The 72,089-nt window shown below is 43.2% G+C and overlaps 1 protein-coding gene across 1 annotated transcript; it reads right to left on the reverse strand.

Moving 5' to 3' along the window:
- Positions 1-380: 380 nt before the first annotated feature.
- Positions 381-28,331, reverse strand: LOC135489174 (uncharacterized). The gene is made up of 39 exons (XM_064774433.1): positions 28,197-28,331; positions 26,052-26,076; positions 25,223-25,779; positions 24,854-24,859; positions 24,236-24,542; positions 23,833-23,996; positions 23,043-23,730; positions 22,599-22,613; positions 19,502-20,971; positions 18,925-19,113; positions 18,310-18,530; positions 17,610-17,772; positions 17,319-17,425; positions 16,056-16,982; positions 15,493-15,788; positions 14,717-14,937; positions 13,163-13,420; positions 12,680-12,867; positions 12,205-12,331; positions 11,879-11,919; positions 11,555-11,599; positions 11,074-11,193; positions 10,665-10,787; positions 10,318-10,417; positions 10,004-10,074; positions 9,300-9,551; positions 8,823-9,050; positions 8,395-8,587; positions 8,064-8,087; positions 7,553-7,833; positions 7,004-7,234; positions 6,584-6,685; positions 5,893-6,183; positions 5,334-5,615; positions 4,512-5,060; positions 4,032-4,167; positions 3,413-3,672; positions 2,888-3,071; positions 381-2,687 (listed from the first exon to the last, which is right to left on the reverse strand). The coding sequence occupies exons 1-39, from the start codon at positions 28,266-28,268 to the stop codon at positions 1,108-1,110; spliced, it is 11,094 nt and encodes a 3,697-aa protein (XP_064630503.1). The 5' UTR covers positions 28,269-28,331; the 3' UTR covers positions 381-1,107.
- Positions 28,332-72,089: the final 43,758 nt, after the last annotated feature.

Here is a 72,089-nt window from a genome sequence, read left to right on the forward strand (position 1 = left end):
AACCCTTAAATATCACTGTCGACGTCATAAATTTCAGTGACATTTCTTCTCCAACGCCCATTTGAAAAACCATTGTTTAAAGAGACCACTACACAGTGACGAGTGTAAACAAGTCTTTTATTTGAACAAACAATGTACAATACGTGTCACAGTGCAAAACAACAGACCAAACAGGCTGTCGTCAATTTCACGTCGCTGGTGCGAGGAATGGGATGGACACATATACAGTCCTCAATAGACCTCTTGAAACACACGGGTCTGAGAAGTCCAAGCCGTACGTATAGGAATGTTCGAGTTGCTTGGGTTAGATGTTAATGGACGGATCAATTCGAGTTGATATCACTTGACATCAAGAGTAGTGGGACTTCAGAGGCTTCTTTCCAACCTACACGCCGACCAACAAAATCAAACGGAAGAAAATGTCCACATAACAGTGTCCTCGATGACGTGATTCTATCAAGAGAGAGTGTTCTATTCCAATGCATTCCTGTTAAGGGTTCGGCCTATCGCGTTCTAAGAATGGACTCTCAAGCTGTGTTTCTCACTGAGCTCTATACAGCAATGCACATAGACCGTCACCACAAAAGGCTGCGAACTCTAGATTAAGCGACAGAACCAAAGATGGCATAATAAAAAGAGGTTTCAAGAGGAGTGTGTATCATAAGTCGTGTAAGACTGAAACGAGTGACGGACTCTCAGACTAAACACTTTTCTGTTCTCCTTCTGGCTTCAAGCCTGTTAACTAGTAAGCCTAACTTCGTGCCAGTTTTGTGCATTCTACCATTGTCATTGTATTCCCTTTACATATATCAGTTGCTAGTGTATCATGGCACATGCACATTTAACATGAAGTAACCTAACAAAGTGTACGATGAAAGTAACACGTTTAGTCCTGACAGTTTCTGAAGCAAAGAGGGGAGTTTTTTTCAGATATAGAAGAACCTTCACTGGATCGCTTTGCCTCAGTAACTGGTGTCTAAAGCTAATTCTACAACTGCTCATTCCAAACGACATGTGGACTGCTGTCTAGTTGTCCACTCACGTATGCATGAATATGTCTCCTGTATTTCAGGCTAATGCTGGCCAAATACATCAGTGCAGGACATGCTACTTCTCGACATTCTCCACATCTGGCATAGGCACATGCATATTCCTGAACGGTACCGTAGGTGGCAGCGGCCGTCCGCGAGAATGGAAACCTCTTTCTCTTATCTCTGTTTCTTGTTCCTCCTTAATGCGCTGTTGCTTCAGCATCATCTTCATAGCCGCCTTCCCTTCGTTTCCCATCTTGCTGGGATCCAATAAGGCGTCAATCTTGTCATGGTCGAAGTAGACCTTACTGATCGTGTTTAGGAGCTTGTCAATCTTGTCCGGGAAATTGTCAAGCTGCATCTGAAAGGCTGGCGGCATGCCGTTCATGTTCATGGCGTCTCCCTTTTCGGTCATTGGATCATCTGCTCCGAGGTCGCTCACCATTGGCTGGCCGTTGCCTATCCCCGTCCACAACTTGAAGCGCCGCATGATGAAGTCGACCATCTCGTAGTCATTGGACTGCTTACTTACATCGTTCTTGACGATGGTAAACGACTCGTTCAGGATAGACAGGAACATGTTGATCAAGATCATGACGATGGTTACCACGTAGAGAAAGAAGAAGAACGGACCCAGGACCGAACTTGATTGTAACATGGCCTGGAAGTCGAACTTTCCCAGCATGATGTTCAAGCTTGTCTCAGCAGATGCCACGAAGGATTTGTAACCGAGGAGGTTCCGTAAGAAAATCAGGTAGAAGAACTGAACGAAGGCGAAAAACATGATGGCAAACATGACTCCGAAAGCGAACAGATCCTTTCGACAATGACGGAGAACGGAGCCAAGGATCGCCATCCGCTTGTTGAAGCGAAGCAAACGCAGGAACTTGAGGTTGGCAAAGAACACGAGCCAGCCGACCAGGTAGAGGAGCAACTCATTCCATGAGGCGACATACTGGAACTTCACGTATGCCAAGCCGTGTGACTTCTTGAAGGTTTTCAGCAGGCTCTTCGTGACCACCAGGCGGTAGAAGTAGATGGTAATGGAGGCCACGGAGAGGCCGATGATGGCCAACTCACCAATGTTCCAAAGGTGTGTAAAGTAGGCCTTCCTTTCCTTGAAGACCACCTTGATTTCTCGGTAGATGAAATAGACAAGGAAGATACAGAAGCCAATTTGACAGGTCAGTTCATACCATTTGCCGTCACCATGGTAGTCGCCCAACAGATTTACTGGTTCGAACCGGTACGTATTCACCATGGCTGTGCTACCTGGGAACTCGGTTAAAATGGTCGATACGGCGAAGAGATTAGTGTTTGGGTTGTACACGGTGAACTCGATGAAGATAGCTCTGGTGTATGCATCAAGCCATTGCTCATTAATCAACTGGTCTATGCCTTCCATCATCTCCTTGTCACTACCCTGCAACCGGTGAACATACCCGCCACCAGCATACACCGCTATAGTTCCAAGGTAAGGGAAGCCGTCGAGCGCTGAAGCCTCCGTATACTTGTACTCTTCCCTGGTGTTGTCCAGCGTTTCATTATAAGGTTTCCAGCCCACTCCAAAGGTTTGCTCCTCCTGGGTGAACATGCCATATTCTTCAACACACTCATTGATCACCTCTGCCATCGCCCTTTCTAGGGGACAGGAATCTGAAAGAAATAATTTGAAAGTTAGGGCTGTCAACTAAACTCTGGCAATATGTACCAAATGGCAATCATGTAATGTTTACCCATCCACCGCCCATTCAGGTGAAGTCGTGTTTTTAACTCAGCTATTTTGAGCAATAGACTGGAGTTCCCATGCAAACCACAAGAAGTAGACCTAGTGGTAAAGATAGATCAATGCTTACTAGGTTTAGCTCTGAGCTGCCGCATCACTGCATAACCCATGTGTCTTTGGGCCCTGTCCACTATGAAACCTCTCTGTCCATACGGTTGCCTATAGTTTGTTTGTTGATCGTACCAAGGGTCTACGAGTAGTGCTGGTAGGAGCACCTCTTTTGCCCAGTTCCAATAGCCACCGTAGCTGATAATCTGAAAGAGCATGGTACACCCATAAGAAGTCAGCAGCGCAGATACCAGGGTATGAAACTATGATGATTCAATGAACACTTTCCTGCAACAGGTCTTTGGTAGGGAAACCTTGCTGATACCTCCTGTTGCTCACAACTCTTGCGAGATTTCAGTATTATCTTTGAAAATCATTTGGTAAACCGTCCTAGAGTTCGTGTGCACATTCATATGATAAATTCGTATTTGGAAAATGAATTTTGTGTCAAAAGAAACTGCCGGATAGCGGACATGACAAGACAGCTTTAAAAAGAGTTTTATGGTGCGGCAGATGACCCCACAAACTACAACCAAAGAGAGCTCACCTGTGTGTAAGCAGAGTCAGGGTCACCTTTGTTATTCTCGATGAACACATTGACCATCTCCTCTTTGAGTTTGTAGGAGTCTGGGTCCCTGAAGCTGTAACTGATCGACAATAAGATCCAGACAAACAAAGCATAGCTTAGGATCTCTCGAAGGATGGCATACATCTTTAGCTCCTTGAGGCGGTTTACTCGGAACTTCTCGAGCTGTTCTGGGTCTGGCGGTTTGTAGGCAATCGTTCGTGGTTTAGCCAAGCCAAATGCTGTCCAATGAAGAAACAGAAAGCAACATCAATAACTGTTGAAATCACCCAATGCAATGTTAGCCTTCGAATCGTCAGTCTTAAACTAAGAGTAAGTGCAATGTTAACTGAATGGACGGGTGTAAACAGGGTGTTTTTTCAACTGCTTCGAAAGTGGCTTGTTTCCATGTCTGATATCTGCACTTACTCGTCTTAGTAGTTGCAAGGGCCTTTCATGACAAGATATTTTGGCACGATGGACACGTTTTGACTGGAGTTAGACATGGGTATTCGTCTTTTAGTCAGGGATTTCGCCATCGAGGGGAGTCATCGACATAGAAAATGATGCCATGGATTGAGTTTTCAGTCTTCCTACTCACTGCCTTGGTCATTAGGTCTAGCCAGCCACTCCTCGTCATACTGTAGTTCCGGTTCCTCTTCATCTTCTTCAAGGTCGTCGACATCATCGTCTGCTTTCTTCAGGATCAGAGAGAAGAACAGCGCCACAAGGAATACCTGTGAGATGAGAGGAGATGGTCGCTCTTTATTTACTTTTATGTCACAATGGGCAAGTCAAAGCAACACTTCAAGTTGGCCTATAGTTCGAGGGGTGAGCGGGATACAAAGTTAACTAGCCGCCACGAAACATAGTGAACACACTGTTCTTGCCAGGCACCTTACATCGAAAATATTAGTTTGAAGGTACAGCAAACAGAACGATCGTTTTACAAGGATGTTGAGATGATGTGAAGATTATCAAGGCTATCACAGCTCAGTGGGAATATATACTGCATGTACTCGTATCAGACCAATGTAGCAGGGGAAAGCTGTGTATATTCAAGAGCACACTGGTATCGTACCTTGACAGGTTCTGTGATGAAGATAGACATGATGAAGGCAGCCATCATCGATGTGATCCACTTCTTGGATTTCTCCTCTCCGAACTGGATCCCGTAGAAGAGTGAAAATGTGATGCCGACCAGGCACATGATGACTAGGAACAGCCAAGCCAAGTGACGGCAGTACCACGGCAGAGAGAATGCCTTCTTCTTTTTCTTCAGTAGTGGGTCGTCCATGGGTATTCCAATCCTTCTTTCTATGCTGTCAGGTGGAGAATCCGTGCGGCCATTTTGTAGCCCATTGACGCCATTGTGCATTCCGTTCAAGTCGTGCATGTCACGCATGTAGGGCGGCGGGTCATCTCTGATTGGCTCACACTTGTTTACCTCGGCCCTGATATCGCTGACTGAAGTGGAGGCATTGCTCTCGCTATCTCCATCGGGTTTCCTGTCCTTCGCTTCCTGGATACGCGATGGACGTTTCTTTCGAGCGCGGGCCTTCCTGAACAACCATACGGTTAGGAAGGTAGCCGGGAAGATTATCAAGTTGGCCATCACACCGATGCTAATCTGTAGAAGGAAAAGGGTTCGTTTAGAAGAATTATAAAGTATAACATCAACCAGATGTATTCTGCCAAATATCTCATATACTTGTACTACCAGTTCTGAAGTACACGTAGTTGCAGTTTTGTCAATGCCTCAAGGATTGATTTTTAGTTGAATGATCTAAAGTACTGTACTAGTAAGCAAAAATGGAAATAGTAAAAGCATGATAAATGATCATATCAATATGGTAAAGGGTCATCTTGAGCATATGAGTTCACCAATCTGAAGAGGACTAACCTGTTGCGGGCTCAAGCTGAATGGTCCCAACTCCAGTGCATTGGTGTTGGGTTTCTCGGTATCGCCGATACCGTAGAACATAGCATTGGTCAGCATGGTCAACACCAACAGTTGGAGGCAGCAGGAGATTCTCTGTAGGCGGGTGAATCTACTCCTCGGGGGCCGGGCAACCAGTGAGAACCAGAGATGCTCATCGCAGAGATTCTTCCTTGAGGTTTGTGTGAAGAGATGAGAAAACTCGACCATCTGTTCCTTCCCTGCCACTGGGATAAGTCGGTCAATCTGGAAAGGAATTCAGATTATATATTTCGCGAGATATTATCCTCGACTTATTCCCGATGTTCATCAAGTCACCAGTCGTTACTTGCAATCGAAGAACATGTATGCTGCTAACAACACCTGCTGGTATTATAGGCCGTCATAGAGGCACTATATGAGGTATTAAGGCTCTCAGAGTGTAAATACTTCAGCTCGATCTGAAAAGGACGAAGTGACGACAAGTTGACATCCATGTCGAATCTCAAATATGACATCCAGATAAGTCGCCAAAGATATTTACCTGTCCATCGTCTTCCTCCACTGCCAGCCATCGGTTCAGGATGAATTGATATTTCTTCTTTGTTTGAACATCATTGACGAGGAAGTATTTCAGATACCAAGATGCGAATTTGCCTTCGCCCGAGTTGTCATGCCAGATGCGGGCATAGTTCAGCTCGCCGAGTGGCCTGGGCGTAGTCAGTAAGAAACAGTCGATGTTACCCCTGTCGAGGCAGTGCTTGTTCCCTCTTGAGCGGTCATGTAAGATCCTCACATCAGTTTCATCGTTTTCACCAGACAGGACGAAATACACCTGAATGGAAGAAAAGCACACACTCAAAGGCCGATATAAGCGTATGTCTTGAGACAGGTGAAATGGAGGACTAACGTCAGTTATCATCAAACCAATTGCATCGCATCTCAGATTACATCCAGGATCCATACGAAGGCCACTCTTCTCCTTCTCCATCTACGTCCCCCTCTTTGTACGCATCGACATGCAACTCAATGTCATTGTATTAGCACGGATTATTAACACTCTTTTCAAAGTGGAGGTTATGAAGGCAACGCTGAAGCTGTCTTTGTGAAGATAGGTTCTTCTACATCAAGATCCTTTTTATGAAACTTCTGCCTCACATTAAAGCATACCGTTATTAACCAAATCGTGCTCTTGAATCCTCGTGAATGACAGGTTAGAATAGGCGGTAGCTTACCCTGGAATGTGTGCCAGCACCTTTCGCCATCCCGCTTGCCACCATTAACTCATACATGTACTTGTCATCTGGATCATTGTCAACCAATGGGTAGACGCAAGCCTGCAAAAGACGATATCAATTGTATAAACTGTAACGTTCAGAAGCTGGTTTGTCTCTTGAAGTCATTCAGTTGATTTCAATAGACAAACTGACCAGACACAATACGATACAAAGATTTAGCGGAGTCTGTTCTCTACTACCCTGTTTCGCTCCGAGAACAATCATGTTAATCTGGCTACGTAATCTTGAGCTTGGTGTCTCTTAATGATTTTCAATACGAACAATGCCACGTTAGAGATCGCATCTGGTCAGAGATGTAATAGAACAAGATACTCGCACTTCAAGTACTACCTGGTGATCAGGGAGAGCAGCTCTTACCCTTTCCACGTCCTTCTTGTCCTCCTTCCTACATATCACTGCTCCAATCAAATAGAGTAAAATGATTGTAATAAGAGTGGCGTAGACGGTTGGATTCTTTAACGGGTCCATGTTCTTGAAGATATAGTTGAAGTCAAGTCTATTGGGGACAACCACCCAGCCGCCCGCGAATGATGTCAAATGGTTACACGTGCAAGAGACTTTTGATCGGGTAGACTTCTTTTCATTAACCTTAAAGAAGATATCACGCATTGTTATCTGTATTCAACCACGACTATCCCCTGACCATTCGCGCGCCGTGGACGTGCGGAATCTTCCTCGCCCTTTCGATATTTGGTTAATTCGTAGGTTCAAAGGACGACGTACAAAGATTAATGTAATCAAATCCTGTGCGAATTTCGTGACTTGTATGCTGGCTTTTGTGCTGTTTTGTACAATCTGTATGGTCGCAGTGAAAACACATTTCCATAGATACTCGCACTGCAAGAAACAACCGGTTATAGAAACTATCGGTAGACCCGGTAGATACTCTGAGACGAGTTGACTTACCATACAACCTCTTCCACTCCAATCCTTTGCCTTCTCATCGTAGTACATGCAGTTCTGCGCATATGTATTGACAGTTACATTGGAGGTGAGGTTGCCCTTCTTTGCTCTCCAATCTTCCACCCTTTCTTGACTGACGTCAGGTTTAGTGTCGGAGTCATTGTACGTTTCGAACTCGGCGCTGTCCAGTTCTCTCAGGCCGATGTAGAGCGTGCAAGGATCTTTGGCATACATCTGAGTACGCTTCGTCTCAGCATCTAGCGTGAAGGTATACGGATCCGATTCTGAATAAAAAGAGGAGCCATAAAAGTCGTTTCCTTGTTCTTCGTGACTGCTCTGAATGAAAACTATACGGTTAATAACCACTTCGATATCAGACTTTCTTACATGTATCACTGGATGTATTCCATTAGGATGCACACTTATTTGAGCAGTGACATCGATGCTACCCCAATTTATAAGCCAAAGCGATTGCTCCATCGTTTGTAAAAAGCAATTAACAGTGATAACAAACCTGATTCGGGGCCTACTGTTCCATCTGAAAAATAAACGATGTAGCGGTAATTGGCAAAGAATCAATCCGTATGTACGTACCGCGGATTGCTCAGACTACTCGTGGTCACATCAAGTTGTGGCAGCCAAAAACCTGAACCCATCGTAATGATTGCCACTAACCAGTTTAATAAGGCAAGTGAAGGCAGATTAATCGAGACTTTAAACCATTCAGCAAAGATATCAGCCAGCCACAGAATGGCGGCAGCTGATATCGTGATAGAAGCTTTTTAATTGACTTAGACCTTAGGTAGTGAGATCTTGGAACCAAGACACGTGTTTGTAATGCTTACCTCTTCCCTCAAGATGACTGGGGACAATATACGTGGAATTGTAATACCCCGCAGTCAAGTTAACGCGACCGTCAAAGGCAACGAATACCATGTATGCCTTGTTTGGGTCGAATGGTTCGGGCACTGGACGGATGAAGAGTTCAGAGGACTTGTAGTTACAGTAAGGTGGGTCAGGTATTGCAGGATACTCGGCCTAGAAGAGAATGAAGACAGGGTGTGGATGTTTATCCAACTAGAGCGCCATGGACACTTCCGAGCTTTGATGAGATCATATACTAGCACTGCAACTCGATTTACGAGTGAGACCAAGCGAGAAGTTGACTTTACAGTTGAGCTTTTAGACACATATTGTGTCTTCAAGAACAGGCAAAGTACGCATCGGTTTTCCACCCTGATCACGTATAACCTGTCCCCAACCCTAAACTCACCCGTATTGATATACTCAAGTACGGATCGCCGTGCTCCATTCCTTCATAATCCACAGGCTTCCTCTCCGTCTCGTTCAGTCTCATCCGCATCGTATAGTTGACCTTGACATTGGTCCCGTTAATCTTTTTCTCATTACCATCAGAGTCTAACATGCGGATCTCGACGGACGAGGAGGTCCGGTGTGGATGCATCTTCTTCCCTATGTGGTTGTTCTTCGACATGACAACCTGAAATGAGGTATGACATCGTAAACTGTTAGAAACCAATTGGTCAGACCAGACCGAGGCCCTTGTCAAATGTATCTCTGCTTGGAGTTGAGCCGATAGAATCATAGCAGTGTACATGAGAGTTGGATGACCCTGCCAACTGTATCTCGGAAGCAGAATGACAACAGTTCATTTGATTTTGTCACAGGAGTAGTCAGTAGACAGTCGGTAAGATTACCCAACGGCAGCTTTACTTATAGACCAACTCACCGCAACCGATACTGTCCTGTGTGGATCCTCACAGTATGGCGGATCCACCTCGCAGATGGATGGTACATCAGCCTCATCATCTCCATGCTTAGCATACAGTCTCCTCGACTTCCCCGCCTCATCCTTCTGAAGTACCACCTTTGTCTTTCCCGAAACCACCTCCACCTTCTTCCCGCCGGTCGGCGCTTTCTTCACCATCATAGTCAAGCATTTCTCCTCAATTTCCTCCAGGTCAGCATACATATCATCCTCCTAAAAAACGTTCAATGGAAAACCATTTAGACGGTAAAGATATGGCATTATGTCGAAACTCGTTTGAAATGTAAAGTTACTGTGATTAACGTGCTTCAACTTGAAAAACATAACGTGACAACTCAGCAACAAGCTTTGAAAACGTTGGCGACAAACAGCCGGAAATCAAGGGGAAAACTAAAGCACCGCAGACGGAGAGAACCCAGTTATATGACATCGGAAGGTTCCACCAAACCTCTGCCGTGTACAAACCGGTCGGGGATGTTAACCAGGTCGCTTAGCCCGTAAACACAGAGATTTCATAATGCTGCACCAAACAAAAAGAGAACAGACTGACATGGTAGAGGAAGGAGGGAGGAAGACCCGAGTTCCATTCAGTGTCGCTTCTCTCACAGCCTACCAAACACATCACTGCAGAAATGGCCAGCGTTGTTGGAACAGTGGACACCTACCTGTTCGTCTGAGAGCTCCTTGTTGGTCTTGGCCACCGAATCTCTCTCCTCTCTGGCAGCGTCACCATCAACTAGAATAGGAAGAACAAGAGGTCTAAGATGTACTCAAGTATTATGCGCATGAATACGATGAATATACTAGGCAAAACAACGAATGCACCAGCGTTTCCTCAGTCTAACTGCTATCCTGGAGTAGTCAAATCCAATGGGATGTACCTCCTCTAAGTACCAACAACTGGCAAGAATTCCATGAACTTTCTGTTCATATCATATGACTTGCCCAACATACTAATCTTTCCAAACTATTGACTTACACGACTTTCCATCCCTTGGTAATGACATGTCAGGCTTGGCCTTTTTCTTCGCCTCCTCCCTGGCACTCTTCCCAGGTCGAGCTTTCGTTACCTTCATGCCCTAAAGAAGAACAACACACTCCTGTAACGGATCATCCCTTGTAAATACCTAGGGCGCCTACAACAGATACAACCAACCCAGCCTGGATCCTTCTTCTCAGTCGGCTATTGATGGGAGGTCGTTGCAAAGTAAGATATGTCAAAGTTTAAACTTCACTCAAATATGTTCCCCAACTGAATCAGATGCACGATCACATAACAGTTATATCGAATTCCGAATTGCGCTCTCTCTAATAAGTTCCACTTACCTGTTTCAAGTTAAACAAGCCAGCCAGCACTTTACCCGTCATCTCCAGCTTATCTTCATTAGATGCATCAGGATCACTATCTATCGTGTTCACAGTCTTGTTGAGAAGGTTGGCTATTTTAGGCTAAACACAAGAGAAGGCAATAGTTTGTTTACCATATGTGTCTACTTTATTGAAAGGGCCAGTAAAACTTGGCGTAAGAGACGCAACTTGCTCCCAACATGAAATCTTCAATACGAAAAGACTGGTCGCTGTAATAGAATGAGTTACAAATAGGTCAGATCTCTGCAGCATGTAGTTCAAATCTTGACCAAGTGCAATAGTATTGCTTGTTTACTTGATTATGATGATACTCCATACCTTATTAGCATACCAAGATATTCCGTGCGATAACATTGTGATCACTCACCATTATGTTTCTGTTTTTAGTGGCAGGCTCAGCGACCAGCTTGTCCGCTATCTCAGTTAAGGATTTCGCCCCCAAATTCACGTTCGACTTTTCAAGGTTATCCAATGTATTCTCTACAAACTAAAAAGGAAAAAGAGTGATAATTTGATATCGATGTATCAAAGATCCTGATCGGACCAATAAATTCATCCACCTTCTCCATACAAGTGACGTTCTTTTTACTCATTTCGTATGTGGAACTACACTTTATTTGCATACTATCGGTGCGACTCAAGCACTCGTTTAAATAGTATTCTCATGAAGCCAAGTATTCTCTTGAATCGTGTAAATACTTCTTGTACACCTGCATATCCTTCGTGAATTTGGATCGCATAAACTACCAGTTGTTTTGTGACCAAATTTCCTGGAGAGAATACCTGCAATTGGGTTTCATGTTCGTGTTTGCAGGATGGTTCAAAGTGAAGTGCTTTGTTTGACCTACTTTAGTGCCTTCCTCTCTCAGATTGTCTTCGGCTGAAGTAAGTGACTGAAATGAAATACAATGAAATGTAAGGAACCTTAGCACGTACATTATTAGTGCAAGCAAGCTTTTGCTGTCTGGACAGGTACATGTAGATTCCATGAATACGTTTTGATCTTTCCCATTGTAAAATAAGTCAGGATCCGATAGCAAATTTTCAGTTTCTTCTCAAGTGTATAGATGATGTTTTAACAATGAATAGCTTGGCGTATCTTTGCATCAACAAGTTGAATGGTCCAGATATGAGACAAAGACTTATACTGACCAGTTCTGTCAAATACTTACCGTGTCATCATTTTCAAGATCAACCAGCGAACCAATTTTCTCTGCAAAATAAAAACATAGTTGTAGGGCGTGTTCTTCCAGATGCCCATCATGCAAATAGGAACAATCTTTACATGTTAACTTACTTGTACCGAGTATCAGATAGCAATTGTATTGAATGGAATTTCAATTATCACTCCTCGCTGACGATGACAGGGCCATATGAGCCCCGTTTCAGCATTGCGGGTGGAAGGTACGGTGTATTTTACAACCAGATTAAAAATGTGTGGTTGGTCCATATCATATCGTTATTGAAACATCCAGTATATATGCTCTTCGTTACTTACTTAGTTTGTCATTCTGGGAATTCATTCCGGCCACAACCACCTCAGCGACATCCCGGGGGTTTCCCTTCCTGAAGGTTGATTCCAGCATGTCAGACAGACCACTCGTCGACATACTAGTAGGTGAAACCTAAATGCAATCGAAGAGATGACTGACATATGTCAACAAAACAGGCTTCTTGGCCAGGAATTATTTGCACCGTAGCCTGGGCCAAACTATCTGGCGTATCTTTATGAAGCTTGTAGAAATACATCTCTCTCATAAAGTGCATGTACTGTCATATCTTGATGTCACTCATGCCTTTACTGAAAATGATTGTGCACCTTTGGAAAATGAATATCCTGGTGACCATTTACACGTATGTCCAAGTGATCAGTAGACGATACAGATGGTTAGAAGTGCTGAAGCAAAACGCTGATCATATAAAGATGTTAACTGTTAAACTGCCACTGGCTGCAAGAGAAACCAGGAGCCTACCAGGACGGTCCCTGCCTGACATTCCGTAAAGGCCCCCTCATCATCGATAACCCGAGCTATCACATCCATCGTCCCGGGTCGCAGGTTGGTGGACAATTCGAACTTTACTGCAGAACCTTCAGCATCGAACCTCTGCACGAATTCCTGAGAAGGTGCGGTCTCATTTGCGTCAGGATTCTCGAGCTTGACTGAAACATGAACATAAAGTATATCTTGTGATGATCTGGCCTTACTATCAACAGTTCATTATACCCAAAGCATCATCAAAACCCCTGACAGTCGAGTTGTGGAGAGGGCAACCATCGCATATGCGTGATTCAAGCTGAAGAAAAGGAGAGTTAAATGTTCTGGTCGGAGGGAGAGTGGGTTGCTGATCTGAGAAACAAGCAGGATTGACCCCAACTTCTGGAGACATTGTCAAATACTAGTGTATGTAACATTCATCAAATGAGCCTGGAAACATGAGTCAACTGCTCAACTTACCATAGACCTCAAAAGCAACAATCCTTCTATCGTCCGACCATCCGTCACCACTCACGATGAACTTAGTGGTAATGTGAGTTCCTGTGGTCGGTGACACGCTACAAGGCTTCGTCGATGTGGGCGGACGATTCACCGAGAAGTCCATCTTGGCGTAGCCGGTCATACCATTGAATGTGAGTCTAGCTTGGGCCTCGTAGAGATCCGAGGAGAAATCCTTAAAGAGCGGTGGTAGCAAAGTAAGCTCCTTCGATTTGTTACCTGAAATAAGGTTAGACATCTAAGTACGAATTCACGCAACTACATTGTCATAATTAAAGATTATCACCCATTGCAATTGCCAAAACAGTTCGTCGTCGTTGTTTTACAGTGATGCCCACGGGTTATAGCTCACACTTGGCAATGAGGAGAATACGGTTTAGATGTCGTTTCTTGTATTTAATGCAGGGCAGTTCGATATCTACGACTGAACCATCGTGATGTCACAATATTCAATGATATCGTTGTTCAAAAAGATGTAGTTATATACAACTAAATTGGTTTCCGTACAGATGGTTTTATCGCACAAAACTGGACTTGGAAGTAGTCCACTGCACTGATGTAACAACTTACCACGCGAAGCATCATTCCCAATGGTCATCTTGTATTCAATACTTTGGAAGGTGGTCGTGATTGTATTCCGAGGGGGTGGGGGAGATGGGTAAATGGGCATGTTTGCCACACAATTACCATTCAATAACGTGATTTTGCATTAGCACTGAAGAAACTATCATCGCTACCATATGCGGGACCCAGCGAAGCTGGATGCCAATATGCACAACCACCTTTCAGAGTCTGAACCTTCAACAAGCTTGCCACCGTTCCGTATGTCCAATGATCACATGATAGTACACGCACGTTTATTTCTTATTCGTCCGTGTTATTGAATACAAACTTTGATTGAATATTAGAATGATATCACCCATATGATGGAGCGAAAGAATCTTACCATTGGAACCTGTAGGGTTTTGAAGTTAGGAAACGATGTATTAGTTCGCTTGGCAGACGCAGCGGCTGCGCATGCGCGAACGGATCGGGATTACCGCGTGGCCGGTGGCAAACGCATTGTGGATAACGCGCATATTCAGTTTCAGCGCAACAGGCAAACAATATAAGTATAACATTATCTCGCATGAGTTGCTCAATAAGACCGTGTGTGGCTCTAAATACGTTGCTCCCCATGAATAGATATACCCTTTCAGATGTTTTCTTTGTCTCAGCGATTTCTTTTAAACTAAACATTGGAGTAAAAGTCTTAGCAATGGTAACTAACAAATCTACAGAAACCCTCTATCTCTATTAGAAGCTAAGTTACCACCGTAACCGTGTTTATTTGTGATTGCTTGTTTTTGCCAACACTACGAGTGGACGAACTGACGCAGAGAGACTTGAATCCAATACTTAGGGCGTTTTAGTATTTTGATATCCCGAGTTTTCTTGCCGTTACACTTTTTATTATTGTACTGCTCTTCGAACCCGACATCTCAGAATAAAGAAAAATGTGTGACATGCACTCACCAGTGATGTACTTCTTGTTTTCCTTCACATCAATATAACAGAGCGAGTCAATGGTATCGTTATAGTACTGGATCGTCCAATGGTATGTTGCCCTGTTGTTAAAGAAATCACTCGTCAACGGACAGTTGGTCAAACACGTCACCATCAGCTTACACATGCCGGACGGTCGTACCAATCTCTGGCCCAACGGGGTCTTACGGCAGGCATTTGCATCGCTGCACCTGTAATAGAAGATTGTGCATTGGGTTACGTGAAGATGGTGGCAAACCCTCCCAGTTCAATTCAAAGTTATAACTCACAACACATTCAGCTGGATACTGCCCACATCGCATATATTCGTCCACTCATCATAGTCCGCGAGACTTGCCCTAACATATTGCATACGTAGAGAGTCAAATTATGTTCTGTTTCAATGTGGTTCAATTAAAACATTCATCAGACGCGGTCGAGTCAACGAAGCCGGGTAGACCTCCGGGAAACTACCTACTGTTTCCAGTCCCGTAACCTTTGGGTTGTTAAGCTTATGCACAAGTCTTATTGACTCGTCACTGTCCTTGGGCCCCCTTTGATAGCTCCAACTCGTCCGATTTCCAGCCTTACGTTCATATCGTCCCAACCCTTGCTGTGTGGAGACATTGTCGGCAAGAATTGCTGGATCCAAATAGGTCCAGCGTACGTCCTCAGGAGTCGCAGGTAGTGTTCAGACAGGATCCTCCCATACTAAACTGTAAGTGATATGATAAGCTCTATTATCAGAGAAGGAAATGCCAACTTACGTGATGATAATCACTGGTGGCCTTCCATCTACAACGGTAACGAGCATAGACACACGCCCAGACCGAGTATCCTTCTTCACGATGGCTGTAATATTACAGGTCTGATTGAGAGGCATGAGATAGAAGTTCGGCGTGAAATTGCCGGTGTTGAGAGGAAGGTCAAGCCGCCCTGGCCCGTTCCCAAAGCATCCACCTTTCGTGCCACTGGACGGTTGATGGGAGACGGTTGTCTTCGTGTCCTCGTCTGTATCCGGCTCGCCAATCTTTTGCGCAAACCATAGGTAGCCATCGAATCCCTAGAAATGGTTTTAAAGAAACAACCTGAGCAACGGAGCTGCTTGGATTCAAGTAGCTTTCCCCCTCGGGACGATGACCACTGGATTGACATGTATTTAGGAGAAACTGCAGCTTTCTACCTTTATCATTCTGTATACAACTTTATATCCTTAAAGTAAAAAAGCAATGCAACTCTGTAACCTTAACTGTATTTAAGCAAGAGAACTCTTTAACCTTAAAAGGCTAGGCATAGACGTACATTGTAAAGTTGAACACTGGCTACCTACCGGCGGATCGTTGGGGCTTGCATCCCGGTCCACAGAATACCTCTCGGGGTTGAGTGTAAGGCTATAATTCTGCATTCGCCCTATCGTTATTTCAGACAAGCCACCTTCAATCATGCTAGCGAATATAGGACCTCGGACCATGTAGATATACGTCACAGCAGTACTGATAAAGTGTTGCTTCCTGATTGCCCATGTGCCTGTCATCTGGACAGAGAGCGTCAGGCGGTAGACACCGAGATTGGTGAAATGGGCAGGAAGCTCAATATCAACCCCATCATGGCCTCGGACCTCTGTTAGATTGATCATAGCAGTGACGTTATTGTTATCATCTACGCGTTCCATCTCCCACCACTTAATGTTCGTCTCTGGTGTACAGTTCAATAGGATCACTTTGCCCCTTATCTTACACCTCAAACCAACCTCACAATGCGTCCCATTCTCAAAGGGCCTCTCATCGTATATCATGATCTCCGGCCGCATACAGCCCACATGGCTCGCAGATATGCTGAACTGAAGCGACTTCTCGTTGACCCCAAGATAATTAGCTCCGATCACTTTAATCCTCTTGGGTCCTTCGCTCTTGTAAATATGAGAAACATTCAAACCGTCTGGGTTAAGGGGACCAGCCATTTCAATACTACTATTCAGAGGGTTCCCTAACCTCGCCAGCACTTCAGGACTGTAACAGTCATTCTGGGTTCCATACAGTTTCAGTTTACTTCTATCACCATAATCGATCGCAACGCAGGAGTTCGTGCCGACTTTTTCAAAGTTGATTCTGAACTCCTTTGGTTCATTAGGTTTGGTGGTAGCCCTTCCATCATGTATCGAGATGCCGTGACAGGTGTCTCCTATGACCACACTGGTACAGTTGGTCACCTCTCCCAATGGTTTCACGGCGGTGATGCAGATATTGTAAGCGCCAGGCTGAAAGAAACATTAGTGAACATTGGGATGTTAGTTGGGATAACAACCGTCAACTACATTGATCAAAGAAGAGTCCATGAACGACGCTTCATTTTAAAGTTATAGGAAAACATAAAACTCAGACCAATTCTCCTACGGTTGTTATCTGAGTCTGTTGTTATAGTGCCTTGGGTTACCAAAAGAGGGCTCAGCTTGTCCAGTAAGTTTACATAGTTGGAAGAAATGATCAGCATCAAAGCGAAGTAAACGATGTGGAACGAATAGAGATGAGATTTTAATGAAAGTGTCATTATTTAGATCAGCTCTCATCAATAATATAATAAAATATCTACCTACCCCTGGAATCTTGTACGGTAACGGGTCACCAGGTTTGATGTTAGTGAGGGTACAAGCCCACACATAGCCATCACTCTCTGCAACAATCTCGTAGCGAGAAACAGTTTCTGGAATTGGAATTAGAAAGTGTTGACAAGGTCGTATGCCACAATATCACCAGTGTTATACTGGATAAATAACTAAAGGCTGCAGAGCGAGTCCCAGATATGGTCCAACAGGTTATGCCAATGATGTTATTAAGAGAGCAGACCAGCATTCATCATAGTCTGTCCCCCCTTGCTCCTAACTCACCGTTCCTACCGCCTACGAATTCTGGATAAAACTTGAGGTCCCGGTTGCTTGGGAAATGGTTCCCGCTCTCACCAACACCTGGCTGGTCGACACCATTGAGCGGTTTCTTCGGACGATACTTGGTTTTGATGACAAGTGTTCCCAGTTTGCTTTGGACGCTTGCCTGGAAATGAGGATCGAAAGGGGATAGAAATCATGCTAACTAATCAGTAGCCAGGAAGTGCAGAGCGTGCATGTTATGCATTGGTAAGGGACATCAAGGGGTTCGAGGGTAAGAGGATTGGCGGAGTATAGTGCAACCAAGTGAGATTAGAGTTCACTGCAACACTTACTCGTCAAGAAGAAGACTTCTAGAGCAACCAGCCTCATAGTTCTCCCGGTCGTGAAAGAAAGATCCAGTTCCAGACTACAAACAAGATAACAGTCAGAGAAAAACGGCAATAAGGACATATTGTACCTTAATCTGCCAAGAAGCCAAAGAGTAAGTATATGCTGGAATGGAACCCGATAGGAAACAGATATAGAGAAGAGAACATGAAAGGCAACCGAGCAAGGAAGTTTTGGGCATTAGGAAGCTGATTGAGACAAAGGTCCAACGAAAGGTTCAAGGCCGGTTGCTCGATAACAGAATATCTCCCAATGATCCTGTAAGCCAGTAAATGGAGTAGAACAACGTATCTTTAAAAAGGTCGAAACTTACATCTGCTGTGAAGGTATATTCAGACACCAGATTCTTAACCACCACCCTAGCCGTCCTAGGCCCGGGTGGCGCGTACGCATGTTTGTCCCACTTATACACTTTCTTCTTGTAATCAAAGTCAAAAGACTCCTGACCGTCTGCTGATCGCCCGAAGTGCATCACGTGACTGGCGTCGGTTGGTTTCTCGGTACCAGTCCAGGTAAATGTAAAGTTTACAAAGGCTGGAATGAGAAGTTGCGAAATTTAATCAGAGGCTCGAATAACATGTGGTGATGATCAACTCCTACGTCCAATTAAACCATGCACAGTGGGCGCCATTTTAGAGTCTGGGCGCCATTTCAGATATCTCAATGACTACATCTTTGACTGGAGAATGTCTCGAGTTAGCTCAGCTCATGGTCACGAAAATATGAAGCACAGGTGCCTGCCATCCTTTATTCCAAGTAGCACCATCATAATGTTCAATGTTTCTTTGAAATCCTGTGTGGTTGCGTTATATACTCACCAAATGGCAGACAACGTATTCATGGTGCCATGTGTGTTGCGAAATCGCAGATATCTCATAGTTTTATAAGAACGATTTCTGAACAAGGAGTCGAACTAATTGTTACTTACGGAATTCCACGGTCGCTGGTGCATCGCTGACTAGATTGTAGTCCTTGGTGACAGGATGCTGGCAGAAGATCGTCTGGGTGAAGGTTTTCGTATGGCCATGTTTGTTGTGGATGGTCACAGAAACCGTGTAGTTCCCGGGCTTGTCGAACTTCTGTTCAGAGATCAGAGCAGGTGTCGTCGACTTGTTGACTGTGAAACAAAAGTTTAAAATACATTGGGTGACTTCTCTTGCAGTGTATCATGTGTATCATGTGTCTTATCTGCAACAAAAGCGGTTGTACAGTGGAATCCCGGTGGGCGACCACCCCGGTAACACGACCACCCTGGCACCCAGACCACGACCACTGGATTGGGCGGTCCAAATGACCAAATTCAGCCCTCTAACCCGACCAAATGGGCTATTTACCGTGAAAAGACGAATGCGTGAAAGAGTGAAGCGTTGAACTTTGCGTCACCTCTTCCCCATAGCCACATTGTGTTTTTGCCCTTTCTCGGACCTGGCCATCTTACGCGAGCATTAGCATTAAGTCTAAGCAGAGGACAAGTGCAGGATGGTAAAATAATGAAGGTTACTTACAGCCATCTGTTACATTTTTGAGTGGGGTTGTGCCCCAGCTATAGGTGACCTTCATGCCGGATCCTTTGGCGACCTGTGCTAACATAGAGACTTTACTTCCTACAGCAATATTCGGGGGTCTGAGGAAGAACTTGGGGTTGAGAATCTCCTCGATGACTTCAACGGTACAGGTGAGGGGGATGACCTCGACAAGATTAGTGAAGACAGCCTTGACCGAGAAGGTACCGGGTTGATTGTAGTTGTGAGAAATGGGCGTAGACAACTGGAATTGTCCCTTTCCCTTCGTGCTTCTATCACCGAAGTCGATGGTGTATGTTGTGTCTGGAGGTACTGATCCATCGCTCGACCTGAACGTGATGCCGACTGCTCCAGGTTTCTGAGGACCCAAGTTATCGCATGAGAGGTGCGACTTCTTGAAGGCGCTGATGGTGAAGTTATACAAGAACGATCCATCTCCATTCCCTATTTCTCCTTGCGCGTGGAATTCACCGACTTTAGTGTAGGTATGGTTGAAGACCTCATGATAGTTTGTAGGCCAGGCCTTTAATGGAGGCATTCGCTTTTCATCCGGAGGGGTGCTGTCTCCGTAGTCAATCTTGACGAAAGCGCTTGAACCACTCTCCATACCCCCAGTGAACACCACACAGCTTGGCACCATGATGTAGTATGCTAGGAGGTCGGGTGGACTGGGAACTTCTTTACACAAGTCAGTCACGTTAAAGTCGGGATTGTTGATTGGTGAATCAATAGTAAAGTTGGTACTATCGGTGATCTTGCCAAGCTTGTTGGCGACAGTGCAGGTCAGCTCGTAGCCTTGTGCTACCACACCTTTGATCTCCGCCGAGTCACATTTAGGCTTGTTATCACAAGCAGACATGTCAATGCTTGTGCCCGCTTTAAACGGTGGTACGGAGGTACATTTATATTTCAAGCCATACCCATTCTTGACATTAGTTCCAAGCTGGACCTTTACTGGTTGACCTTTCTGGGCACCGGTTGTTTTAAACTTGAGCCCAGTTATGGTTTCTTGAACTTCAATGGGCATTGCCTGAACGGGTGGGTCTGGTAGTAGTCCGTTCTTGCAATCTACCTTCACATTATACTTTCCCGGGGTCGTGTATTCATGCGTTACATGACCTGTCGCTTTCGGTAACATCGTGTCATTAACGTGTGTGATAGACCCGTCGCCATAGTCAATACTACAGTCGTAGCCAGAACCTTTGCTGATGGTGATATTGATAGTGGAATTATCGCCAGCCACAGCGGTCGGATTGACTACTTTGATGGTCCCGATTTTCTCCTTGACCTCTAGCGTCGTACAATTCGTCTTCCCCGAGATGGCGTTCTTCGCCTCGACGCAGACATTGTACTTCCCGATTCCAAACGTGTGCTTCGTAATAGGAGTGCCGTTGACCATGTGTACAGAAGACTTGTCCCCGAAATTCCACAGATACTGGTTGTTATTCGTTACTGAAAAGAAAAGACACGAAGGCGGTGTAACAAGATGTAGAGGAACAACGACTACTGTCGTGATCTTTCATAGTTTATCTCAGAGGGCAAACCCATATCTGTCAAACAGTTCATGGCAAATCCTCTGTGAATGAGACATCTATGGGCAGACGTTTTTTACAGCGGAAATCAACATGGATACTGTGATCGAATGATAAATGAATAATGGCCATCTTTACATAACGCTTTCCACTAGTTTGGGTCTGTACCAAAGCATTTCACAACAACTGTCTCGATCTATATGTCTCGACAGTGACACTTTGGGTATTTGTGGCAGCCGTTACTTCAGGGCACACCTGACTTCATCCTCCACTAGACCGGGATTTGAAGCTCTTGGATTGAGAGGGGCCACCCTGACCAGTACGCCACTGCACTCAACCGCGAATGAGTATCATTGGACTCGCTAGTGCCACGTTAACTTGGAGATTCCAACCGAGAGACGAGTTGGCAGCAATGAACCCGAAGTATTTGACTGCATGGATGTTGTTGTCGCTTGCCGGGCCGGGCGTTGGCATTGCTCTTCTTCTTTTCACTTGTTCGTACTACTCCCAAAACAATCATCTATGTTCATTTTCAACATGACGGCCAATATACATGATCTGTAACACGACATCTAACATGTGCATCACAAACCGCAGTTGATTGTAAGGTCTTCAAGCTAATTAAACACAAGACCAAAGCAGAACTGCGTAAAATAATACACTCCACAACATTGATGACTAGCACAGAATGCGGAGTCTGTAATCAAGGATAGATATCGAACATATCCTTCCTGTAACCCATGAAATTGTTAAATGTGAATAATCTCAGTGTTATGAATTTCATCTACTACTGCTGACCACATGCATAACACTGCATTATTCCATTAACTGCAAAAACATACTTTAAAATGATAAACAATGCTTTGTGTATCGAATGGTGTTAGAAGTGGTTAAGGCTGTATCACTGGCCATAAACAAAAGCCAACTTTCTGTTTGGTAATACCAGGCGATGATATTCGAAATGCCAATTCTACGTTTGTTTCAAATTCAATATTCGATCATATTGATGACGCATTATCAACACTTTCATGGGTATGGTTAACATGATTACGGATTCATACCGACTCCATTATCATGTTTTTATCATATACCATCGTAAAGGCTTTTAAGGCTGTAATAGATAGTCATTGAAAGATGTTATTATTACACCAGGTACATGATAAAGAAGAACAATACTTGTTTCTTGGAACTAGACTGGGAAGAATGGCAGATTGGGTTTCCTGGCTATGCCGGCTCAGGTGGGAATCAACCGCAGTGCCAATCAAAACCAATTTACCCAACAGAAACCATACATGAATTGTTCTTTGCTCGTCCGGAAATTCACGACGCACACAAGTCAGCAACCAGATGTCATATATCTGTCGTGCCGCCAGGACTGAGGGTCGATCACCTTCAATGAAAACACTTCCCTTTAATTGCAATAACTGATCGATGATACTTAAATCCATTGTGGAAACATTGCCGAATCATTGTCTAATGAAAAGAGTCATTTTCTTTGACTTTCAACACCGACCCTCAATCCTTGGTGTCTACAAATGTTTTCTCACCATTTGTTACTTTCGCTATATACCATGAGAAAAACGAAATATATCATCAGTATGAACAACAAGTGCTAAGATCTACAGAACGATCAATCTGAAAACGATGAGTAATTCAAATAGTTTGATAAGGTATACAATATACTCACTACAAGTGTGCAGTGCTACGAGTTGGGGAAGGTAAGTCCGAGCAGTCGGTTTTGACCAGTGGCAATATCACCAGTGACGGGAAAGCTTTCTTCACGGCCGACTGTCTCCACCTAACATGAAGTTGCCAAAGATGGACTTAAGTTCCTTCCGCCACATTGGGGAGTAACCTACCAGCAGAGTTGTCTTAAAGCCCTAAGGAACGTACCAAAGGAATGGTAAAGATGTGCTGACTCAAGTGTACTAGGAAAGGGAACTAAGCGAATGGAATGTTGAGACTAACAAGCACGAAATGCTCTGACTTACCTGCGTGTTTTCCAACCTTTAAAGTCAGTGGTTTCCCAGCTTCGTTAACAGGTGGCACGTCCAACGGAGCTTCCTTAATCCCTTCTAGTACCGTGATCTGGGTACTTTTCGGCGGGACGACGACCGCCTTGGCCGGGAACGCTGTGGTAGTCACACCGATCCCGACATCGAACACACCCAACTTCGTATAATGATGAAAAAACTTGACCGTGCTTGGTGTGCTCAGGATGGCGCGCAGAAGGATCTGTTGGTTGACTTCTTTCTTGAGCGACAATTGCGTTATAGAGTTTCCTACAGCGACTGCCGCATATGCCTTGGAGTAGTCAGATGTCCCTGTCCACGGTTTCTTGGTTGCGATGACGCCCTTACCGCTGGCAGAGGCATAGCCGAGGACCATTCCCCTGGTAACTCTTAGGTTGGCAACTGTCACTTTCCTTTCATCGATGTAGTTGTATCCGACCTTCTGGGTAGCAGCCTTTACAGACTTGGTGTACTTCACCTTATAGTCGAAAGAGGGCGTTTGTGATCTTGGAGAAGCTGGGCAGGTGGTTGGTTTCTTTGCCGTACACATACCTCGGGATGAACAGAAGGACTGCGTCGATTTCGAGCAGGAGATTTCACAGCTTTTTGCACACTTGTAAGTATCGTAACAAAACACGTCACCAACTTTGCACGCAGGTTCCAGAACCTGAAATGATTAAGGCGAAGTTTCACTTGTTATTGAAATGAGGGTTTAGTATGATTAGTAACTGTTGCACTTCATTAAGTGATGATTGCCAATACATCTTACCATGAGTGTAATATCCCCCTTGCTTTGCAAGTTGAACTCCCATCCAATGATGACTCCGTCTTCAACGAAATCAGACCCCGGCATCACGTATATCTTATTGGCGGCGCCACCGGTACATGTGCCATATTGGGGAATACCCGGGCCGGCCGTGGTTATAAGAGGATCTGAAAAACCAAAAACCAAAGACCCACATTACCCAGGTCCTCTTAAAGGTGATTATAAGGTCAGGTAATATTCGTTCAAACGTCTTGTATAGCGAAGTCTAGGGTTCGCTCTGCAGAGTTTATTGCTGTATTGAACTACTACAGTGTTTGGCCTTCAGCACATACAGTGCGTGAGCAACGTTGATGTTAACTTTCTCCAACTATGACAAAGAACGGCGATGGGCCTCCGGAAAACCTACCAGCCATTGGGATGTTGTACATCTTTCCATCCTTGAAGTCGATGTTCGCCTTGATGTTAGAGCCCACGTAGACCGTAGCACTGCAGGCGAATTCCTGGTCACGTTTGGTAATGTCGTCTGATTTCTCCACTTGCTCTGGGCACTTGATCTCGAAGTCGTTTGGCTTGGACTGAGCCACCACTCCAACCGCTGCATGCAGTTTCTGTAAAGGAGTAGAGGCTATGCTGTATGAGTGAACTTCGAAAAGAAACAGACAAACGATTCTCGAACCTGTAGTTTCATGGTGACCCTTCCTGCTCGGAAGGGTCTGTTAAGAATTGTACAATTGTCATTTTGGTGCACTGAGGAATACGATGTCTAATGCTTGATATATACCGGTCAATCATACATGATCAGGCTGGTAATGATACGAGTGGCATAGTTTAACCAGTAGTGCTTAAGGCTAGTCCCAGTTTGGGTATACGTGTGTGACTTATTCCCTTTGCCATCTTTCTTTGTAACGTTACGTCGTTGTTCATCACCTCAATTGCTGAAAGGTTCTCCATTTTACTGACGCTCATTTGCCATGAGGAAATAACGTTGGTGTCGAAATAAAAGTGTCATTACGAAAGGACTTACCTTGCCCTGCGGTGGTTAGGATATAAAACAGTAAAATGGAATGAAACATGCAGATAATCAAAACTGGTGTCATTGCAAGACTGACAACATTATCATATGGCAGATGGCAGAGGAACCCTGAGCAAAGTTCAAAGCAACTGTGAACTTACACAGACATGTCGTCAAATCATGTTGTTGAAAGGGACATGTCGCCACTGGCAGAACTACTTCTCGGTATGTGCATATCAGACAACACGAGACTGCAAACTTCTCACACTAAAGGTTGGTATCGTTAAGACGTTCGCTATGACCACACAGCACATATACCAAATCTGTAGAGCGTCGCCTTGGTAGATGTATGAATAGGATTCTGCTCAAATAATCACTCACCGGGACTCCCGTACTTGTCACCTCTGCTATGACATTGTAGACGCCAGGAATGTGGAACATGGGTTTCACGTTCTTGTCACTGTCTCTATTCGTGAATCCAGTCGGAAAACATACGTCTGTGTCGCCCGCAGTATTGTCAAAGTTAAACACGAACTTCTCACCACCGCCAACGACCCCGAACTGCAGTTTGACCTCTGTTGATGTTTCTTTGATTTCGACCTTCTTTGCTGTCAGCCAGGCATCCTCCAGCTTCGCCACACCCATGGTTAAGGTGACATAGTGCGGCCCCCCGCAGTACTCTGTACCAGTCGGAGCACCTACACATTTCACGCTACATAATTTCTTTGCTTGTGCGGGTGGCACCTTGTCACTATCAGGTGGCTTCGTCTTGCTGCAGAAGCAGAACTTGCCAGCTTGCGTTGATGCAAACTTATATCCTTCCTTGGTACATTGGGCCTTGCATGTCGCTCCGGTCATTTTTGTCTCGTCATATTCACCCGGGGAGGTTCTCCAGTAACGATCCCGCGAGTGCACCTTGTAGCAGTCTTGGGCAGATACTGAAATACATAAGTTACATTCGCCAAGTTGTTGTTAAGACAGACGAAGAGGCAAGTTATACGCCCACGTCAAGAGGCGAAGATTAGCGAGAAAACAGTAGTTGCACAATGACTACGAAACAAACCATAACTAAGCCTATGTCGAGTGATAAAGACAGTTTATGTAAGAATACGCTGGATATTGAATCTCTTAGTATCTTCGGGAGAGCATCGTGACTGACTACCTTGCAAAAGCGTACCACCAAAATAGAGAAGGAAATTACTGATCTCACCTCCAATGGAAAAGAGTATCACCACCTGAAACGATAGGATAATGGACATAAGTCTTACATGCTTTTATGAGATGGAACAGCTTGGTACACCTAAAAACTCGTTACAACTAACAGCGTGATTCACTATCAAATCACAAAGTTGGTACTGATAAAAGTACGAAACAGTCGAGAACTCGAAAACTGAAATAGACTTCAAGTATCAGAATTCACCAAGAAGAGTGCGGGCCGGTGTGGCGGGGATAGTAGTCCTAGGGCTGATAGTCCGTGTAACAATAGCCCGCATTGCTAAAAGTTTTGGTTAGGGTTAGCGGTACAATAGATCATGCTGCATAATTGGTCAAATACAATGCTACCGGACTATGACTCCAGGGGGACTATATCCGCTGTCACACCGGATCATACAAGTCAATAAGATCCACAACTACAAAAGCTGATACATTTAATTTTGATTGTTTTGCCCATAAAGGCTGTATAACAATATACAAAGTCTATGAACTGCATTGCCACCACGCCTCCGCTGAAACAGGCCTACAATGACATGTTTGGTTACCTTAGCAACAGGACGCTGGCACGATTGGTATTTAACAATGGCTATTATTGAAACTGGCATATGACAATCTCATTAATTATTCAGGCTCGTACATACTTCAAAATGCTGATAGATAAAGCGAGGCTTGTTGCTCAAGGGCAAAGTTTGTGATGAGGCCAAGTAAAGGCAATTTAAAGTATTCCACTGCTTCAACTTGCCCAAGTTTGGCACGGCTGCCCACTTTAAGAAGAGTTCTTGATGATTTAGACCACATTACGACCACTCATGGTAAAGTGCAGTAGCGCTAGTTTAATGTACACAAGTGCTCCCCTAGTCGTGGTGATCATAGATGTGTGCGTCCAGGTCTCAGTTATCTTCATATTCGCTTCGAACACTCAATCTTTCCTTTAGATACGCAAGGTATATTTCGATAAGAACGAAGAATTAATCAAAACCAACCATCTACAAATCTTCAAACGAAGATCCCTTATGAGTCGGAATAATACCTTGAAGACTTGTAAGGCAAAAGGTAACTTGGCGTGCGTGACATATCGCCTTGACCATCCGTCAACAACTCTAAAGCGATGCGGAAGGACCGCATCAGTTCTTTCTGGCAAAGAGGAAGATAACCAAACGATTTTGCATCGGCCTGATCGAGATCAGAGTGCCTCTTGTCACCTCGTGGGGATTCGCAACATCAACATCGATCACTAAACATCTATAAATCAGTGTTTACCGTCTCCACGGAGACAGGAGCTCATCAATATCGCGTCTTCATCGATTGACACGTGTTGTTTAGTTACTCTTTTGGGTCTGTTGCGCAGGATAAATTGCAGATTGAAATGAAGTCATAAAGTTGACTCTCACCAAGTTTTGTTTAAAATGAAGCCAAGTCACAAAGCGTATTGACAAGTGGCAGAGATTCTGACGCCTGTTGGTACAGAAGTGGGGTCTCATAGACATACAAGAGCACTCGCCATCATGCTATGGAATTTGGAATAATCTCCGGCATGATGAACAGTTTCGCTTGGGCCAAAGCCCAGCAGGCCTTAACCAGACCATTTGACATTTGGGTAATGTCGATACACGGTCTTTTCAAGCTATTCATAGATAGATGCAGTATTCGAAATAGTAACATTCATTACTTGTGTTTGCTATAGCTCATAGGCCTACGTACGTCACTAATCAAGAATGTTCGCGATAACCGATAATCACGATGTATTTCGTCATGGCCATTAACTGCTACAAAAAAACGATTTAGTTCAGTTAACTGTGCTCTCTTGCAGTATAACCATTACATATAACTCTTATGACAGCATACGTTGACAGGGATTAGTACTTAAAAAGACATCGCGATGTAAAGTCTTTTTTTCTCTCGAAATCATGGACTGTTTCAGGCAACGATTACCTCTCTAGCCATTACAACATTCCTTCCGTTTCCTGACATATTCACCAGTATCAATGTTTAAACTCACAGGATTGAGACACCAAGAGCTGATCTTCTTAATAAGTAAACCAGTTAAGGACATCAAAATCATTATTTGGCAATAACAGACGAATTTCATATCCGTGGCAAAGCATGGAAGTGTATTGATGTCATCAGTTTTGTAACTTACCAGCACCACTTCTGCCAAAAGCAAATCCTTTCTTGGCCTCATAATGTCATCTTTCGTCAGGGTAATCCTCATTAACCGAGGAAAATAAAAAGAGCAAGCAAATAACACTAATAAAGGTACTTCAGTTGCTGCACGAGTCAGTTATCCTTTTGAAACTATAAATTAGAAAGTGATAAAAAGCCAGCACCAAGCGCGACAGATTTGATAATTACTCGTCTGCGTCAGAGAAATGCAAAATTCCAAGCGCATGCGCTCAATATTGGTTATTGAATATAAATTTAAGCTTTATCCCCAATCGATGTAAAACCTATACACGGAAGGGCCTACTCAAGCTATAGTATCTGTTTATATATTGCCTTGGTAACCATTAAATGTTTCGAGGCTGCTGAGGGCAAAAATATAAGTTTCAATCGCGCCAAATGCTGTACGTAATATTGGAATCTGTATCTAAGCCAGAGACTAGATATATTTTTTTACCACCGAATTGTTTAACGAGGTATTGCAGAATCAGTTAGTAAAGAGATTGGTGTACCACTCAAAATGTTCTTTTTCGTTAAACTTTTGTGTGTGCAAAAGCCAGGTGGTTAAGTAAGGATAAATGCGACCCTCCACCCCGCGACCGACGCCTCGCCCCGGTTCTATGACCGCGCTTAGGGTCTATTTGAGGAAGAAACGTTATCTGAAGAGGACACTGGTGACTTACTGACCTACTGTAACGACTAATGTCTTGATCTACACACTTTGTAGTGCAAATAAGTCAATCCAGACACTGGAACGACCAAAAGAGGTAGCCAGGTAAGGTTACCAACTGTTATAGGAGATACCTTCATTTACTCTAATTTAGAGTCTAATTATACCAACTTTAATTTGCCCATGTCTTTTTGGCCCTCGAACGATCATATAACAGTCATATAATTTGGCCAATCTATACTTCGACCTAGTCGAGGAAAAGGTTAAGTTTTCTCCACATACCTTGACTTTTACCTTGTCGAGGGAAGATGGATGTTCTCCCTACTCTAGGAGCCCAAACTATGCAAGAACTTCACCATAATTTAGCTAATGAACATTGGGCAGGACAACAGAGCCTTACACCGAAGGTAAATGGTAGAAAGGGGTCTGTATTGCGATTGGGTGTTTTCGTTTTGACAGCGGGTACCTTCTAAAACGAAATAACACTTTCGCTCAACCTTCTAACTGATAAAGGTTCGTATTTCGTAGCAGACACAGGAATAACACACCTCAAGTTTATGAAGGCCAACATGCATATGCCTCGGCTGGAGATGAAGGAGAAGAAATCATGCTAAAAGTAAGTCAGTTGAAATACAGGCGTTTTTCCTTCCTGATTTAGACCAAAAACAGTCAACTCTATCTCTCAATGCTGTTTTTTCAAACTCTGTCTCCCAGGTTCTTTGTTTTCTTGCAGACCACGCCATGCAGGATTTCATACGGTAGTGAGGCGCCGATCACATCCGCGCGTTTCCGCTGTCATAGCACCATTATCCTCTTCATCATCTCTTTCTGCTTCATGTTCGGCGGTGCGGTGATGACCGGTTTTGGCGTGGCTGGGGCAGATGTTGTTATAACTATCAGGTGAGACCTGCTCATTCCAGTCATCACTCTTCTCGCCAAAGTCTTCATCAAGAAAAAGACCTCAACGCGTCCTTGTTTATTACCATCAGAAACAATGTCCTTATCGGATAAACACAAATATTTTCCCAAAGTGAACACTTATGTCGTCATGTGAGTTTTACTGACTGGTAGCCCAAGCGTGGCCTTGTTGCTACTGGGAGTGATAGATCAAGCAAGTTACCAGTATCATCACCACATTTACTCTTTTCGTCAAGCTTCTTTTATCAGACTCGCACAGCAATTAAGACTCCCTGGGGAGAGTTATCAGCGCATCCGTACATGTAGGCCTGACAGACAGCTCCAGATCACGACACGAAAAAAGCTAAACAGGCTAAGAAAAGTTATCATTATTTCACATTGAATGGGCTCAAACTTTGCCTGATTCTGGCAAAGTACGGTATTTTTAGATACATGTACTTCAAGTTTCTAAGTTTCAGATGAAATCATTATAACATTTTGTTCAATTACTATAAAATATCTGTGTGAAATCTCCAAATATCTTAGTGTCATTTTCTGGCGGAACACACTTTCCAATGATATTAACTTAGAATGTATTTTTCTTTCCCACAGTGTAACTGGGTTCATCGGTATAGCCATAGGACTTATTGTAGTAGGACTATTCCTCATGATCATTGGTGCCGTCTTGGCTCGGGAAGATAGAAAGGATCTGCGCCTAGATCAAGAAAGGAAGAGGAAGTCCATCTATCTGGGCAGCTTCAAACCGGCCTACACAGTGCCAATGGGATTGCACAATTTTGGAAACTAGAAGTTGGACAATTTACAATGTTTTAGATGTGGTAACTGAGGACGCCGTCCCTGAGGATAAGCCTGATGGATACGCTGATGTCCCAGAGCTTGCCAGGAGATCAGCTTCAGGCCGATCGCAGGAGTTAAGGATTATTCATTCAAAGCAAAGACGTGACGAGACTTCGATTTAAAAACAAGGCGAACTTCTTGGTTCAAATATGCGGATATTTTACAACTCTTAAGCACACAAAACCAACCATAATCATCAAAATAACCTTTTGTCATTATAAATGTATTTTCCGCCTGAATGTGTACCGGACATAATGACGAGTACTTTGTACAGACATTCTACCCAACATTGCCCCTGAACCCCCAGAGAGTATGATTATGCTTTATCTCCATGGTTCATGGGATTACTAAAATTACTGATTGAATGAATTTAAATACAGTGGGAACCCGGTAACACGACCACTCATGCGACCGAGGTTGAATGGTCGCGTTACAAAATGCGTGATTCAGTTTTTCCGCCAAAATTGTTGAACTTTTTCACAGGTTCAAAGCATGACAAATCTGCCGCAATCAATTTCTTAACAGAAATCATGGCAACATTCGTCTTTTCACGGCAATTTTTGGTTACAAGTTGTACGGCAATACTCAATGAGATCGTGGACCATCTCTGCATCGTTGGTTTGAAGCATACCTATGATGCTTTAGCGTCCACAAGACAAATCATCTTTACTTCTTTATTTCTGTGCACCAAACCATTTGATAGATGGGCTTGCTTTATTGTTTATATTTTCAAATAATTCTTACTAATCTATAAAGCCTGGGACGGAGTGTCTATTCGCAGTGCTATAAGATGCTGTCTTTACCCTTCCCTCTACAGTTCGCAGAATTGTTTTCAGATGGCAACACCAGCATCTCACCCAAGCTTTATTGCCTAATAATGCTGTCAAAGCTTTGAAGATGAACTTGGTTGCTGAGGGTGGGATGCGACTAGTACACTCCTAAAGCAGTGGTGACGTTCACACGCCAGTCGTTCCTCATGTGATCAAGTAGTAATTTGTCCAAGCGGTCTTAATCTCCTGAAATTGTCGTTTTGTTCCCATCATTTATATACATGAGTCCTGTCTTATCTGTTCGTGGAACATGAATAAAGCCAACAATACATAAGGCGAGCTTGTATATTTTTGATATAGCTCATTTTCCTTCTGTCAATGTGTGTAATAAAGTAATAAAGCCTGTGGTAAGATGGGACAGGTTTGACTCATTTCTGTCGCATGGCTGGTGGCACCACAGCCTTTCAGCATCCTCATCTCCACAGAGCCAATACGCTGAATCATTGAAGGGACTCAGATGGGGGTCCAGGGATACAGTGACGTATAGGCCTTATGCACAACAAACCACTGACAAAGAGTATACGGGGGGGGGGGGGGAGATGCATCAGTACCTCATCTGGTAGCCATCTCACAGTTTGGTGTTGTTTGAGAATCAGCTAGGTCAATTTTGGATTGGCTTAACTTGTGTGTCCCAGACGTCCACCAGTCTATGATTTGCAACTATTTTGTTGAGACTAGTCCCATGCCCCATGCCCTTTAGCACTGTCATCAACCCTTACAGTTTTAACTTCATCACCGTAAGAGCGAGCATGGCTGGTCAGATGAAACTATGATATAATCATCAGACCCTTTGAATGACATTATCAGTAATTGACCACATCTCATCCACGCTCCAGGCTCCTCAGGATGCGACCAAGGAAGCTCATCTGGAGGCATTGTTTCTAAATATAACTGTATGTCCTGTCAATTCTTTGTAAGGCGGCAAACTGCCCCTGCGTCTGTCACAAAGGGTATCAGACAATAGACTGAAGGCTGGTAATTACTAAGCCTGACACCCTCACACACAGCCCTGACATGTCTCTTACGTAATAGCGTGTAGGAAGGAATCATCTGGCTGACTCCGCCCAGCCCTCCGTTTGAATCAGATTCCGCGGGGTTTGGTGTCATCTGCTTGTGACCAAAGGCAACTCTATCGGTAAACGGCAAACATTACGAGTAGCCGTAGCCGTAAAGTAGCCATACCGATACATCGGGCAGCGCACTGACCAGCAAGGCTCTTTGTTTATTCTTACTCTTCACCGTCACTATTGATCCTCTGTAGCTACGTGGACCTGGACGGAGATGCGACCCTGGTGATTGAGACACGCCCGGGGCATCCGTCTATCCTGCCTTTTCACCAGATATTTTCAAGTTGAAAAGTGCATTTCTCACTGTTCCATTACCATTGCTTGTGTGATCCTCGCCAAACTGCAGCCTGCGTGCGTGAAATATAAACGAAGCATCCCCTAATTCCCTTCCATCTTCCAATTATGGTTCATGAAACCCCCACTGTGACGTCATCAGGGGCGGTGATTGGTTAATGTGGTTTGTTTAACATTTATTTGTAAACATCACAGATTCAGTCCCCAAGGTAGACATGATTAATGAAATTTGATAGTTGGACAAATTGAACATTGATGTGATTTCTTGATTTCATTGTTTTGTTAAACGAAGCATTGGATGAAGTCTGCTTGCGGCGCGTGATGTTGCTGCGTGAGCCAGTTATTGTTTGGACATTAACTCTTTGATTGGCTTTATACCGTCCAGAAAATCATTTCTGCAGAAACCAACAAGCGCACGCTCTGCGTCACACTTCAGACCACAGTTGCTGGTGAATTAGGTAGGTCATCTCGAGTCGTGGATTCCTGTAACTATGTCCAGTATATCTCTCCAGCCCTGACTCGTTACAGGAAAATATGGCAAATTAAAAAGGGGTACATACAAAATGTACTGTGCAATGAGAATGTCGCCAATTGATAGGCATTACACTCTACGAAGTAATCGAACCCACAACCCCGCTGAGCGATGGCCACTCAGTCATCGAGGGATTCGAACACCAACTCTCAACGTACACAACTATTCAGAGTGGTAGACCGAGAAAAAGGCACACGTTCGGCGCTAGTATTGCCTTCAGACTTCATCAGATGATATCTGTCGATATGTAATGATTCGTATGCAAACCTGTCATTAAGTTTGTCTTTCTGTGCCAATTGTCGTGTCAATTAAAGGCAATACATGACTTTCTCCCAGCCGAGCCAATACGTCCCCTTGGGAAATCGCCAGTTGACAAATTGCATGAGGTATGATCCGCCAGTAGCGCACATTTTGTCAATTGTATTATCCTGCCTGGCTTACTATATCATGTCATATTTTCACCTAGCTTAGTGTGATTAATGTTCGAGTGTCCAGTGTCCGCTAGGGCAGAGACATTAGCAAAACAATTAGTCAAACACCATTGTTCCGTAGCAACACTGACCGCTTCCTCAATTAACTACCGTAACAAGAAGCCAATGAAATCTTCTAAAGGTTCAAGAAATTATTTCTCTCCGACGCTTCCTAATTAATTTTGAAGCCCTCTCCGCACTGCTTGGTACCTTCTCCGGGTAGGAGGTTAATGTGTCGCGCCAGGTCGTCTTTCATAGTGGACCTTTCACCTGTGTAAGTGGTTGAGTCATCTTCAAGTAGCGGTTCCTGCAGCTGGACGTCTCCGCCAGTCTTCTCAATGCTACATTGTTAATAATCCCAACGCTTCCTCTATTGATTTCAAAGCCAAGCTTCAGATACCTGAGATGTAGACAACAGCCTTGTCTTCTGTGTCAGCCATCTTTCCGCATTCGTCATTAGAATCGTGTGACCTTTGATCAAAATAGCGCAGAATTCGAGCAAAAAATCGCAGCAACTGTAAGAAAAACAGTTTCCGATTATTGCAGCATTAGGCCGAAAGGACATTTACTTTGATGTCTCCGCATTTTTATCGGAATTTCTACAATGATTCATTTTAATAGATTTGTGCTCACTGTTACGGTATGTCGGGCGGTTTTTTCTGCCATGTTCGAGGTTCAGGTTACCTTATAGTTCATTCTGTACGAGTGGCGTCTGTGGTGACATTATTTTCTGCTTTTGAGGAAAGTTTTGCTATCATTTCGTGCAAATTAGTCATAAACAGTTTGTCAAGTTTGGCTGGTTTTATAGTCTCTAGACTGGTGATGTTCGGTGTCATTGCCAGAAGGATTTGCATAGCCTTGAAGTTTCAAACTGATACAGGATCTTCCAATTATTGTTCAAATGAAGCTCCAAGGTGTAGTACCATTGTGTTATGTGTCACCGTGGTGTCATTCATCATCAGATATATTGGAGAATTTAGTCAGACTCGAAATGACTTATCAACTTCAAATAATAGCTTCCATGGTGAGCTCCCAACTGCCCTGGACAACAAGCCTTTTACCATTTTTCAGTTTGCGAAGCAAACCATGCGATCCAGTCAACACTCTGGCCCCATTGATACATTCATTTTGCCGGTGTAGCCCTCCGGGTATTGTCCTCGAATACTGCTATCTCACTGGCAAATCCCCGGCGTACGCATACGGTCCTCGAACACTGCCACCCTCACTGGCACATCCCCGGTGTACTACCCCAGTCTCCCGAGTATTGACGTCTCAGACGGCCGAGCAGGAAGCGCCCAATAAGGAACATTAGTTCCCTACAATGACCTGATGATTTCCTACAAAAATCAATTTCCTGGTGAAAGAGATAACGATTTTTTACAAGATCATGTCATGTTCTTTGTGTTGTCTTTGCTGGAGAGGCCAAGGTGATGTTGGTTTCTATAGGACACCTTCGGCTGTCATTATGTTAGGTCATAGCAGCGCAGGTGTAGTTGGCTCGCCTTTGTCTTGGCTGAGGTAAGGGGAGACACCGAAAGGATTAGTATTCACAAGTCAATTAAAAGCTTGTAGTTTATATTAGTCATCTTGAAAATCAAATTGTTTTATGTTCTTTGGTCGTTCCTTTGTGATGGTGAGCGTGGTCAGATAGCTCACGGAATGCGCGGAAATGTCTAGAGAAATTTACGTAATGTTAAGTGTTTTACGAAGAAGAAGGATAAATCAAGCCTAATTTTGTAATATTTGTAAATTGGCCCTCTTGCATTGCTTAAACAGCTGTTAAGTTCATCCAACATATCCCAAAGTATCCTTTGTCCATCAGTCAAAGTTAAGGTACTGCCATAAGGGATTTCCGCAAGTCTGCCCAAGAGAAAAAGAAAATCGCCTGTCGAGTTCTCATGTCGAGTTCAATTTCCTTTCCTTCCAGTGCCAATTTTCACATCTTGACTGTGGGTGTTGATTGCCCAGGGACAATTTAAATGGTAACTGTATGGAGTTTGAGACGCGATAACCTGGAGCAACCATGCATCATTGTCGTAGTTCTATCGTGTACTCCTAGATGGCAGAACATGTCATGTTGACAATAGAGGGGTTGTGAAACTCAACCTGTACGTAAACGTGTGAGTTTAACGTACGTGTGAATGAATGGATGGCATGTAGACCCAATTGTATAAAACAATGATGGGGATCTTGGTCAGTCTTTGTTCATTCAATTGGCCTGATTACTCCCTGTGATATTTCTAATAATAATGCCCGTTCTGAAAGTACGAGTTCTTGTCAGGCATGAGGGCAGCATTGCAAGGACAATCTGAGATTGGCTCAATTCTGTCGCGACTGACTTTAACGAGATGCCTTTGTCACGCGGTAATGGAAGTAACTCTTTTTGGCCGCTAGTAATTGAATCTCTTTCAAAGACAATGTGGACAGCTGTAATAAGTCTTAATGGTGTCGTCCTATTGAAGTCTAAGTATGCAATGAACATGCTGAAGACACCCCTACGTACAGCAGCCCTGACTGGCACACATGCAAGGACCCTGGACTGTTCTTTTTATTAGGAATACGATTCCATGGGACCCTGGCTGCAACCTCCTTTCACGATCTGTGGGGATGGGGTACTCTCATATCATATCGATTGGCGTTCATGTTGCACGTAGTTACAATTCATGCTATTTGTTAAAAGTTAGTTGGAAGAAATATGGATTTCTTCGACGAAAATCTCAGGTTCAATAATAATTGTTAAATTGGTTTGAATGAATGTTTCTTCCTTAGCCTTGGGTCTTAAGTGGGAACCCCATGCAATCTGGCATGACACATCACCGGCTTGCATTTTGTATGATTATTGATTCGAATTAAAATGAATCAGAGACAACCTTTTTAGAAGATTATTGAACATTCTTGGCGTTTTGAGATTTTTTACCCCAAAAAATAGGTAGAACGAACTATGCACCTGAAATGCAAGGTCTTTCACGACATCTTCACCTACATGGACTGAGATTTTCTGAAACTTCTCATAGTTTCATTGTCATCTAAACATACCATCACGCTTTTGGCTGTTTGATGTAGCATTGAACAAGATATGGACATAGAAGACTTAGCGTTTGTTAAGAGTTATAGTCTCCAAGCCGCATTCTCAATGGTGTATTTTCAGAATAATTTTATGGCATTTTATATCAAAACCTCATTCTCCTCTCCGACAGTTCTTGTAGCAATAGTATCAATGACAAGCTACAAATACAGTAACCTGATCCTGTACATTATTCACTCTCAACCTGCCATTACAAGCCAACTCCTGCTTCACACCTCACCATCTTTCCACTTTTTCTACAATTTTGACACATTTTTTGTGGCATTTTCATTGGGGTGATTGTCACTCTGTGACCAGTGATTAACCTCTTACCGCCGCCAATGACAGCTCTGTTAATAACAACGTATCCAGTTGCACTATTTTACTAAAATATGATTATTTCTGTCCATTGTTGTGATCGCGTGCGGACAAGACTCTCCACGGACACAAAGTGTTCACCAGGGCATGATGTGTCAGAATCGGCGTCCTACTCCTCGACAATGGATCGCTATTGTATCTAACTATGGTTCATTCGCTTCTCCAAGAGTTATGAATATTTTTCTCCGTCAATTAGTACAGCTATGGCGAAATCAGCTGATGACCACTCGGAGACATTATGGACGCATTCTCATCTGAAGCAATTAATGGGATGCATGTGCCCATGGATTCGAGAGCCTGTGCGACCGATACAACTGATTAGACTAAGTAGTGATATATGGAGCAAGGTACCAAACGTAACCGCATGCTATGCAGCCTACATTTCCAGGACCCAAGCGGCTGCTTAAACGTAGAGTGGCTGGATCGGAGGAATCAGGACCACCCGACCCCGGTTCCTTACCCCAGCCCCTGAAAGGACCTTCAATTGTCAAAGCAGATTTCATGTAATTCTGTCCCCAAAACAATCAAGATGTGCCAGTGGCGTGTCCAGCTGTTAGATTGATCGCTGTCCGCTCCAGGTTACGATGAATTATCAGTTTGACCTGTCCCAATGGACAACCATTTATCCTCCAATTGAGGACCGGTCCTCGATCTAGTGATGACATTTGTATCTATTAATGTAGCCAGTGCAATGTTGTCTGAGCTTATTTGACAATCAATGCATATTACCTTCACCGAGAATCGCCCTTCATCAGTCTCATTCGCGTGTAAGGCAATTGAGTTCTTGCGCACTCAAGTCAATTTCCTCTATTTAGTCGCGATAAACGTAAGATTAACCTCAAAATGTGACGATTGGGATCAACTCTTGCCTCATCAAACTCATAAGGTATTGTCTGATGGTCATCGTCACAACCTACTAGCCGCGGTCCGTCAAGTTTTCAAAAAAGCTCAAAGAAGCTCCTTGTCGTAGCTATTCTGAGCCCGGACATTCGCAGCTGCCACTATTACAAGCCTTCCAAAAACATCTGTAACATATGAGATGGACTCCGTGGTGACAGACCCAGCCCATCTTGTCAACTTTCATCTTGTCAATAGACCCATACAGTAACTTGAAAACGTGTGATTTCAATTGCATTTAATTACCATGTAAAATTATAGTATCGCTCTTGATGCAAATGAAAGTAACCATGTTGAGCAGATCAAGTCACTTTCTCTGATTCAAGTCATGCCAATACTACAAAGGCCACACCATCAAAGCCGGTAGTATGTTTAATTAATGTGTAATGGCTGGTTGTGACTTCCACCTCTTTTTGTCCAATGACGCATACCAGCATGGTAAAGGATTTCCAGGGTCGCTTACACGGGACTTCCATTTCATAACAAATTCTTCTGGAAGCAGAGACGCGTTCCAACACAACCACTGAATAAAACACATGCCTCTCTTCACAATGGAATGGATTATGCATTGCATGACAACTTTGTCCTCTCCTTCACTGTCATTGTCTCACCGTAATTGCGTCGGACACATTGTCTCTGATTGGCTGTCTGGTTTGAGTCATAGCAGACTCGCTGTCTCCACCAGCTACTATGTGCAGTCGCCTGTCACCCGCGCTATGTGATTCACCAGCGACACTTTTGTCCATGTAAGCTGGATTCGCCAAAACACGATTACGGATTTATGGCCAGATTTTTCGGATATTATTGGTAAAAACATTAGATTAACAGCTGAAGTTGTCTTCAAGTGCATCTGCTGGAGAAGCCAGTCTCATCTGGACACAAAACATGTTCTTATGACCACCTTGCAGGGTCGCTTAGTCAGTATGTAACAACAGTAAATCCTTGACGAATTCGCCATTCCCGAAAGCACCTTTCTTTTTCTTGTGCATCTTTGGAAGGTGCGGTCAAATTGAAATATACAGCAACAGCTGTCGAAGAAGGCCAACCCATCTTTTGTTTGGGATCTCCCTACAGTCATGTAATGTTTCTAAAACCAACATTGGCTAAGCCGAGGTCAACCGAACAACAAGGTGTGATGTTCGGAAGGTGGAGAATGCCTTATGACTGATACTGGTCACCTCAGTCAATGATATTCCAACTACATAGTTGTAATTCATGGCGCCCGTCTCGTTCAAACAATTGACAATTGACTGACTCGAAAAAGAATGACAGTATAATATCATTGTATTTGCTCTCAATGTCGCCAATGAAAGTTATGATCTCTTAATAGATTTGCTCCGCGGGGTGTCCTGGTTTGATTGACAGGAGGATGTGACAGTCCCACTCTCTATGACCGATATCCTCAGTAATCGTCATGTTCTTCATAATGATTTCGTCCTCTTACAAATCGTTGGAGATTTTCAAAATCTGATAATGGTCGACGTTTACAAAGTGGTTTGTAAGGATTTCCATCCATCATTTGGTGCGGTCTCTGCTGAGTGTGTTATTGAATTTTAAACTGAATCACCTGATCTTTGTCTTAATAAGCAGACGATAATTGAAGAAGGATGAAGGAGGATCAGGAGGAGCAGATGTTTTGTTTCTGCTGATGTAATGATTCAAAGCAGTTGGCTGGACCAGATTGTTCTTGCTGAATACTGCACGTTCAAATGTTTTTTATTTAATGTATACTGAAGCCAACGTCGATTTTCTTTATACAAGCACAGATGTAACTTGGGGTTTTATGGTTCAATTCTGATAATCTCACCCCAACACGTAAGGTTAGAACTACTTCTTTTCTCAAAGATACATTTCGGTGGAGAATGTATACATCACGCATTCATATACCCATACGATGGAGTACAACGATTACATAATATTATAAGTCAAAGAGATTAACTCTGTCAATCTAAGAATAACCAATGGTCAGTTTCAATAGAGTTTCTTCACAATTCTTCTAATCACCATAAACCGAACAATTAGAATTACAAAACACTATTACAGTGCAGGCCAACTTATGTGCATTTGATGAATCACCTCATATGTAATCCAAGTTTGTGTCGCTAAGCTTACATCATCTTGCCCAACAAGAGATTACCATTAAACTTCAAGAAGGACGAAGAAAACAGAAGATTTGCTCACTAAGCCCAGTTGCCTTTGGCTCGAACTCGTTGAGACAGCATCTTCATAAGGCACTAAAAGACACACCCAGCCTTAAACCTGGTCTCATGTGCGCCTTTTGCGTGCGTCAGACTCCTCTGGCGCTGTCAGCCACCCCGTCCCATTGTTTTACCCTAATGCACATGAATTTTGATAACCCTCTCGCCATTAAGCCATTCCATCTTGTTATTCTCCAATATCATCAGAAGTGATTTATGTTCAAATTTCGTTCGTTGATTGACAAAATGATGTAATTTTGTCTTGGTAGAATGATGAAGTTATGTTGGGATGACGACCATTGTCCCATCGGGGGCCGGTGTCACCTGCGTGCGATATTGATGGGTTTGTCTGAGGATGTGGCGGTGGTGACTGTCTGTGGCACAGGCGAAGGAGAGAAGGACACCACAAGGTCCTTGCCAGTTAATCTGTACAACTATATAAAGACACTATTCATCGTAATGTGACAGTGTTGGGCGACTGTGAAACAGACGAGTGAGAGCAAGGACACATTTAGGTCCTTCAGAGTCTTTCCCAATTACTAGAGACAGTCATCAAACCCACCATGCAATTTGAAATCAGCTACAATCGTTAAAATCGGATCCAACGAAATCTCTACAACATGTAAACATTCTTGAATGTCTTGTTGTTGTATCTTTTCCTACTCACTCATTTTCGGTGCTTTGGCCATTCACGCTTTTGTGAGGAGTTTGTTATGAAGGTATTCGTAAATGAGATAATTGCACGACAGGTCACACATGCAAGCATTCCAGTATAATTCTACCTCTGGTAATCTAACCTATAGCTTACACGCCTTGTGTGCAACAAAGTCCTATCCATCAGTTTGCAGGAAACAGGAAAGGTATTATCTCCCGCATTATTTCGCTGATGTCCTCAACAGAATGGATGACAACTCATTCTTTCCGCGTTAAAAAAACCAATGACGTGACTTGGCTGTTCAACCTTCCTCTCCATTTACCATTCCTTCTCAAACAATGCCACATGTTCTGTAAACTATATCCTTTCCTGCTCAAAAATCGAAAACTGTCTTGATTTTTTTCATTTCTGTGCATGTGACATGCACGGTCTTTGCTTTTAAGTGTTCGTTAATGCATGATTTAAAGGTTTGTGAGTCAGTTTTACAATGAGAGGTTCCTCTTAAGTGTTGGATAGCGTGGCTGCAGCAGAGAAAATCTTTGATTCGACAGATAGGATTAACTCATTGCTAACTTTGGAAAGCAAAGAACCAAACTGACATTTCTCATAGCAGAATGATTATTGATCGTTCAGAAGATATCGTCAACACGTACACTGCCAACGAGAAAACCCAACACCCTGTTTCAGGTTGTGGGGGCGAGAGTTCTGGTCCCTGTTCACGACTCATACTCTTAGTCTTTTTCTTCACACAGAGGAGAGGCTACACTCTTCCCATGAAACTAGTAGAAAATTACCAATATGTCACAACTTCAATCCGATCGTTCGATACAACTCTGCTATCGAGTTCAGACAGATTCTCACAGATGTCGTCGCAAGATGTCCACCGTGTGGTGACAATTTGTGGTCAGTCGGACTTGGAATTGGCTTGTCTCATCCGTATTTCTCAGCATACACGTTTCAAACAGAGCAAGGCATTTCAAAAAGTAGACAACAGCAAGAGGAAATGAAAGTCGGTGAAAGTTTCTGCAATAATTGGAGGAAAAGACAAAGAACTAATACTGAATGCATAAATCTGCTAAAAAACTGTAACATCTGCCAGCGGACCTGACGTACGGCAATATCTTACTTGGATATCATCTCTTACAATAACAATAGCTTCGTCTGCTAAGTGACACATTTGGACTAGGAAAATTGAAGATGAGATTTAATGTCACAGGAAAGCTGCTAATGGGTAGCTAAATAATGCATAAGGGTTTGATAGACTGACTCACTATGGGATGATAATTACCAAACCTTGAGGTTCCGTTTCATCCACTTCCTTTGAAGTGTTTCAATCACCGATGAAGGGAGGCTTGCCGCGGCATCTTACCATGAGATGGCTGGGCGATCAAGGCATATGTGCCTTCAGGTTGTAGGTGACTATGCATAGTCATCTGAGGGAACAACAGACAGATCACAGGCGAGGCATCGGTTCGGTGACATCTCATGACCTTGTGAGTACTCTTGAGAACGAAAGAGGGAAGACAACATGCTGACTTCCATGGTTTGCTATCATCTCATAATCAAAGAACATAATGGAGCATACGGGTAGGGGGTTACATTGAGATCAAGACGGAAGGTCACTAGATGCAAAGTCTTAGCGACTGGTCGTACTAGCTTCCACATAAATACTTTGTAGCTAGAGCAGTAAGAAACTGATCAGGTCCAAGCTCCATCGGACGCGTACATTTTACCGAGAAGTATTTTATCATAAGCCTCTACCTCCACAACCGCGTAACCTAACAGTTCAGCAAGTGGCACTTTAGCACTCCAGCAACTAAAAAACTGACGTTTTGGTGCTTAACTGTACGAATATCTTGGTCATGTGAAGGCCAATGCGAGCCAAGCCGCGAGTCTTACTCATCAAAAGTTCCTGGTCCTCTCCAGTGTCAAAAGAGATTCTGGTTTATACCATCACCAGGAGAATACGAGCAGTATAAAAAGTGTTGTTTCTGTCAGTGATGACATTGTGTCCATTCGATCTCCTCCTAAAGCATCAATCGTGCTAGCTCAGGTGTTACAAGGGAATGAGTCAAAGACGAAACAAGCAAGTCCCCGCTTTCCAAAACGATCTTTGACTGTCATAAAGCCTTTTATCTCATTACGAGATGCTATTGCGAAAGAACACGAGGACCGTCGTACTGCGCGTGGGTGAAAAAACAGCAACAGATCAGAAGAGACGAAGTCCATGAGTCATGTCGAATCGTTTGAGTGAAGTGACCGGCGCCGGTATTTCCCACCTGTGAAGAGACGGAATGCAGCATGAGGAGATATTATTCATTCTTTTCAAGTTATGGTGATTCGTTTCCACCTGGGACAGTGACCATATTAATTAAAACACTTTTGAGACTTCGGGCTTGAATAGCTTTCAATGTATCATAGGGAAGGCATGATACATGCAAGCAGTTAATAAGGTGCTGTGCAGTTATGATCCGGCTTGGAACTAGGATTGCTGTAGATTTCTTCTGAGAGAATAGTGAAGTTTATGATAGGCATGTCGGTACGGCTGGTTCAAATGTTGACCCTGAAAAGCAGTCCAGCATTCGACAGCAGAAAACATGATAAAAGGCTCTATTCGTGAGCTGACGGAGTCTGATAACCCATTTCAATCATTCGTACGCTACGGGGTTGGAGAGTCATGAGGACCAGAATCACTCTAACCTTCGCCTCTTCCAAAAGTTTAATAAACTGCTGCCTCGATTGATGACTTTGAGCATGACTACATGGGGATAAAGTCTGAATAAACTGAATAACCGTGTGGCTTCAACGAACAACAGCAGATCGTCAATTTCATAACCTATTGAATGATACCATTCACTATGAAATGACTCTGCTCATTACTCTCTGAAACTAGATCCTGAGAGAGAAGGCCACCTTTATGGGTCCACCATTGTCAGGAGATGACATAAGCCCTATTAGAGGTTGGTAATTGTTGCCAAGAGAGAACGTATTTCCTGCTTCACACCATTGCTGACTAATTGTGAAATGTCCGTAGGTAATGAGTCTCAAAGTCGAAATGTCGGAATTCTCATTTAGTCAGAGTTTAATGTGGTTTTGTGATGAACAATTGAACTGGATTAACCGACGTCTGAGTAAATATGGCAAATTCTCAACTTGATTTTTGTTTTCTAATGAAATGGCTGAGAGAGGGTGCGCAACGAAAGTCGTTGTTGTTGTGAGGAAGAAGAAGGGGAGAGTTAGGCTAATCGTAGATTTCAGCAGCGACCAGCCAAGAGGCGATCTCGTGACATGGAATTCAGAATCAAGTGTCCCTACCATAATACCCCAAGTCATCATTCAGGGTTTCAATCTCAGGAAAGGGCCCTTAATGCTGTTTGAACAGATGCTATGAGAACTGCACGAGAGCACCAACACCTCAAGGCGTTCAATAACTGTGCCAAGAAACTCTACTCGTCCAGCCTCATGCCGAGTCATATGAAAACAGCCTGGGGCCAACCTAATTCAATACTGTGTCGCAGTTCAAAATGATTTCATATTGATAGTCAGATTTGATTGAATTGTAAGTTAATGAAACATGTGATCCCACGTTGAATTAGTCGATGACTAGGTCACAGAGGTGGTAACTTTTATGGCAACTGACACATCGACTCCGTAGCCCTCAGGTATACTCGCCTTTCAGACTGCCCACTTGCTCCAGTACTGGCCCTTCTGACATTCAATGGAGTCACTCTCAACCGATTAAGCTTAATATAGTTATTACATATCAATTGGCCATTGGAATTGTCTGCTGCATCCCAGCCTTTCCTCCTATGCTCCTCACAAGACACACATCTCTATCAATCGAGCTAACACAATGAGTAAAACTGGCAATGAGACGGAAAGTCTCAGCCAGCATTACAAAACTGAACTCTCCGAGATACCCAATTTTCTCCCTTTTTCGTAATTTGTGTCAATTCTAATGACTAAAATAGGATGGCTGATGCTACTCCGCGGAACATCCGGCAGGATTTTTCCTGTTTAATTAAAAACCTGTTAAGCAGTGCGGATGAGCCCTGAGGAATGGTAGTGATTCATGGAACTTAGGTGGTTTACGCCAACCTTAATGGCCAGGACGAACAATGACAGAATGGCCTTGAGGCAGCAGGTACAATATGTGAGGAATAAGATACAAAAAACTGTCCTAGCACCGTGTTATGTGTAGCTAATCACGTGGCTTTCTTTGAGAAAGCCTAATCAGAGGGTGTCCCTTTCATCTTAACTGACCCTTAGACAATAGTTGACCATGAGATGACTCGGCCTTTGCAAGCCTAATATCCTCGTGTTCTCACTTGGAGAGATTGCTATGTGACGTCTGAGACATATGCTTCCATTCGACGTCCCTAAGGGCGATGTACAGGAAGTTGTTTTTGTGAATTCATGTATCACATGTGATGGGCAAACAGCAGGCCTAAAACATATGAATCCTCCAAGTCATCGAGTAGGCCTGGCAGATTATGAAATATCATAAGGCGGCTTTAGGTGGATCAACGCCACTCTTTCAGGTGGATGTTATATGATGATAAGGTCTGGGAGTTAACCACAACTCAAGGTACAGAATCTATATCACAATTGTGACAATGCTCCGCTGTCACTACAAGAAACAAGTACGGCATGTCAAGCTAAAGGATCTGGCTAGCACTCACACAGTCAAGTGTATTGGCTCCATCATCTCATTGTCGACTGCATGACAAATGTATTTCTCTGGCAGGTATGAGCTAACAATAACCTATTGATTCTCTCACCCATTTATCTACGTTAGCCTGTCAGCCAATGGCTCAGCTATGCGCTCTTACTCGAGTCAGTAACGTTTACCTTATCCAGACTAATGAAAATGACATCTAAGTGGGCAAATATCTATTACCGGCAATGCCCAGATGGATTGTAAAACCTTACCAGAATCAAGTTTTGATAATGAAATATCTTTGTCATAGACTGAGCCATCAGCTATGCGGACCTAATGGTGCTGGCTGGACTCAGGTAATATGATGGTCTGCTCTTGGAGAGAATCATTCTCATGCAACGATCTTTAGTAAAATTAGGAGGTAATGAGGTAAATGCGCATGGAAATACTCTCTGGATTCCAATCCATACTGCTCCTTTAGATTCTAGCTTTCAAGAGTTCAGTGTGTATGCCTCACTCCCCCTAATATGCTACCTAATCACTTGTACGGGGGTGTCGCCAAGACGTCACTACGAGAATTTTAAAGAGTTGCTTATACTAATGAAAGGATACGGAGGCTCTCATCCTAAAAACCTTTTGTTCTAAGACAAAGTGCTTTCAAAACTGCTCCAATTAATTTAGTCAATTTCGAATTGATTAAATTTGGATGGTCGCGGACATATTCGTTAGCGACTGAATTATTATGCCGATCATCCCCATTGTCAGGCAATCATTCGCATCAAATTAAATTTCAACTTCACATTTAATGAATTTGTCGGTAATTATCCAAGTAATTAGATGTCCTGTCCAGCATGTGACGAGTCAGGGGTTGGGAGAACAGGCGGGCTGGATATACAAACAAAGCATTCCAGTCATTCATTTGCATTTAATCAACACCCATACTATTTTTTTAGGCTACATTTCCAGCATTCCATATCAGGGCAGACCTGCCCGTGATGGGGAGCCATGAAAAAAACCCGAAACCTGTCATTTTTTACCCCGCCCTCTGTAAAAAGTGAAGAATTGCTCAATTTGGTGTAAGGTGTTCACTTTGGGAGGGAATGGAATTCGAGTTCATTAACTTCTTTATGTGCGGGCAGTCCCCTTCCAGCTGTTCCGCGGAAAGATGATTACCAACGTTCACATTATGTATTGTCATTGTCACTGCCATTCAAATCTTTGCAAATCTCGATCCCCACAGTTAGAATTAGACATATACCAGTACCAAAACAACTGAAACTTGTAAAGCTGATTCGAAGCAGTTTGAGCCAAGTGGTCCAACTCACAATGACTTTATCGTGCTTACATCGAGCGAGTCAAGTCTTACTGAGACTTGTTAAAGTGAACAAAATCCTCTGCAAAGAAACGGTTAATTTTATGTAAATTTCATCTCGCCAAACTCAATCATCCTCCTGGCGACGATTGCAAAGAAACACTGCTTTTAATTGAAAATAATTCGTTATTAAAAACTGATATAACTATCCTGGCTGCATTAGCTTTGGGACAGTTTCGATGACCTAAGATATCTCCTTTATCTTTGTTTTCATATCGTGTGATATGCCGCGTCCTCTTTTGTCCCTTCATAATGGAAAAAGCTGACCTCCGCACTTTATCAGATTTTCCTCAAATAAATCCATGTCCAGAACACGGCGTTTCCATTTGTAATAATCCAAGTTGTAAGACTATTATACGGGCCATAACATATCCTCAGGAGGGGCGCTTATCTTATGTCTATAATCCCAGCCCACGGTGAGATCACAGGAGATTACCGCCGAATCGTTGTCCCGTGGACTCCGCAGAGACAATGGACAACATCATCAAATCCTTGCCTTGTTATGACATTTTCCGCGAGACTTTGTGGAAAATAAGGATTGACAGATACCTAATTAACCTGCCACAGATGCCATTTTCTCGTTTTTCTTTAGTCTGCTTGCTGAGTATGAAAAGGCAAACTGATTAATTGATCCGACAATATGTGAACTGTGCAAGTTTTCTTGGTGAATTTCTCTTATTGTATCATTTCAGAAAACGCCATTGGCTGGATGAACGAGTTTCACTCTCCAGCAGGGATGGCAAAGCCCACAAAAGGGGAACATCCCATACTGAGACCTTTCCCTTGATATGGTCAGCTGGAGGAAGCTTGTGGACCAACTCACGACTAGGAGATGGAGAAAGATTGCCGACACCATACTGAATGAGGACCTGTTCCATGATATGGTAAGCTGGAGGAAGCTTGTGGACCAACTCACGACTAGGAGGTGGAGAAAGATTGCTGGCACCACACCAAATGAGGACCTGGTCCAGGATATGGTCAGCTGGAGGAAGCTTGTGAACCCAGTCACGAATAGCAGATGGAGAAAGATTGCTGACACCACACTAAATGAGGACCTGTCCCATGATATATATGGTCAGCTGGAGGAAGCTTGTGGCCTCCTGCGGCGCAGTCGACTGATGATGATGATGAGGTACGAAACCTCAGCGAAACGTTTGGTACGAATGCGTACACATGTATCAACCAAGCTTCTCAATGATAGTACAAATCTATAAGCAAGTCCTAATGAAAATACGCATCTGATGTATCCTCAAACCGTTGCCAAAGTTCGCCTGTCTTAACGAAACGTTCTATAGAACTCTGGTTTTCTTCCAGGTTGAAATCAGGTGTATGATCTTCCTCTATCAGTTTAAACCAGCCCCGTGCATAGAAACATAATGACTACTCCACATTGTGGATTTCCTCTCCGTCTATGAGATAATTAATGGTTTTTGACCACCACTCTTGGGGCTGCTTTAATGGCCTGTGAAATAATTGGCGGACAAAGCCGGGAATTCACCTTAACGACAATTTGGATTAATGCGGATGTGTTCAGATTAGGTTGGATGAAGAGACATTTTTTGTTCAAAAACACAATGGTGATGGAGACAGCTGATAGCTGGCCATTTAAATGGTGACTGCTGCAGGGATCAAAGGGGCTGCCCTGTTTGACATTTTAGCAGGTGTTTTTTGAGATTTTGATCGGGTTTGTTCTTTGAAATTTTGTTTAAAGATGCATTGTGCGTTTGCTTTTCATTAACATTTCCATCGATCTGAAAAGTTGATAAAGAGGGGGGTTGGTCTATTAGCTATTATTGGCCATCGAGCACGGATTATGAATCAATTTTCGGAATTTATAGTTCCATAAATCAGTGTAACTGTATTGTGAGATTAGGAAACTGTGCTCTGGAGTCTCTTACAGTTTAAAAGATATCATTATTATCGTTCAGAAGAACCCCAATGAGCCAGCCCGGATTAGAAGGTCACCTGGCTCTTGAAGTCACATCAAGAGATGAGAGAAGTTCTATTAATATATGTTCGGATGGTGAGGCCACAGAATGATGCACTTTCATATCTTGAGTACACCTCAAAATGACATCGTCACTCATCACTCTTCGATATTTGCACCATCGACCTTCTATCTCATCAATTATTTGACGATTGTAATGGGTTAACACATACAAGCATGATTCACGACTGAACATCAAGTGGTTTAAACGCCGGTCACTGATGGTCAATGTAGCATATTGCAAGTACATTAATGATCAGTGTTATCACCATTGGATTAATCCATTAGCTTCAGTTTGACCATAGCATCACAGAAAGCCATCAGGTTAATAGCGGAACTGTTGATCAAAGTGGCGGAAAATCTACCGACCATTCTCTCTTCAACAGTGACTTGTTAGCGCCAATTTTCCACATCAGCTGTGATCAGCGCAGAGAGGAAGCGATATTATTGGCGAAGGTCTACGCTTCCTGGGTAGGGGTTAGCCAGGGAGCAATGGCCACCGACTGTAACCCGGATGCAACCCACCAGGGAATTGCATAAATTGTTCGGACGCTGTATTGCCAGTGACTTCACAAATACTTTGCCAAAGCAGTTCCTACCTTGAGTGTAAATCTCCTCGGCATAAGAGGAAGCATTGGTTAATTTGGTGCAATCTTTGATGCTGTTTCCCAGATCCGGTGCTTTGGTGTCTCAAAACTTTGTGACTCTCCAAGGGAGATAAGGCACTCGACTGGTACTGTACGCGCCTTCCACGATCCTGATTGATCTCCTCCCAACATGTCTTAATGCTACGCAAACCTCTGGAAGACAGAAATAGTGTTGTCATCACAAAGCCTTAGTGGACCATCCTCGCCTGTTGTTTCTCATGATAGCAAATGTCCAAGTTTTCGAATTAATTGTTCAATTCAATGTCAAAATGTACACTGTGGTTAGCATATTGATTCTTCAAATGACTTGATTTGTTCCCCTGAAGTATATGCGGAGAACCTGGAGCTGTCACGACCAGGAGTCGTCAGAACGTTTAAAATCTTGGTCATATTCGTCTCTGACTCTGTAGTATCTTGTGTACCAGGGTGGAGCTGTCATTACGACCAGGAGCCGTCACGACAGCTGTCATCTACGACCAGGAACCATCACAGCGTTAACCTTGGTCGTACTTGTCATGTTTGATGAATTATGACAACATTCGCATGAAATGGTTTTTCTCATGTATGAATACATTATGTTATTACTGGGCCAGGCCTCAAAGTAAGTGTTAAGACTAATTTCAGCAGCTTATAGCCTAAAAGTATCCCCTACCCTCCCCCAGCCCGCCCTTTCGATAGGCCTCTGTACACCTAGACCGGCACTGGCCCGCCCTCCTACAAGTAGGACGGGAATTGGCCTCGAATGGTGGCGTTTCATTCGAAAGCAAACCATTGCTATCACAGAGATTATTTCCAGGTTGACACCTAACATCACTAACCGCCAAGGGACAATGATCGGCCGATTCGAAAATGATATAGCACGTGCATCCGGAGAAAGTCTGACCATTACTAAAAATAGCGCTGTGATACACATGCCGTGCTGAAAAAACATATGTCCACAGGTGGGCCTAATAATAGTACGAAAAAGAACGTACGAAAGATTGATTCTGAGCGCGTGTTCCCCGACGTTTTAAAATGTGTTTGCGCCTGCATTCGAATTGATTTTGACTAAATAAAGTCGGCAAATATGTCGAAAAACACGCTTTTCTATTTCCCGATTTCCCGAGGATTCTGCTGCCGATGTCAGAGATGCAGGTAGGGCGTTCAGACTCTCTATTTTCGATTTTTTCTGGGCGAAAAAATGTTCCGTGCGAAAAAAAACCATGATGGCCGCCGCCGGCCCGGGGAAATCATTTTGTAAAGTCTCCAAGTTTAAAACACATTCTGATGAGGTTTGTACAAACTGCTCTGTTTTAAACGGTTTAAAGAATGGTATATTTGATTTTAGAAATCATTAAGGCTGCATGCTGATAAACTGGATGAAGTACACGGCGCTGACGAGCCAGAAACTTGCCGGACTTTTCGTTTGTTTTGGCGTCTGCTCATTCCGGACGCCATTTCGATGCATGCCATGTTGGCCAAAAACTCGGCCAAAATTGAAATAACTCATCAACTGATTAACTATGGTTTGTGTCAAGAACAATCTACTGAACGATATCTCCAAGTAAACCTCAATTTGAGAGGGTTTTCGTTCAAAACTGACGTCCAACTGGCATCGAATCAAATGTAAACAAAGTGAAAGTACTGTGTGCGCCCGCCCTGATATGGACATACATTGTTGCACTCAGTCATCGAAAGACGATTCCGCACCCTCATAGAGCATCACACATCAAGAAAATGGAAATAATTTCACTGTTTGTTGTATTTTGCTATTGAATACAATTGATTAATCAGATAGAAGGCGGTGGAACTGTTTTGAAGTTATGGAGAATTGTCACCATGAACGAGCAGTAGGTCATGAGGTGCACTTGCTGAAGAAATGTTAGCCCCCCCCCCCCCCAACCCCTACACAGCTCAATATCCACTGATTCTGTTTCTTTTCTTTCAGAACTGGTGCGAGGCACAAGACAATGGACAGTGACATTTGTAGCAAAAGTAGAAACTTTCCTTCATTTTCTGGGCAAACTTGGGACAGAAAAGTGTCATGGAAGCACCTCTCTCTGGACTGAGAGCCATGCAGCGGAAATGGAAAAGACCTCGCAAAGCCAAGACATGGGATTCAGTCAGTACACCTTTTCTTATGGGGCATATTTCAACTACACACTAAAAACCATCAAAAGCCTCCAGCCACAGAAACAGAATATTCTCCCTGTACCAATCTGGTCTGAACAGCTCAAAGACTTGTTTACTTTGTTGAGATATGCCCAAACACAGGCCCAGTTCCAGCACTATTATGGAAGGGGGTGGTCTGTTGCTACCCCTTTTCATCCTTTGGGGATGGCCGCACTTGTTGCACTACTGGGTCTTTTCATGCAAAATGCACAGCTGGTCAGAATCATGTGTGACCAAACAAATTTAATACTGCTCTTGGTGAGCCCACCTCCAACAATTTTGATATTAGGTCCAAACAACATGCATGATTCTGGCCAGTTCTTTATTGTACATGTACATGTCCTAACAAGCAGCATTCAGGTACTTTCCAAGGAGGCTTTATGGGCCCTGATGATGCAGGGATGAGGATTGGCTGTGCCAAGTCAGTCTGCGAGGACTCAAACAACTAAGAAAAGCAGAAATCATGACAACTGATCCATCTAGTTGGTAAGTATCTTCAACTTAAATACCTCATTTTAGTTGTAACTTGACATGGTTTCAGTAGGCCTACAGGTAATAGGAATCAATCCACTGAGAGTGGGAATAGATATGCCTACAAGTTGGTTAATGGAATAGGCATGGTGTTTTCCTTGGGATTTGATACAAAGTGCTTGTACATTGCATCCTGTGAGGAGGACCATAACAATATGCGAAAATAGGGGGAACCAGAAAGCAAAGGCAGCTATTTAGAACTGCCAATCTTGTCAGAAGGACTGTTCACAGAATGAGAGTCAGACCCCATTGACTTACCTTTCCTTGGGGCAGCACCACTCCCAACTTGGACCATGATTCCAGGCGATCAGTTTCATCAACTTAGTGCTAGTTCCTCCATTACGAAGATGGCGCCACCGCATGGCGCGAGATACAAAATCATTTTGGATGAAAACCATCACAAGTGGACGGTAGTGCAGACAGCAGTTTAGAAAATGCTGAAGGATCTTAACAATGAGTCTGTTATCTCAAACAATCAAAATTATACTATGTTTGTTTCAGGCAGTGGACCTTGGCTTAAGGCTAGGACACCACAGAGCTAATGAGAAGACCCCGAAGCCAGGCCTACAAACAGTTAGAGAGTGTGACGAGTGTGAACAGAAGTGTCCTGAAGGAAATGCATGGGAGAAAAATGGAACAATCATGGAGGAACCAGTGAATGTAAGGTTAAGTAATTACCCTCCCTCTCTAAACCCCAACATGACTTGATTATCAGTAGACAGAATGATACAACTGGTCTGATTTTACCAAAAAGGAAGTCTCCCTTCTAAGTGTGTGTGTGGGTGATCCATTTCTGATGCAACTCTTTCTGACTCTTTCACCAACTTTCGAGTCAGATGCTCGCATCTTATCAAGACGACTTTGATATGTTAATGACACAACAGCTGTGGATTGTGCACATAGAAGACGAATGAAAAGACAGTGACGACACAGAATCTTAAGAGGAAGCTTGCCAAGAAGTTACCTTCATACACTGACAGAAGTCGAAATTTGAATTCATTGCAAGTCTGATCATTTTTGTGACTGTACAGAGTAATTAACTGTACACATGGATGGGAACTTGTCACGATTTCTGCATCTTGTCTTAACTTATTTCAATTTCTTTCTTTCAGGCAGCTGTCTCAACCCGGCAAATGGAGAACGAGGGACAGGACTCCAGGATGAGCATTTGAGTCTCTCAACCAGCTGTTTAACGTCTAATCATATTTTCTTCTTTCTAATCACATTTTCGTCTTTATTGTCCATATTGTCTTCTTGTTGTGGGTTTTATTACAGCTACTATCACTGCAGCTGGGGGGGGGGGGACCTTAGCGAAACCTAGAGGTGTGGTCTCTAACTGATGTGATGTTTCTAACAACTAGATCTTGGAGGTATCAGTTGATTTCTAACATATCATCATTTAGGGACCATGTTCCTTCCATGTAACAATCTAGAGAGATTTCATAAGTATCACTATTAGAAAAACTAATAGTGCAATCAAGTCTGAATAACTGACCAGGACTCAGGATTTGCGATGCCTGCTTTGTTCAGCATAATTTATGTTCACTTGGTGAAATGCAGTCATAGACATTTTGAAAATAGATACTGTTAATAAGTACCCTTAAAAGCTAGGAATCACATAATCAAGCTGAAGAAATTACTGAGAAAAAATAAACAGAAATTTGGAATCACATGATAGTCAAACTTACCGCTAACTGCCATCCGGTACATCTACACAACACGAAGTGAAGGGAAGCGTGCCAGACAGACAAATTGGCTGATTATTATACCGACCATTATATAATTGCAATGGCAGTTTCACTAGAAGTTAGATAAGGATTTATGAAATTAAAATATCATGGATTCAACTTGAAGTCTTGGGAATGAAATATATTCGATTTACCCGCTTGTCCAAAAGGCCTATTTTGTTATAGGCCTATGTGAAAAAGACGCGCCTAAACCACCAGAATAGCGTCTACGTAGTATATTGAGTAATCAATAGGCCTAGCTGCCTCAGAAGTACTGTGTGTGTCATAAAAAGAGAGAATAGTTGACACTTCATAGCATAGGGGCATTCCCCAGAGCCTGGTGTAACAGTGCTTTCTGATGAGAGGCACAGAAATAGAAAAGAGCATCCTTGCATGTACTGGTCTACTAGAAACTGGCCAATAAGTGAGTTTGATTTTTCCCCACTTGTCTGCTTGCCCTGGACACCCAAATTATCAGACGGGCAAGTTACTTGAACAGGAAAGTCGTTGCCCTGTCGACAATTTGACGTTCTTTAGATATGATATAAAAGCCATTGCAGGGCAACTGCCCAATTGTAACAGACAACCAGTCCTCTTGGGGCAAAGTCCTGAGCCCAAGCGACCGCCCTATCGATTCTTAAAGAGCTACTCCGAAGCTTTGGGACCACTGCTGTGTCCACTATGATCCAAGACCATGATCCACCTATTTCGTGGCTCGTGTTTATCTTTTCCTACTTCGATGCTTCATTTAGATAACCAATGCCAATATTTTTTTTGATCTTTTCGGTCCTGTCATAGTAGTGACAAATGTCTCCCTTAAGAACCGAGATAGACACTGGCTATTGTGTCTGGCGATCCACGCTCCTATTACAATCGCATTTTGGTCCTCTGGCCAGGTTGCGAAGCTTACCGTTGTGATCAGCCTGATTCAGCAAGGTTCTCATCTAGATCAGTGATAAAGAAAATATGAAAGGTAATAGCAGTAGTGGTCACCGGCCAGTTGCAAAATAACACCAGCATTGTCAGAGTATTCTATATCAAGCGAAATGATGAAATTCACCTCACGATCTGGTGGAATTGTCTCATGTATTCTTGTTTAGTTCTTCCTTTCTGCATCTTTGCATTCAAGTCATAAATGAGTCATTAAGCTTATAAAAGATTATCTCACCCATTTCACTCATCGGCAGTTTTTGTGTTGAACAGAGTGCCGCTCTAATCAGGGGCGAGTGCAATCCACAGACGATGAAAATGCCATTTATATTTTCATGAGTTGCGACATACAACGTCGATCGTGCGCTGCTGCCATCTAGTTTGAAATGATGAGGTAGAGATAGCTCTCACCGTGTCTTCGATTTTTGTCAATGATATGAAGGACCGTTTTAATTGATTGAAGACTCGTCACATTTTTGGCCGAGAATGGTTTGATATTATTGAAGCCAGGTCAACTCCTGTCGGTATTGTCACAACCAGTAAAACTATGGACAACCGCCACGACACAGGCCTCTCCTCAAAGCACAGGGCAGTGGCGACGTTTACGCGCAAACTTTTCTAACTTTCGTCAAGAATTGAGATATATATTATGAGACGTATCGTTCAACCACTGCGTAGATATGTGTGTCTCCTATCAGCTGGGATTGTCAAAGATACTCTCTGTGCATTACTTTTTGATTGCTACCAATGGTCTCAGTTGCAACCACAAACAATTTGTTTGTGCAGATTTTGCAGATTTCTTAGCAAGAAAGTGCAAGACACAACAGGGCCACTCCAACGTATTCCTTCAATGAAAGAAATGACAATGGCTCGCTTTTATTGGCGAAACCTTGCAATCTACATTGCCGTACAATGTGACTTAATTCTAATTGGATTAGTACGGGCATGGCGTGCCTACGAGCCGAGCGTTTTCTCCACGGAGCGCCAAAGAATTGTAGAATATTCCTTCAATCCCAGGTAGCTAATTACCAGTCGAAATGACTCATCAAATGAAATTTATAAGATTTCTCTTTTCTTTCGAGTTTCGCCTTTCTCCGTCGCCAGTCTGGGTCCTGCGTGAGGGCATTCATCGGTTGGAAGGCCCGCCACGCTTGGCTTAACTCGCACACGCGCAGTGCATGCAATATTAAAACTTATAAATGATTGAAAGAAGCTAAGAGATTCTGTTCATTGTATTAAAGGCTTCTTTGAGAGTTTGAAAGCTTTTGTAGCACACTATTTAATGTCGCAATCGTCCTTTCATTCCGACAGAATACCCATAATAAAAACACTTGCTTGCTTTGGCGCAGGACATGTGTTGCATGACTATTACAAGACGTCAAGACTTGTTGGTGAAGTCAGGCGGCTGGAGTTTCTCCTCAATGCCACGGATCGCTTCGATAGATGTTTAAAGCACGACTGATCTGATCCCGTTCGCTAGGCTGGTCGAAACACATATGATGATCCGTCACTTTCACTTGATGCAAACCCTCCGTACTTTGCTTTACATTTCGTGGTTTTGTATCAGCGTCTCCCCAGACAATCTCCACACAAAATGTTCATGATTTTCAAAGATTAATGTCAGATATGACTTTAATGGTCAAATGATTCAGACCATCTCACTCTCCAACAGTATCGAACTTCTGAAAGCAACGCACCAGAGGCAACGCCATTGCTTCGCACTTTGACCGAGAGAGCGATCTTCACTGTTAAGATAAATTCGTCAAGTTGACCAACTTATGCCCTCATGACATATTTGAATCTAGACTCGTCAACATTAAAATTCAGTTGGTGACTGATCAACTTCATTAGTCAACGAAATAACTTGCTTGAGAGAGTTCGAGCCAACGGTCATCATGAATAAGTAGTTAATCCATAGTGACAAAAGGAAGAAAAATCAACCCTCTAAGACATGTCAGACAAAGATGACGGCCCGCTGAGCCTAATGAGAAAATTATCAGGGCAAAACAGATTAATGATCTGGTGTCCCTAATGTGACGTTAATGGTCAAATGGTTGAGTAGGGGAGCCTCAAATGAAAAGCCTCAAATTAAGATTTAGTCTAACAAGGATTACTGAAGACCAGGAACTAATGGTATGTCCAAATATGTTTTTCACTTGTTTTTTTTCTGCTCAAAATGAAGAAACATCAGCCCCAAACATCTTTTGGCTTTGAAAATTTTTTAGATTTTGGAACTTCTGTCTTCTTTGGTCTACTTCTGTTTGAGTTTTGTAGCTGGGTCGCTGTAAACTTCATGTTTCTGTAAATAAACCGAGCAAATGACCGGGTATCCAAGCTGTGACACCCATGGGGCGATGGCATCAGCTGCTGTCCCCCACATGATGTCTACTCATCCGGTATGAAAGACCCCAGTGGGAAGGGAACCTAATTATCGACAGATTTAGGTCAGTTAATTACTGCATAGTGAAAGTAAGCGTTAATTAATGGTCGTTAGTCACACCATTGTGGTAATTAGGGATATTTACCCATGGAATATCTCAATTCTTGCTGCTATATGATCTGATGAACGAAAGTCGACGTAATGGTTGGAGACGAAGTGGTTCAAAACCAATTGATATTCAGGGTGTTCAAGTTTGGTTGACAAGACATTTTGAGTTCTTCGATCTGTACAGCGTTTTGCATTATACATGTATTTCATGTCCAGCATCTGTCAAGTTTTTACGACAACAGTAGACTGCTGCGACAGATAAACTACTGGGTATCAAACATAGCCTGTGTGTTGTTTATCACGATGTCCCTTGGTTGAATTGGAACGAATTGCGATTGTGAGGATTACAGCATCTCCTCCTTTTTGGTAGAGAACCAACACACACAGGAGATGGGCAATGTAGTTGCCTGCCCTCTTCACCATCAGGTCAATGCCAACGTCAATTAGTGTAGGTCACTGAGAAAAAAACAACAACAGATTACACGTATTGTTCTGGACACTTCATTCTGTCAATATCTCTTTGAAGAATAAGCTACAAATGGCATTACAGATGTAAGAGGACATAAATACAGGATTATCAGAAGCTCATCACGAGTCCTGTAAATCTTGTGGACGAAGTTGAAAAGAGAGGATGAGCCACAAATAATGATCATCTTGTTTAGGACAGGGAGTGTCCGAAGATTACACCGAGAATGGTCTTAGTCTTCTGATGTGTCGTCTGTCCTGCACCATTAAAACAGATGGGGCTGGCTTATCTGTTGGGGCGCAGGCAGCCAAGTGTCCCAACAATGTCAGACGCGTCGGTCAATCCATCATGGCATGGGATGTCCTTGGCAGATAGTCGCAATAATGGCATTTTTTATCACACCGAGGATTGTCATTGCTTGGTGACCAGGCTATATTTCACAATGATGGTACGAACTAATTAGTGTTTGGTCAGTCTTTATAGCCCTGATCTTTTTAAGTCACCCATGTGAATTGCTGATCGCGAGATGTCTACTTTTCAATGTCGTCGTTTGACCAAGAAAAGAAGCGCCGTTGACAAATGAGTCGAATTCCTTTGTAGGTCTTGTGTTTCACATGGACAGATCATTTGAGAGGCAGAGTCTTAAGTCAGCATTGACACTCTCCAAACGTTGTTAGGCTACTAGCTCGACAGTTCGCCTTGACCTGCAGCTACTCGTTCTTCAGCCTTGGCCAATCTAACTTGTTGGAACGTATCTATGTCGACTTCAAACTTGTCAGATTAAAAATGAAATATGTTCAAGAGGTTACGTTTTTAGAACTTGTGTGAACCAAACGTAACCTACTAAGCAAATGATTGGCATTCTTCTCTCCATCCTGCTCCTGCTCGTACTCTGAAGACACACGTTCACGACAACATGGGCAGGTGGCACTGAGTGGCAATCCATCTGCTACAAATCGGTAGAATCCCTAGCATGCTAAGTTTCACTCAGCCATGTGCGGACACTGTAAATGAACAAGCGGTACTGTGAATGCCTAAATGAAAATAAACCGAAGATAATGGAAACATTAGATACTTGTATAGCCCAATGATGATACTTGCAATGACAGATTCGTTGAGCCGTTCCAATTGCAAATGGTTTCTAGACAAATTTGAAATCATTTGGTGAATTTTGCATGACATTGGGTGCACAGTAGTTAATGAGATAATACCCTTTTACTTGAGTTCCCCGTGATCATGCTTAGCCCGTTTCTACACATTATGGGCTTTTGTCATCTTTTGCTCAACTCGCATTGAATTATTAGTCATGGGATTATTTTGTGAATAAGAACTGATGCGAGAGGCGCGCTCACCGGTTGTGGATTCACCTGTGAGTTCAAATGATGAGTAACTCCCGCGATAGGGCAGGTGCGGCGGGATTGCTCCGCGTCCCTGCAGGAAGCGCGCGCACCAGCACGTGCGCGATGACGCAAGGTCCCGGATGACAGTGGCAGACGCCATTGTGGTAGCCACACAAGGGATGATCAGACCTGAGGGACTTTAGTGCCTGAAATAAGCTCGTATATTTTGGATTATGTAATTTCCATAATCTATAGATTTCTCCATTAATTGCCCTTTGCTATGAACCCATGTGCTTCGGTCACACCCAGTCTCTGTCGTGCCTAGTCAGTACAAGGCTCGGCTGGTTAACCCTTCATATCGGTTTCTTTTGACTGCATAGTAAAGTCTTGTGAAGCATAAGAACGCCGCTGCAATCAGACGTCTGACATCCGAAATCGACACCCTTCAATGATGCTCGTAGCTCGAGCTTTTTCTAACTGCTACACTGGTGGTGACATGATGGTGTTGTCATCTAATGAATACCTTGGTGTTGGTATTTTGTTTACATAACCTGACATTGGTCGGTTGACTGAAGATTACACCGACCGATTACATCTCCTGGAAACAATTGATTAACAACCCTTACATGTTTCCAAAACATTTCTTTGATTCAAAACAAATACGTCATCATCGTTTACTATGTTCAGAGCATTGATGAGCGTTTATCTGAAGCCTGTGACTCATGCTAACAATGGATTTAAATGTCCAAGTCTTGTTCTGGAAATTAACTGTTAAATTTCGTCGATCTTGTCAATAGATTTTTCATTAGGAGATTAATCCTTGTAGAGTTGAGGTTGGGTGAAGTGTCGATTGATACCTTGATTGGGAGGGAAATACTGGTGATGACAAACAGCAGGCTAATTGGTTGCGTCTGACCATTAATTGTTTATCAATAGTTATCTTCCTCACTGTTCGGAATGACTAGCGTAAGCTTGACTTAAATGGTCGTATCGGAACGCCCTTCTGATGATACCACACGGTACGAGTGATTGATTTTTGGGACATATGTTAGTCAGGTGTAACTGAATAAGTCCAAGATGCCAATGTCATGCTTTAAAGACTCAGTGGACTGCTTGATGTTGCCCTTTTTTCAAAGATAACTGGATCACAAATTAGCAGCGTTCGTCGAAGACGTTATTTTCATGTCTGTTGCAAAGATGTCATTATTGAAAGAACAAATCAAATCTGCGAATCCCGAAAAGTGTACATGTCTCCCTTCGATATGTTATGTCCCAAGAAAGATTAGGAGCAACATTTCCCGGCCTTTCTACATATAAGTAAACATATCATTTGATGTGATTCAATAATATCCTATCTCTCGTCTGCTCTCTCATAATCATGATTTAGATCGGTAATTGACGGGAGCAAGAAGTTGCAGGACTTCTCCAGGTGAAACGAAGGCTTCTTAACCGTCGGTAACCAGTTCCTAACTCTTGCTAAGTATGTTATAGGCAATTGTTGGCCCTTTAGGAAGAGAGAGAGACAAATTATATTGTGGCTTTTGTAAGCGTTCTGTGTTCCTAAAGTTCTAATATAGGGTCCATATTGCTCGTATATTGTAGACTATACTTGTTATGACATTTTTGAGAGGCTCCTTTATGGCTTCTGTGTCAACAAGCCGCGGGCATTTTCTTTCTTCACGTCGGATCGCCCTCGGGAAGGTCTGTGAGCAATCTCATAGGACAGGTTATCCATATTTCATGTCACACTGATCATCTCCCGCCAGAATGAGCCTTTTGTTTTTACACTCGATTGGAGACTCTAGATCATAATGGGAATCTTCAGGGATATCATAGGCAGAGTTTGGTGTCGGTCCGGTAGTGTCCTTCACGAGGCGCACACCCTTCCCGTGAATCATGTTGCAGGGTGATGCGACTGGCGCTGGATCATATCTAAATGATCTTTTCTATCTCTGTGACCACTCGACTAGAAAAGTGCTTCGTTTAGGCGTGAAAAAGTGAATCTTTTAAATTAGGCATTGAATATGTTAGGGGGAATGGGGAGTTTTAAGTTGAGTTATCCGCTTCATTTGAATAAAGTTAAATTTTTCTACAATTAAGTGGTTGTTATACAAAGGGATGGTGTCAACGCAGGAAACACGACATCATCTCGACTAGTGGCTTGCCGCGTGTGATCTTCTATCTCGGCTTCTGGTGACATTGTGGTTCATCTCTGTCACATCGAGGTCTAATCATTTCGATCCACGGCTTTGAAATGCGAGTCAAGTTTAAAGAAGCGTACATATCGTTCACTTTCGCTTGACCTGTTCTCAGGTTCATCACCCAATTAACACACATGGGTGGAATAGGGGAAGTTAGAAAAGATGCCTTCCTCACGCCGACTGTGAGGTTCGAACTGGTGACATCTTCGCCGCCAGCCGAGAGTCCGAGCCACGAGTCCACAGCGGTTCCTTTAAATCAACTAAAATTGCTTCACTTCTTTGATTAGATTCCATCGCAAGCATGTACCGAAGACAAAACTGATTAACTTGAATCAGAGCGAGACACACCGGTGACAAGTCCCGGGGGATCGGGCGCATCTTTGAAGTAGAGCTTTAGGCAGAAACAATAGAAATGAGTGACTTTACCTATCATCGTAATTGATTTGAGGCGCAATTGTGAATATATGGTCCAGTGACTCTGAGAGGTTAAGTCTGATTGGCGGTTTGTTTGAGGTCGGTTTTTGTGGTCTTACAAAAAAGGGCTTGTCTAAAAGTGGGCAAGGAGAGGAAACGTCATTATCATTATCATTATTATCTTGAAGGAAACCCCTGAACCCGAACTTAACAAACTCAGTAATCTCCAATAAACATGCAAACAGTCCATACCGAGTGGGTTACAAGTGCCTTTCTAGTCTCTCAAAGAAGATGATAAGAGTATTCATCATTCATGATGCGTTCTTCAAGAATGCTTTAAAGCCACTTGATCGTCTGAATAAGGAGACAGCGCCTCGGATCGTCGTGAGGATGATTCAGAAAGGCAGCACACATCTGACGGAATGGGAAGAAAACGAAAGAAACCGATTAGAAAATATGTTGTTTCAGAGAAATGTTTTGATTAATAAGAAAGATACAAGTTGTTCAAGCTTCTATGGCGGAATGGTTTGAGCTGTTAATGTTGTAGCAGTTTTTAGAACATTCATGTTGGTGCGGTGGAAAGTAAGTTGTTTGCTTAGTGCTATCATTGTGGTCCTTGCAGTTGCTTGATGGCATATTGGTGCATAATGTCACCAGACTCTCGGCTTTTATACAAATGCACTTGGATGTCGGCCTAAACTGTTCTGTTCCGACTCAGCTGAAGCCAACTCATTCAACTCAGAGCCAAGCTTTTTTTCTGGGTAAATTACAGATCCAATTTTGCTCTCATCTAAATCATGATAAAATCTCTTTCCGATTATCCAGCTGATCCCAAAACAATTTGAATTAAAAATCATGAATTTTTAAACACAGATAAGAGACATGCCCCACTCTTACGATACACAAGAGGTCATTTCAAGGAAAAATTAAATGGATTTATCGAAATTGCCATTTCAGCCATATGTTTTTCCCATGTTTTCACCAATTACAAAAAAAAATCCTTTTAAACACTTGAGTTTTGCGATGTTTTAAAAAAATTGACTTTGACAGACTCGAAGCATGATTTGAAAATTTAATGTCGTATGAGGTATAAGGGGACAGTTCTTGCACATGCGACACTTTGCCTAAACGAATTATGAAACAAGAGTAAGCCACTGGGCTGGAGCTCTCTCCCTCGGGGTGTCTTTTTCTTTGTCGCAATGTTCTTACTGGTTAACAGAAACAGTGACACATTAACCAACTGAGCAAGATGGCTTTGTCATGCGTATCAAGTCGCCACAAAATGTTTTCAGAGTGGTTACACCCAAATGGACCTTGGGGGAGGTGATTAAAGGAATTAATGGGATAACTAATGGTATCCAGTCATGATTGAGAAACCTGGCCATTACTTTTCATCTTCTTCAACTGTATCAGTCGAGTGCAGATTCATGTATTGTTCTTTTTCGTTTGCTCATGAAGCCTGGACCAAAAAGTTAAAAGTAAACAAGGGTAGAGGGTATTAGGGTATCATCCGAGTTACACTTCAAACCCGCTCAAGCCCGAAACCTTTCAGTAGACATCCGATGAGCTGTTAAACAAGCGCTGTAACCTGAGCTTTTCTGCCTGGTACCCGGCATCCCGTTTTCCTCCTGGCTGGAAGAAGGCAAGTAAGACAAAGGGACCTGCCTAAAGTCTCACACTGAAAGTGGAGATCGAACCAGTAACTCTCCTATATGGTCAAATGTTCGAAATTCTCATTAACTCCTTCATCAAGATAGCCCTATCTTTTCCCATCAGCAGCTCCCCTCAGAAGTGTTCATTACCAACACTTCCTGGACTAGATGCGGCCCTATATGCCACTCTCCGGTCTCTCTGACCCACCCTGACCCTTACTTTATAGTCCATGATGAAACCTTAGTACCAATCTCCCAGAGGATATGACTCACCTATACTCACTTTTATCCGATATGACAAAACCAGAAAACACGATTGAAACTTTTGCTGGAGGCACTGCTGCTCTTCCTGCTGGTTAAGGTGAGTTAAATGTAGACAGTCAGTGGGAAAATGACACTCATCAGTTAACCCTCTGTGAATCGCAAATGCATTGTTAATAATAATTGTTGAAAAGGCACAGTTGCTGTACTCTTCTATGGAAAAATACTTTATAGTAAACGATTTTCGCGGTTTGAGTCCTATCAGTTTGGCACATCTGCTCAAGACTTTTCCTCCGCCCTGATGGGACGACTAGTGGTCGTTCTAGACCTTGATTCTCATCAGTCGTTTGGAGAACTCATCAGTCGACCCTTTGATCAAGTCATCCAATCATCATTCTCTCTCGACTATAATGACGCTAACTGGCCTTGTATTTTGATATATTGGTAACAGTCCCTCAATTAAGATTCCACTGGCCAGGGTGTCAAGATAAAGAGCCAATAAAGTTCACCTGAAGAAATTCCCTGCCAAGACCAGCGACCGACCATGGAGCAATTTGTCTCTCCCTATGATACATCAGGCTGTTTCGGACACCGCTGGACATCTCAACAATACCGTCAGCTGGCTCTCACTACCTTCAGCTTGAGGACGGCAGAGAAGTCACTTCATTCATTGGCTCTTCGCTTGACCACTGCCAACCGCTGTAGAGATGTGAACGGAAACGGCCTGACCATTTCCTTACAGGAACTACCAATTTACAACTGTTTTCTGTTGAATGTCTTGAGAGACTCCAACTTGATGCTCCCAGACATGGCGGAGTCTTGAATTCTCTCAGCCCGGCGTGGAAAAGGTATTCGTTGACTGCTTTCCCGAAAACCACATTCTTGTTTCAACTTACATTGCACATTATAGACGCTAACTTGAAGTTTTCAGGCATTTACAAAGACAAGCTTGAAGGTTTCAATCAGACATCAACAATGAAACCAAGAGCGTGGTTATACTGTATGAGCCCGGCTAGTACGGTTGCAGTTCTGAAAAGGCCCATTCCTTATCCTAGAACGGCAAACCACATATTTTGTCTTCCATAACAACATCCTGCACCTCCGTCCCCGGTCGGAGTGAAACTGTTTCTTCAAATAGTTGCAGCCGCCGCGGATAAAGGCCATAAAATAACCATTAACCGCGCCTGGTCAGCTTAGAAGTCGTGTCACCCATTGTCCTCCGTGTTGTCAGATGGCTATACGAGGAATTAAAGACAATTATCCAACACTAAGGCCACTTACCTGCCTCTTAAATGAGGCTATGAATCACCTTATACCATCAAGAAATGAATATTCGGCTGAAACCGTGGACGATGGACTTGTAATCCTAATACTGACACAATCAAAATGATTGGTACCTTGTTTCTGTTGGGGACAAGAAGCGGGTCGTTTTGTCGGCGTGAGCGATGGAGAGTGAAGCAAAGTTTGTCTATGTCACCTTCTATCATGGTTTCGGTATCTGTTCTCGATGAGACTTATAGTTTAACGACAACGCTTTATTGGCAGATACATATACATGTATTCAGCACGGTTCAGCAGTTCATCGGAGATGATTCAATTCGATACTGATCGGAAGCAATCGAGCAATCTCTGATTCCTCTTGACTGATGACAACAGCGTATGAACAGCACATCGAACAGCATCGGCATCGACACCAGAATGATTTCATTCAGTTTTTATCGGAAACGTTCGGGTAATCTCCGACCCCTGTTGGCAGGATGACGTTGTATGTTTCTGCTGCCGTTGCGGATGCCGACGGTTAGCGTTTTGGGTGTCAGTGTTCCGAATAGTTCCGATCCAAATACTTCCGATTATTCCCGACGAAGGGGGGTCAGTGGCAGAGTGTTTAAAGTGCTTGGCTTATAACCAGGATCTCCGTCGATGCGGATGTTCAAGACTGAATCTCTGTGCACTTTTCATTCGATTGATCGATCATCAATCATCAACTGAACGACATATAAACGCACAATATCATTATCCAGCTGAGGCTTTTGAACCTCTTTGGAAAGTATTTATCCTATTGGTAACGCTATGACTAATATTACAAAACATGGATGATGACAAGTTGACTTATAAGTGATAAAAAGCATTGGACGTGTCAATTGGGGACTACTGTAATCTGGATTAGCGAAATAACTTTAATATGTTTGTGACATATCTATTCATAAAGTGTATCCTTGTCATGATCGATTACGCAATGAGTGAGTTATCGTTGGCATTGAGATACATAGAAACGCCTTTGTGATTGTGAGTCCCTGACGGCTCAGCTGAGTAATATCTACTCAAACCTCAATACGATATACGTCTTCGCATCAGCAAACAGTAATCTTCCTCCGAGCTTGTCATTTAGTTACTCGAGCCGATTCGACCATCTTTGTTAAACTCAACTTTGACAAAAACTTGTTACTGGGACAGTAAGTACATGTATCAGCATCCGACTTCAAAGTCACGAAAATCCAGCAAATATTGTTCAAAAAGAAGATTTGAGCCGATTTTGAAATGAGTCATTGCTCCTGTCAATGTGACAATCAGGTCATTATGACTAGAAATGAGCTTATCGTCAGCAGGTACACAGAACAGGTCAAATTATATCATGTACAGGACACGCATCTCTTTTATCTCATTAAATTGACGTTAAATTTTCAGCTGTGGCAATTTGAGCCCGCTGAATAAGTTCCAGGGATTATCGGCTGTTCTGGGCTTACGCCTATACCCATATTCACGTAGGCGGCCAAGTGTGAGTTGCAGAAACACCATTCGGTGTTATACTGACCACATACTGTAGAAAGACAGTCTGCAGTCTGTATACTGACCAATGCCGACGTCCCTAGGTGCGTGTGTTTCCTGTACTCCTCCACAAACCGCGGGTGTGTCCATTGACTGGAATAACCCTTTCGAAAAGAGATTATATTCCAACACAATGAGAATCATTCACTTCTCATTATTTCTTGAAAACTGCATCATTTGATCTAAAATCAAATCGATTTCATAAAGGTGACGGAGGTCTTATATGATGTAATCGAATAGAAGTGACATTGTCGAATGCATTTCAGGATTACCAGATTATAATGCTTGGTTTCGTCGTGAAATGTGATCAAGTAGCTTTTTACCAAATTACATCCAGGAAATTGCAATTGTTTGGAATGCCTCGTTATGTTCATTGTCGATTTAAGCTTATTGCCTTCTCTGTTGGAATGAGATTGAGTTGTCAATATTAAAGAATAGCTCACATTTTAAGCGTTTGATGATATCATTAAGATATAAAGTTTCATTTGTCTTATTTTCTAAAAAGGTGAGAGCTACATGAAGGTATAAGACTGAAGGGAAACCACTCTTTCATTCGCATTCAAAAGTGAGAAAGTTATCCATGGTTGCTGGATTGGTCCATTTCACCTGCTATTGGCATATGGCATATTGTATAGATATTGCCCGCCACGGAGTGTTACTTGCCGAATGTCGTCACGCCGAGGGACATGGCAAAATGTCGACCGGCTGGAGCGGGCAACATTGCAAATACCACACGGTCACGTGACGTGTATCAACCAATCATATTCACGGAATCTCACTTGAGGTATGAGATCATCTTTTGGATCATTTGAATTCGAGAGTCCGTGAATCATGTGGTTATAAAGAGTTCAATGAAGCCTTAACTGTGGCCAACTCGTGGAATTGGCACATCAGCCAGCCAACCGAAGCGTTGACTCATTTTCTCTGGTCACCTATTGTGAATTATGTTTCCTGATGCTGTTTGTTAATCCGTTATCTTTTGATGATTGGTGTCCCTCAGCAGGTGTCTGCGGGACATGGCGGGCTTCATCGCGTGGTGGTTGGCTGTGTCTGCGACATCATCGCGTGTTGTTAGTTTGTAAGGCTTCAAGCTTGTTGGACCGAAAACGCTTCTTGGTTCTGAAAGTGGTTGTTTTTAGAGGCGATAGTCCAAGAATGGCTGTAAGGTGTGAATAAAAAAGGAACAATCTGTACAACTTAATCTCGCTTCGTCCCCTCAACATGTTTCTAAGACGACACGACGCTTGTGCGGAGCCGCAAACCCACTGATATAGATAGATTCGAGTCTCCGCTGTAACCCCTGTCAGCACTGCTTAGCCGGGTTCCCCAAGACTTTCATTCATGGTAGCTCCATCTCATAACAGGGATATTCAATTAAAGCCTACCTTGCGATGCAAAACTTCTTGTTCTCCCCACTATGGACGTACTCGTTTGCCGTCTTGTTCGGGCTTTAAACACCACAAAATACACGCATCCTTTTGTGCGTTTATTATTCAAGCTGCAAAGTGTGAAGTCATTGTTGTTTCTTTGTGATTCTCTGATGGGCCGGTTCCTCATTGCAAGGCGAGGTCTTTCTCATAGTTTTATTGCTGCAACATGAATAGAGAGGGAGGACAGATTCCTCCATCTCAAAATATACGACTTGTACCGGGCTTGTATCCGTGGCTGTTGTACCTGATCATATCAATCTTGTCTGCCTCTTGATTAGATTAGATGAAAGGAACGCTGACAGCATTGTTTTGGGAGGAAGTCGTTTTCCATAGGCGGGAAAGAGACGTTTGCCGTCCTGCTTGTTTCAGGTTTGCCTGTAACAAGCTTCGGCATGATCTGTGATCCTGAAGATATCATTGACATGGCGGCTTAATAAGAACTGATGAATTGAAAGTTGTCATGCCCTCTTTTTATAATATTTTGTTGTTGATCCACATTCCGGTGTAATGTTTTTGAGTGTTTCTGTTTTTGAGTGTTTCCCCTCATTGTTTGGGAACGCTCAAAAATAGATTGACAAGTTTTTCTGTGTATCCCCCCTATTGAAAAGTCGTGGTCTCTCTAGCTGCCTATTGTTTGGAAACACTGACACATGGGGAACAACCACAGATGTTACACTGGGCTTCATGTGGACGGAACTACGTGTCAGTGCCAAGCACCTTGTCTTGTCTAGGCTCTTGACTGTTTCCCTTTTTCTTCCATACTGCCTTGGATAGGTTACCAAAAGTTCACTTGTCCAAAATAATGGATTCTATGGCTCATCAAATCACTATGAAAGAATTTCACTATCAGGTTTTAAAATCTCATTTCGCAGCTAATCAAACCACCTCTCCCAACCTATCATTCATCCCATCTGTGAGCCTCGTGTGAACACAACCGAGGCGTAATGAGCCATTGTCTATACTGGATTATACCATATTTGAACTCCTTTACCGAGCTACAATATATTGCACTTGCTACAGAACTTGCCACTCACTTTTTGAAAATCTAATTTTCTGGTTCAGTTAGCCATGACAGTGATACGGCCAGAGTGGATATTGTGCATATGGGCATCCGCTTTGAGTTCTTCTCTCTCAATCTTTTGATAATGGGATTGTCCGATTTATATAACCCGTTTACATAATTACATAACCCATTTATAAGTAATCACATCGAAACCGTTTGACATGGCATTATTCCCCTAGCATTGATTCCAAAGAGCTGTCCAGTATGTCAAACAGCAAGCTGCAAGAACATGTTGTCCCCCAAGTTCAATATGTCTTACTGACCCATGTGGACGATCCAAGACTTTTGATATTGACCGAATAGTGAATGTTATGACTCGACTTTACGAAAGGATTTTGCACATTATCACCAACGCTTGATCTGGTAACCTTTTTGATAAACTTCACCTCCATTTAGATTATTTGCCACTACTTCATGATATTCCTTAGACAGCAAAATTACGCTATTAATAGTCAGAAGACAGAATTTTATCTCCGCTTCACACATCGAGGCTGCAGTTGAGTCTTGTGATATTCATGATGGCTGCCTGAAAGCCAATCTTCCAGTCCAATGGAGCTTTTCAAGAGTCGGGAAGCTGAGGGATTTAAAACTGTATGCGCTGACAATGGCTATCAATTATAGCAAATCCTGTATCAGGTAATGATGAACCCATTGTGTCTAGAGTCGAATGCATCTCAAGGTGGCTTAATATCGGAGTGCCTTCACTGGTCGGAGACGCACATCATAGCATGTGTCATTCGAGAAACTTCGGGTGGACTCAGGTTTTTGGCGTAGACGATATTTCGTATGCATCAGACGACTTTGTGGTGGGTGTCGCAGGCTATCAGTCAAAACAGAAGTGTGTTTACATTTGAAATGGATAGGTTCAATTTAAATGGCTTTTTTGACACTTTGGGATGTTTTCATTCACTTTGTGATGTTATTGCAACATTCTGGTTAAATTGCTTCTGCAAAGGTTGATTGCGCTTTTCATTCTGGCGTGGAAGGTATTCTTTGATTCTCAGCCAACCGTGTTGGCGAGGGCGAGTTTTAGAGGTATGAGCATGCAAGACCGTTTGTCAAATTCAGTTGAGTTGGAAGTAGACTTCCTTTGCATTCATTCTCCATTCGCAATCAGTTGTCGATAGTTGAGTAGGGATCAACAGGATCAGTAAACGAGACCGTACATCAACATCTATGGCTTCAGAAACATGAGACGTGCTGAACATGGCAACGCCATCCCTGAATACGCCCGCGGTTGCTAAACCTCAGTTATGTCCCATTCTCCCCACAAGAGTCCCCTCGACCACTATCAAATCAACATGAGTGTTTTCACCAATCTAATCGTATTTGCTCCCAGCTTTATGGGACATCGATGACTTATCATCGCAAAATAAAATACAATTATGGAATAATATCTTCCGGGCATGTAGCCTGAGGGTTTTCTGGATCCGTGACCCATGGGGCCATGATATCGCAACCCTCCCCGGGAGACGCTTTGTCCTGTCTCTTGTCAGAAAGCCATCGCTAATAATCAGGGTAAAAAGCTGGTTGGATTATTGAAAGGATGATGAGACTTTGTGCGTGAGGCTAAATGAAAAATTGTAACTTTATTTTTCAAACAGAATCAGTTAATATGTGAATGTTTTATTAGCCATTAGACCTCATCATCAGAGGTGATACAGTCGAGTCCAGCATGCAAATGGTGCAAGGTACACGAACAGTGGATTCGGATTGAACCCTGCTTACCATGGGATAATCTGTCCAAAAACTGGCCAGTAACAAACATTGGTTCCTTCAGGCTCGAAAGCGAAGGAAACACTTCGTGAACTGACGACAATGTCCTCAAGTACATTCTGCATGAATATGCCATTCAAGGACTGATATCACAATATTCTGATCCCGTTCTGATTTCGGCAAGGCAACATGAGCATGCGTATGACTATTTGCCCGGAACGTGGTATTGTCTTAACGATAGGGGTCAGAATGTCGCATCAGGGCGCAGCCACGCACCTCTCATTTCCACCAAGGGTTAACATGAGACACTCGCATCACCTGAGCATTTCTTCAGAGAATGGTTTAATTTTCAATTAGCGTTAATGTTTCATGTAGGAGCATTTCTGTGCGAGGGATGTCCCGGGGGAGAGCCATTGTTTTGGATTACGCCTGATCGATAGCTCCTGCACTGTCGTCTGCTTTAGAGGTTTCGCTTAATCATGGTTACACAGTGAACACATGCAGTAAATGCAATATTCAGTTTCCACGGGGAGCTTTTTGTTCTGAACAGTTTCTATTTCCCAAACTTAAGTAAATCGGCACGGAACCAGCTGCTGCAGGACCATCAACTTTGGAGGTTTCTCTTGGAACTAGCACTGTACCCACGTGCAGAAACTGCTTCCGTCGGTTTCCACATGGTCGTACTGCACTCAGTCTGTAGCCAGGAGGGGTTGTGGGAGGTGGCTTGGGAAGTCATTTTGTGAGTACGAGTTACAAGTTCTATTAACAGCAGCCTTAACCAGCAACCTTCCAACAGCCTGAGAAAGCAATCCTGGTCTCTCATTGGCATTCTGCATCTGAATCCGTCGATTTTTGATGCAAGCATTAGTGGAGACAACACTCAGCATCTCGAAAATCCACAAGAAGCCAGCGAGGACAACAACATTGGTACTGGCAGACGTTTAGTTAAGCTTCTTTATACCAGATGTCTCTAGTGGCGCTGTCAACCACTTTGATTGACATGGATGTATGACAGTCTCTTTCTTCTCATCGATTGAAACCTGCATCAAATGGATCGACAATACAAAGGAATTACACCAGATTGTAGTATTGTTTGTTGTCCCCCGGAAACTATGGAAGATGTGCAGCTTTGGCGAGATTAGCCTCATCAGATCTGTGGACTGCTGTGCTTTTATTTCTCTCTTCAGTGTTTGAAATGGCA

This window comes from Lineus longissimus, chromosome 1, assembly GCF_910592395.1.
Source record: "Lineus longissimus chromosome 1, tnLinLong1.2, whole genome shotgun sequence".
Classification (NCBI taxonomy): domain Eukaryota; kingdom Metazoa; phylum Nemertea; class Pilidiophora; order Heteronemertea; family Lineidae; genus Lineus; species Lineus longissimus.

What these genes read in the sequence shown, in the direction of transcription:
- LOC135489174 (XM_064774433.1), bottom strand. Translation starts at nt 28,268, where the DNA reads ATGAGGATTACCCTGACGAAAGATGACATTATGAGGCCAAGAAAGGAT. An exon ending in TGGAGGAAGACGATGGACAG is followed by an intron (nt 5,616 to 5,892) that starts GTAAATATCTTT and finishes ATTCCTTTCCAG; the next exon opens with ATTGACCGACTTATCCCAGT. An exon ending in TAGACCTAATGACCAAGGCA is followed by an intron (nt 3,673 to 4,031) that starts GTGAGTAGGAAG and finishes TTCATTGGACAG; the next exon opens with CATTTGGCTTGGCTAAACCA.